Below are 72,089 nucleotides of genomic sequence, written 5' to 3'. Positions count from 1 at the left end.
CAGACCTGAGCCCTGATGATGTGTATGGCAGCGAATGGGGGCTGCTTACAATAGGCTACTGATGTAGGGTCTTTAACAGTCCCTATGGCAGCAGAAGACAAGTGGAGTTCCTCCATGCCCTCTCCCCACCTCAGACGCACTCCTTTTCTACTATGCCCACTATGCAAAGGGAGTGTGACTGGAGCAAGGGAATTCTCTACTGGTCATTTTTAGCCTGTTTCTAACCTCCCTGCTTCACCTGAACTAAATAAAGAAACCAACACTGATTCTTTACTTTACATGATTTATCAAATTCACATATTTGAATAAAGGCTAGTGAGCAGAGATGAACATTCACTGGAGAATTATTAGATGCATTCTCCGTCTAGCTAAAGGATCATGCTTTTCCATGCTCTTTAAGTAAGTCATTAAACATTTAAGACTAGCATTCTCCTGTAAAAAGATGTAAAAAAATATGACACAATCAGCAATTAGAAGATAAGCGAACGAAAATACCCAGATATCAGATTATGAAAATTCACTATGCCCAATTGTGTCCCAACAGTAATTCTTCACAGTTACATATAAAACACCTTCCATCCAGCAATGCTAAAGCACTTTACTATTATTATTACAGAACTAAACCTTCCCACTTCTGTGAGGTAAATGAGTATTTTAGGCAAAGCTAATAGCGCCTGCTACATTTAAGAGCCATATGAATCCAACCCCCTAATTTTTATGTTTCATAACTTTCTGAAAATCTCACCATTCTTGGACTCTGCCCAGTAACATTTTTTGCATTGATACTTTGGGCAGAAATAGTGGCTCTGGCTTTTAAAAGGACAACAATGGAGGAGTAGATCTTAACTATATATATATATATATTTAAATGCTTGCAATTGCTTTGAACTACTTAAGGAGCTGGTAGAAAAATGCCTACTATTTCTTGAAAGACATTTTTTCAAATTTCTCATTTTTTCTACATAAAACTGAAATAAAATTCTGATTTGGCTTTCTGCTTTTATCCAGAAATGGTAACATTTCAAGTAAAATGCAAGTTTGCTGCAATACTTTTGGTTTTGGTTGAAAAGCCATTTGTTATAAAAATGTTTCAACTAGCTCTGACTTAGCACTAAAACAAACTGAGTAACAATGTGACAATTGGCATGAAAGTAGCTCTCGCTGAGTAGGGCCTTCGAATGTTTTGATTAGAACTGTGCAAATATCATTTTTGGGGGGAGGGAGTAAAGTGAGGGGGATTCCCAAAAATAAATAAATAAATTCCCAATGCAGCAGACGATCTGGCACCCTGGGCCACACTGCTCCATTTTTGTCCCAACCATGGTGAGTGTAGCCCAGGGTGCCAGATCGTCTGCAGCATTGGGTGGGCAACCCGCAGAAGAACCGGAAGTGGCCAGGGGGCCATGTCACCTCTCCTTTGTAACAAGGACATTGTCAGGAGGTCAGGGATCGGCAACCTTTGGTAAGCACCCTGGCGGGCCGGGCCAGTTTGTTTACCTGCTGCGTCTGCACTGGCCGCGGCTCCCACTGGCTCCCACTGGCCGCGGTTCGCTGCTCCAGGCCAACGAGGGCGGCGAGAAGTGGCGGCCAGCACATCCCTCGGCCCGCGCCACTTCTCGCAGCCCCCATTGGCCTGGGACAGTGAATCGCAGACAGTGGGAGCCACGATCGGCCGAACCTGCGGATGCGGCAGATAAACAAACTGGCCCAGCCCAGCAGGGTGCTTACCCTGGTGGGCCGTGGGCCAAAGGTTGCCAATCCCTGAGATAGCCTATCCACCTCCACGCCCCACCTCTGTGGAAACTTTTTTCCCTTTTCTTCACAGATATTATGTAGAACACAGCAGGCAGCTATAACCATGGGGATTTTTTTTTTCACTGAGATCTAACCTAGTGAGCAAACTGCCAAAGTCACATTCAACAACTATTCTTCACTTGCTGAGCCTATTGTTGGCATTTCAATGTCATCAATGGAGATTTTGCAGTCTGTAAAGAAAGTCCCTGTTTGCAGCTTTCCGAACAGAGCAGACACACACGTTATGCATCTTCCCAGACCAGTGATGGGCTGCAGGTTGCCCACCACTGTTCCAAACCATCCCACTTTGATGTTGGCAAATGCCTCCAGTGATCCACCAGTGCTTTCAACACCATAGAAAAGTATCCTTTTCTCTTTTGTGTACTCTTTGGCAAGGTGGTCTGATGCCAAAATAGGGATATGCATGCCGTCAATCACCCCACCACAGTTAGAGAACCCCATTGTGGAAAAAACACACAGTATGTCCTGCACATTGCCCAGAGTCACTACCCTTCTTAGCAGAAGATAATTAATTGCCCTGCATACTTGGAGCACAGCAACCCCCATGGTGGATTTACCAACTCCAAATGGATTCCCCACTGACTGGTAGCAGTCTGGCATTGCAAGATTCCACACATTGATCACCACTCACTTCTCCTGTCTCATTTTAGTGGCACTGCACTTCAGGGCTTGGGAGAGCTCCAAACACAGTTCCTGAAAAATGGCCTTGTGCATACGAAAGTTCTGCAGCCACTGCTCATCATCCCATACCTGCATAACGATGTGATTCTACCAGTTAATGCTTGTTTCTTCGAACTAAAACAGGTGCTCCACCATAGACTCATAGAATATCAGGGTTGGAAGGGACTTCAGGAGGTCATCTAGTCCAACCCCCTGCTCAAAGCAGGACCAATCCCCAATTAAATCATCCCAGCCAGGGCTTTGTCAAGACTGACCTTAAAAACCTCTAAGGAAGGAGATTCCACCACCTCCCTAGGTAACCCAGTCCAGTGCTTCACCACCCTCCTAGTGAAAAAGATTTTCCTAATATTCAACCTAAACCTCTCCCACTGCAACTTGAGACCATTACTCCTTGTTCTGTCATCTGGTACCACTGAGAACAGTCTAGATCCATCCTCTTTGGAACCCCCTTTCAGGTAGTTGAAAGCAGCTATCAAATCCCCCCTCATTCTTCTCTTCTGCAGACTAAACAATCCCAGTTCCCTCAGCCTCTCCTCATAAGTCAAGTGCTCCAGCCCCCTAATCATTTTTGTTGCCCTCTGCTGGACTCTTTCCAATTTTTCCACATCCTTCTTGTAGTGTGGGGCCCAAAACTGGACACAGTACTCCAGATGAGGCCTTACCAATGTCGAATAGAGGGGAATGATCACGTCCCTCGATCTGCTGGCAATGCCCCTACTTATACAGCCCAAAATGTTGTTAGCCTTCTTGGCAACAAAGGCACACTATTGATTCATATCCAGCTTCTCGTCCACTGTAACCCCTAGGTCCTTTTCTGCAGAACTGCTGGCTAGCCATTCAGTCCCTAGTCTGTAACAGTGTATGGGATTCTTCCATCCTAAGTGCAGGACTCTGCACTTGTCTTTGTTGAACCTCATCAGGTTTCTTTTGGCCCAATCCTCTAATTTGTCTAGGTCCCTCTGTATCCTATCCCTACCCTCCAGCGTATCTACCACTCCTCCCAGTTTAGTGTCATCTGCAAACTTGCTGAGAATGCAGTCCACGCCATCCTCCAGGTCATTAATGAAGATATTGAACAAAACCAGCCCCAGGACCAACCCTTGGGGCACTCTGCTTGAAACCGGCTGCCAACTAGACATGGAGCCATTGATCGCTACCCGTTGAGCCCGACCATCTAGCCAGCTTTCTATCCACCTTATAGTCCATTCACCCAGCCCATACTTCTTTAACTTGCCGGCAAGAATACTGTGGGAGACTGTATCAGAAACTTTGCTAAAGTCAAGGAATAACACATCCACTGCTTTCCCCTCATCCACAGAGCCAGTTATCGCCTCATAGAAGGCAATTAGGTTAGTCAGGCATGACTTGCCCTTCATGAATCCATGCTGACTGTTCCTGATCACTTTCCTCTCTTCTAAGTGCTTCAGAATTGATTCCTTGGGGACCTGCTCCATGATTTTTCCAGGGACTGAGGTGAGGCTGACTGGCCTGTAGTTCCCCGGATCTTCCTTCTTCCCTTTTTAAAAGATGGGCACTACATTAGCCTTTTTCCAGTCATCCGGGACCTCCCCCGATCGCCATGAGTTTTCAGAGATAATGGCCAATGGCTCTGCAGTCACATCCATCAACTCCTTTAGCACCCTCGGATGCAGCGCATTCGGCCCCATGGACTTGTGCTCGTCCAGTTTTTCTAAACAGTCCCGAACCACTTCTTTCTTCAGAGGGCTGGTCACCTCCTCCCCATACTGTGCTGCCCAGTGCAGCAGTCTGGGAACTGACCTTGTTTGTGAAGACAGAGGCAAAAAAAGCATTGAGTACATTAGCTTTTTCCACATCCTCTGTCACTAGGTTGCCTCCCTCATTCAGTAAGGGGCCCACACTTTCTTTGACTTTCTTCTTGTTGCTAACATACCCGAAGAAACCCTTCTTGTTACTCTTAACATCTCTTGCTAGCTGCAACTACAAGTGTGATTTGGCCTTCCTGATTTCACTCCTGCATGCCTGAGCAATATTTTTATACTCCTCCCTGGTCATTTGTCCAATCTTCCACTTCTTGTAATCTTCTTTTTTGCGTTTAAGATCAGCAAGGATTTCACTGTTAAGCCAAGCTGGTCGCCTGCCATATTTACTATTCTTTCTACACATCAGGATGTTTTTTTCCTGCAACCTCAATAAGGATTCTTTAAAATACAGCCAGCTCTCCTGGACTCCTTTCCCCCTCATGTTATTCTCCCATGTTATTCACCATGTTCAGCTGCTGTGCGACTGCCAACAGCAACCAGGAATTGTTTCGTTCCATGGCTTCCAGCACTGATACTTGAAGGACAAGGCCATGTTCCACATGGCGGTTCCTATCATTGCTCTGGAAATACTGCAGGATAAGGCAGGTGGTGTTTGCAATGCTTACCACAATAGTGCACAGCTGAGTGGTGTCCATGCTTCTTTGGAGATGGAGTACACGCGGCTGTGCCAGCATTTTGAAAAAAGGTGCGAAATACTATGGGCTGCAGATGAAATCAGGGGAGGGAGAAAGCTGTATCATGGGATGTTAAAGCCATGTTCCCAGTCACCCCTGCGAGCATGTTTTGGTCCCATGAGGCATTGCAAGCCCTTCCCAACCCCCCCTGCGGTGAGTTACACTGTAGAATAGCTACCCTCTGCTTTCTGCATTGATGCAAGTGCTGCTAGTGAAGATGCTAGCGAAGAGTGTAGTGTGGACATGCACAGCTGACTTAATTTCTGTGGCGGCTGGATGTCGATTTAATTTAAGTCAATTTAAGTTTGTAGTGTAAACATGGCCTTACACTCAGGCAGGCTAGTGTGGGCTAGATTCAACCCCCCCTTGCCACAAACTATATGTTCATGTACATAAGCCCTGCATGTGTTGAGTGGCGGGGTGGGGGGAGGGGGAGTTTTGGCAGAAAAATTTCACCCAGCTGTGGCTTTGATGAATGTTGGCATAGATTGGCTTGAGTTACAAACTTTTAGTGTTTTTTTACAGATTTTTGGAGCCAAGGTAGGCAGTACCGTACATGTGTGCACTGCTTATATCGCAATATACTCTCCACCTTAGTTCTCTGAATTGGCCAAGCTCAATTCCACAGGATTCTGGGAAATTATTATTATATCCTTCTCAGACCAATGTTGGCACACAGGGCAGAAATTAGTCTCTTCCATCCACTCTGTCATTAGCTACTACTTCCATCTGTTTTATGGTATTGAGATCAACTGTTTGGCCTTCTCTACTAAGGATTCTACCTAAGATTTCTCCTGGGCATCCTCATTTCCTCACATCAGTTGGTTTCCATTGGACAGCTTCATGTGGGAATCTTTGTGTTGGTGTCCAGAGTGCATCCCCCAAATATATCCATGCTTCCTTCTAATTCTAGTGGAGACAAGCTGCTGGTTGACAGTTTCTCAGATCTCTTCTCTGTTAATAAAGTCTCTCCATCCAATGTCCAGAATCTTTCATATGCAATTATTTTCAAAGGAATCTAGTTTTCTATCTAACATTTTAATAGGTGTACAGCTTTCATAGTCATACATTAGCACTGAGATTATGTTTTACTTGAAAATTCTCAGTTTTCTTTTGGTACTTTATATCTTTGATTCCCATATTTTGCTGAGTTTAGTAAATGTCTTTTCTATCCTTGATTTCACTTCTCTCTTGAAGTCTCCATTGGCTAGTATGGTGCTCCTCAGATAAATGAATTGTTCTACTTTCTTGATATTTTTGCCTTCTAATATGATCTTACCACTGGATGTTTGGATTTCAAGTCTGTTTTTTTTGTTTGTTTGTTTGTTTGTTTTTGGGTGTAAATGATTTTGAGTTCTGCTAGGCTGCTGTTTTTTCCCCAAGGTGTCTGTTCTTGTTCGTAGCTTTTCAGGGACATTGTTCAATAATGTGATACCGGCAAAGCCATCTACTCATGCTATGCCAGTGTTTGTGCTGCTAATACACTTCTTCACGGTCCAATCTATGGTACTGGAAAACACAAGTCATGGTCCACACCACTGTACGTACTGAACCAATCTATTGTATGGTTGTTCACCCTTACTTTGCATCACTATACATAGCCTTGATGATGCTAATGACTGGAGCTGGAGTTCTTTAAAACTGAAGAATATCCCACAATGTATGCCTACGCAGGCTGTCAAATGCATTTGAAAATCAATGAAATTGATAAAAAGGGAAGCCTGCCATTCCATATATTCTCTTATAATGATCCTTATTATGACTATCTGATGTACACAGGATGTCTGAATTCAGCCTGCTCTTCCCTATACTTTGCATCCACGGCCTCTTTCATCCTGTCTAGTATCACACTACCAAAGACTTTCCCTATAACAGAGTAGTGAGATTCCTCTTCAGTTGTTACAGTCACTATGATCACCCTTTTTGAGATACAAAACTACTCAAGATAGTTAAGTCCAAAGCAGACTGCAAAGCGTTACAAAGGGATCTCACAAGACTGGATGACTGGGCAACAAAATGGCAGATGAAATTCAATGTTGATAAATGCAAAGTAATGCACATTGGAAAACATAATCCCAACAATACATATAAAATGATGGGGTCTAAATTGGCTGTTACCACTCAAGAGAGAGATCTTGGAGTCATTGTGAATAGCTCTCTGAAAACATCCACTCAATGTGCAGCAGCAGTCAAAAAAGCAAACAGAATGTTGGAAACCATTAAGAAAGGGATAGATAATAAGAAATAAAATATCATATTGCCTCTATATAAATCCATGATACGCTCACATCTTGAATACTGTGTGCAGATGTGGTCGCCCCATCTCCCCAAAAGATGTAGTGGAATTGGAAAAGGTTCAGAAAAGGGCAAAGAAAATTATTAGGGGTATGGAACAGCTTCCATATGAGAAGCGATGAAAGACTGGGACTTTTCAGCTTGGAAAATAGACAACTAAGGGGGGATATGATAGAGGTCTATAAAATCAAGACTCGTGTGGAGAAAGTAAATAAGGAAGTGTTAATCACTCCTTCTCATAACACAAGAACTAGGGGTCACCAAATAAACTTAATAGGGAGCAGGTTTAAAAGAAACAAATGGAAGTATTTATTCACACAACGCATAGTCAATCTGTGGAATTCCTTGCCAGATGATGTTCTGAAGTCCAAGACTAAAACAGGGTTCACAAGAGAACTTGATAAGTTCATGGAGGATAGGTCCATCGATGGCTATTAGCCAGGATGGGCAAGGATGGTGTCCCTAGCCTCTGTTTGCCAGAAGCTGGGAATGGGTGACAGGAGATGGATCACTTGATGATTCCCTGTTCTGTTAATTCCCTCTGAAATACCTGGCATTGGCCACTTGGTGGAAGACAGGATACTGGGCTAGATGGACCTTTTGTCTGACCCAGTAGGGCCGTTCTGATGTTCTTATGTGTTCTAACAGTTATTCCATGTTTTCACTGGTCAGGAGAGGTCTGTTTTGCACATTCAACAGATCTTGGACTTCATTGAACAGATATGCTATTTTTGTTAGGGTGGTATTGTCAAGTGATTATAGCATTTCTGCTATGGTTTGGTCATCTTCCACCAGTTTGTTGTTTTTTCAGCTTCTTGACTAGAGCCTGTACTGCCGACATATCCATTGGACCAGTGTTGATATCAGCTTGATCAGGTTTGTATGCTTCTGGTGCCAAGGTAGAGCTGTTGAGGACTTCTTTGAAATGCTCCACACATCTGCTTGTCTATTCTATCTCAGTTGGAAGCATTTTTTTCCATGTTTCATTTTTATTGATCCATTTCCTGTCTTCAAGTTTTCATGTAGGGTTTTGGTCTCTTGGTAAACAACTCAGTGGTTTCCTGTCATAGCAGCAGCTTCCACTTCAGCTGATAAGTCTTCAAAATAACTCTGTTTATCTTTCCTTGTGTTGCTTTTCACTACAGTCTACTTTCTGGTACTCCTTTGGATTTCTCTCCACCCCCCCCCCCATGTTTCCTAATTTTAGCATTCAGTTTTCCTTTCATTTATTTCTGTTCTTCAATTAGACACTACGTCTCTTGCTTATCCAATTCTTGCTTTGCCTATGCTGACATTCAACTGCAATTGCTACAGTTTTAATCACATTGTCTCTGAACACAGCCCATTTTTCTTCAGGTCCAGTCAGTGTCTTGCCTTCCTCCGCCTCTTGGCAGTGCCGGAAATCTGTTCCTCAGCTCTAGTTGGAATTTCTTGTAGTACTCTTTTGTTTTCAATTTTGTTAATTTTCTTTGCCGCTTTCTGTTTGAAGTTGATCTTTCTCAGTTTTAATTTCAGTGTGGTCACTGCTATCATCTTCTATTTGATATTCCCTTGTGTCTTGGTCAGATGACCTGTATCTTGAGCTGATGCAGATGTGATTGATATGTTTGGGATTTTTTTGTATTTTGCCACCTGCTGAATTCCAGATTTTTAAACGTAGGACTTTAAGAAGGAACAGGGTGCTTGCAAGAACTTGGTTGGATACCAAGCACAATTCAATGAGTCTCTTCCCATTTTGGTTAATGATTCCCAACCCATTATTTCCTATTGCTCTGTGCACTCCTTGGTTATCACATCCTACATTAGTGATAAAATCACCCATCACCGGAATTAAATCATGTTTTAGTATTCTATCAGTCATACTTTGGAGGCAATTATAGAACTTATATTTATCCTCATCACTATGATCCTCTGTCTGAGCATAGCACTATATGACTGAAATCTTTAGGAATCTGTTTTGGAATCTGGCATATATGATGTGTTGATTGATAGTTTATAAGTCATTTTTGCACAGAATCTGTTATAATGAGGGCTATTGTGTCTGAGTGTACATTGTAACTATGATTTAAATAGATGAAATGTTTCTTTTCTTGCTTGAAACACTTCTTATCTGCATCTGTCAGTCTGCTCTCACTGAGACCCAGGATTTGCAGTCCACAGTTGACCATCTTCCTCATGATCTACAAGATCTTTGATAGTTGAAACATTGTCTTCATGTTCCAATAACTGACTTGGAAATATTTTCTTGTTGCCAGCATCAAACATTTTCTTGGGTTCCAAGAGACTGACTCTCCCTAGGAACCATCATGCAGCACAAGATATTGACAGTGTTCTCTTCTTTTTTACTGGAATGGTAACTTGGTTCCATTTCTATAACCAATGAGGGTTTTTTGTTTGTTTTGTTTTGTGTTTTTTAATGATGCTAAGTAGTTACCCTTGTGGTCAACCCACCCCACTTTATGCAGACTTGGGACCAGCAGCCAAATCAAAGTGCAGGAGGTAAGGCTATTCTGGGATATACCAGGCCTGAAAAAGAATCTTCCTTACCTATCTCCACCAGAAAATGACTATATACAGAGTGTTGGAAGCGAGGAAGTCCAGTCTCTTCAATTGACTAATCTCAGCAATTCTGTGAATTTCTCAAGCCTTATTTAGTGACTGCTTACTCTACCTCCAATAGAAGGTAGGTAAGCATCCCTGATTCCATTTTATAGATGGAGACTCTGAGGAATACAGTGGTAAAGAAACCCACATTTTCAAAAATGCAAATTGATTTTGAGGTGCTTTAATATTTGGATAGCTGATATAAGGCACCTGGTTCTGATTTTCAGATGTTTTGAGCACCTACAACTCCTATATCCCTTGCACTTTTATATAGTCTCTAGTTTTGTGATCAGACATTATTTTTCAAATAAGATAATATATCATACATATTTTCCTTCTTAACCCAAATCTTGTCATCACTCATACTGCCATAAATTCAGGGGGACAAAAGAAAAAAAACAATTTTCCTTGTTCCCTTAAGACCCCAAGAATCATCACAATAGGAGAGATAATGACCTGTTCCAGCTAACAGTGATTATAACAGTAAATCCGCTTAGATTCATGGGGTGCAAATAATATATAGCTGTCAGTTTCAAAATGTTCATTTCCTGCAAATCTTTCTTATTTTGCAAGCATCAAACCAACTTCTCTCTTACTTTCTCATCTATTTAATTTATGGAAATCCAACAATATCAGAGCATCTGCTGCATTGTTTTGCATGTCAACTATGTTTCAATGATGTGACAGTACACCTTGGGGGTCACCAAAAAGAGTACACTATAAAGAAGTAAAAAGTAGGACACTGCCAAGTGTTCCATGTAGTAGTAAGATGCTGTGGCTTCTACCTATGAAGATTTATACTGTGTTGTTTAAAGTGGGTTTTTTTTTTCTGTTTAGCTCCTTAAGAAAGACCTCCCCTTCCAGGGACAAATGATTCAATGAAGCTAGCTTGTCTGAAAGCACCAGAGACAATAGCCAATTTGATTTTTGACATTTAAGGAGTGGGGGGAAAGAAAATAACCGAGGTCTAGAAATTGGATAATGTTAAAATAATGTGACTGGAGCCAACTGTCTTAGAAGAAAACATTTATGTCAGGGAAGACAAGATCTTTCCTTTAAGTAACAAGGAATAAATACATTTTATAGATGCTAACAACATCTTTGGTAGACAAAATACTTTCCTCCTAGCAATATTTTAGCTATAAGGTCAGTGCTTATCACATGTATCTTTCTCTTGAAACATTTAGGATTACACAAACAAAGCTTTTCCACTAAATTGAGTATGGGGGGAAAAAACTCCAATGGTATAAGCCTTGGCTTTCAGAGACTATTTTTTAAATAATGCTGCTAAACTTAGTGATGTTGTAAGGAAAAATCAGAGTTAACTCCTTGTTTAAGTGCAAGTAGGGTACATTACAGTGCATTATAATATTTTCTTTTTAGTTTTCACAGATCAGCTTTATAATGTTGAGTTCATTTCTTGAATGTGCAAAGATCACTACTCATTTGTTGAAAGCATTTTCACTGCACTGTAGTCTGAATTTCATCCTGAATTTCATCTATATGGGAGTAGTTCCATTGCTGTCAGTGAGACTAGTTTCCTGAGTAAGGGTTGCTGGATTGGTCCCTTCATTTTAAAACAATAAATGTCTCTTCTCATCTTTAAAAATATTAATTATTAGAAGATACTGATAAACCTTACTCTTCTCCTTATTCAAATGCCATTCATATGCTAGTCATGTGAGAATATTATTATTCTGATGAGAAAATGAAAAAAGAAAAAGGAAGAGCTGGCTTAAACTGCAAGAGAAAACGGAGGTTAAATATTATGAAAAAAAAATCTTGTAATGATAAGAATAGTTGACTAATGGGAAAAGCTGACAAGTGTAGCTGTGGAATCAGCCTCAGTAGACACATTCAAAGCTAAAGTTTATCCCAGTCTACGAGCAATGGTTTAGAAATATAATAAAATCAATTTTCCTTTAATGCAGGGGACTGACTAGATGGCCCAGCAGAGGCCTCTCCCATCCCAAATACTTGTTTGAAAAAAAACAACTATGCTCACAACAGCAATATAATTTGTAACTCCTTACTAAAGAAAATAGAAAGCTGTGTACCCAGCAACTTTGTTCATAGAGATTCACTGGGACCATTGGCTACCTAAGGAGTAAGGTGGCAGTAATAAAGAGCATAGCCAATGTATATGGTATATTTATCAATATTATGTAAAAAAAAAAAGTCATTATGCTTCTCCTCGGTTTCTCAAAATCTGCAGAACACTCTCTAGTATGAAACAGCTTGAGCTGATCAATCTTTTGAGCCATCTACAGATAATTTTGTGATGATTTATTCTCTATAGCTTGTCCTACATTTTACTTTGAATACAATTCCTCGAGGGCACACTTCAATTATGTTGTCATATAATTCATTGTTTTAGATACACTTTTAAATTATATTACAGGAAGATTTGTGTTATTGAACTTCAGTTGCGTCTGTGGCGCATATTCTTGCATAATATTACAAAATCAGCTACAGCCTACTCCAAAATCCATAAAGCCTATGGTATCCTTGTATTGGCTTCAATGGACACTGGGTGAAGACCTGGCAGCCATGTGTATTGGGGCAATGTACTGAGCTGTATGCTTTACACAGGGGTAAAAATGCATGAGCTTTGTCTACATTACTTCATCCACTGTTGCTGCGACCAGTGGTCAATTATGTATCTGACTTTTTCTAGCATAGTTGGTATCAAAAGTTAAGGTTATCATAAAGATACAGGCTTACCATTTGCAGTACATAGATCTATTGCACACTTTATGGTAGAAAATAATATTTTTAAGTTGTCTTTTGTCTGAAAGTGTCTCGAAGATTAAGGACCCCATTCAGTTAAGCATAAACTGTCATATTTTGCGGAATCATTCCTTAGAACTTTTTCTCTTTTCTTTGGTAGTTGTTTCTGTACATATCGTGACTGAGGCCCTTGAGATAAATGATATCCCTATTGTCCAAATTACTACAAAATTGGTGCTAGATCCACAAAAGGACTTAGGTGTTGCCATAGATAACTTTAGGTGTGGGGGTGTATTAAGGACTGTGTTGGAATCACAAGCTATTGGGGCTTTAAGTGTGGGAGGCTTTCCATGTCCTACTTGCAAGCGAGAGGGGTGTGCAGCTAAGCTTGAGAGTCTGAAAAGTGCCAACTTTAAGCAAGATGGGGTGAGTTGTGCATCTTCTTTGACTCGTAGGGAGCAGCCTGTTTTGTTTCCCTCTGATTTGGTGTTCTTGTATATTCTCTGCACTGCGGCAATTAGTGATGAGTAGAGCTAAGCACAATTTTTCAGCCAAAACTTTTTTTCTACGAAGAATGCAGACTTGATCCAAGAGAAACATTTCACAAATTTTTGACAAATTCATTGAGTTGGTTCAAAAAACTTTATAAAAAATCAATTTAAAAATGTTTTGGCATTTTCAAAATGAAATATTTCAATTTATTTGTTTGTTTGTTTGTTTTGGAGTTTATTTCAATGTTATGAAGGTAAAACGTGTGAAAAAGCTCCAAAAATCAAGTCAGGTCAAACAAATAATTTTGTTCAATCAAAAAAAGCTTGGTTTTTAAATTTAACTTAAAATTTAAAATGAAAATTAAAACAAAAAAAATTATGGTCAACCCAAATGACCTTTTTTTTCTCAATTCTTCAGAATATCCAGAAAATTGAAAGATCAGTTATATTTACAACTCTACTGATGGGTGCTTCACATAGAGACTTGAATATGACTTTAAAAGAGACAGAGCCAAGAGTTGACAATGATACAAGGTTTATATCAGACAGAAAAACTGATTTCCTTCATAAAATATTCGACAGAAAGCTAGTGGAAGCCACTGTAACCGTGGGAAAACCTAAAAAGTACTGTGTCTTGTTATACCATTAACCTTTTTACTAGTGGAAGAAAGTTTGGTTCAGCTGAGAGTGGCGTACGTGTCCCACACTACTCCTGTCTTTGGAGGGGAAAGGCATGATAAGCTTTCAACTTATCATTTTTAAATTCAGCAACCATGTAGATCAAGCTTAACTAAAGAAAATATTCCAGGGGCCATCAACATTACTTTAATAAAGTTATTGATATTTCTAAACAAAGCTAAGGGCATGCTGTACCTACCTCTTCATCATTCATCACTAATATGACTTTTAAAAAAAGCTAACAAGAACAGAAAAATGTGTAGCCCTTGAACTGGTTCTAACATTTTACAATGGGAAAAGTGTATTTTTTTCACACACAGTGAAATAGCTGAAGGGATTTTCCTCCAACTTTTAATGTTAAAATTAGGGCTGTCAAGCGATTAAAAAAATTAATCGTGATTAATTGTGCAATTAATCGCACTGTTAAACAATAATAGAATACCATTTATTTAAATATTTTTGGATGTTTTCTACATTTTCAAATACATTGATTTCAATTACAACACAGAATACAAAGTGTACACTGCTCACTTTATATTTATTTTTATTACAAATATTTGCACTGTAAAAGCAAAAGAAAAAGTATTTTTCAATTCACCTAATACAAGAACTGTAGTGCAATCTCTTTATCACAAAAGTTGAACTTACAAATGTAGAATTATGTCACAAAAAGTAGCTGCACTCAAAACCAAAACAATGTAAAACTTTAGAGCCTACAAGTCCATGCAGTCCTATTTCTTGTTCAGCCAATTGATCAGACAAACAAGTTTGTTTACACTTGCAGAAGATAATGCTGCCTGCTTCTTGTTCACAATGTCACCTGCAAGAGAGACCAGGCGTTCGCATGGCACTGTTGCATCTGGCATTGCAAGTTATTTGCATGCCAGATGCGCTAAAAATTCATATGCCCCTTCATGCTTCAATTACCATTCCAGAGGACTTGCATTCATGCTGATGACAGGTTCTGCTCGATATCAATCCAAAGAAGTGCGGACTGACACATGTTCAATTTTCATAATCTAAGTCAGATGCCACCAGCAGAAGGTTGATTTTCTTTTTCGGTGGTTCAGGTTCTGTAGTTTCTGCATTGGACTATTCCTCTTTTAAGACTTCTGAAAGCATGCTTCACACCTCGTCCTTCTCAGATTTTGGAAGGCATTTCAGATTCTTAAACCTTGGGTTGAGTGCTATAGCTATCTTTAAAAATCTCAAATTGGTACCTTTGTGGTTTGTCAAATATGCAGTGAAAGTGTTCTTAAAATGAACAGCGTTTGCTGAGTCATCATCTGAGACTACTATAACATGAAATATATGTCAGAATGCAGGTAAAACAGAGCTGGAGACATACAATTGTTCCTGAAGGAGTTCAGTCACAAATTTAATTAATGCATTCTTTTTTTTAATGAGCGTCATCAGCATGGGAGCATGTCCTCTGTAATGGTGGCCGAAGCATGAAGCGGCATACGAATGTTTAGTATATCTGGCACGTAAATACCTTGCAATGCCTGCTACAAAAGTCCCATGCGAATGCTTGATCTCACTTTCTGGTGACATTGTAAATAAGAAGTGGGCGGTATTATCTCCCGTAACTGTAAACAAACTTGTTTGTCTTAGCAATTGACTGAACAAGAAGTAGGACTGAGTGGACTTGTAGGTTCTAAAGTTTTGCATTGTTTTGTTTTTGAGTGCAGATATGTAACAAAAAAAACCCCCTGCATTTGTAAGTTGCATTTTCACGATAAAGAGATTGCACTGCAGTACTTGTATGAAGTGAACTGAAAAATACTATTTCTTTTGTTTATCATTTTTACAGTGCTAATATTTGTAATCAAATATAATATAAAGTGAGCACTGTACACTTTATATTCTGTGTTGTAATTGAAGTCAATTTATTTGACAATGTAGAAAAACATCCAAACATATGTAATAAATTTAAATTGGGATTATAATGTTTAACAGTTTGATTAAAACTGCGATTAATCGTGATTATTTTTAATCACAATTAATTTTTTTGCGTTAATCGCAGGAGTTAACTGTGATTAATCAACAGCCCTAGTTCAATAGATTTTGGGCTCAGGCCTAGAATGGAAAAGTGAGAAGCAAACACATTATTTCTGGAATAAAATGATACAGAAAATATGCGTACTATATTTTCTGATTGTACATTGAATTTTGCAGTTAGGATAAAACTCTAGTTCATAATGTACTCTAGGAATCATTGACACTGGTTTAAATCTGTAATAACTCCATTGAAGTCACTGGAGAGACTCCAGATTCACACCAGCACAATCAAGTTCAGAATCTGACTCCAAGAGTACATTGCGAATGGGGTAGGATTTTCTAAAGTGCTCAGCATTGGCCTAATTCTCCCTCCATTCATGTTAATGGCAGTTTTTCCATTGTCTTCAATGAGAGTAGAGCTCAGGCAATGAAAAGCACTTTTGAAAATCCCACCCTAAAGATTTATCCAAAGTGCCAAATGCTTTAACAAAAAACTACTGCTTTAATTAAAGCACATAAACATATTGCATGTGACTATTATAGTCAATGGGAGAAAGCTGCTGAACTCACAGGTACTATGACCTTAAGAGAGAACTGCTCTCTTCTTTCTGGAGAAGGAAATAAGGTATTCAAGTGAATGATGTGATTCCTGAGTGTATGTCTTTTGCAATGACTTAAGCACTGTTTCTTTAAATAAATAGCTGGGAAATGGAGAAGAAATGTAGAAGGCTGATGAGAAAGATTTTATGTTTCTGCAGAGAAACAATCTGAAAGAAAGGGGCAGCGCTGTTATTCTTCACTTAGGAGCAATGCTTATTTTGTACTGTGGAAACATAAAAAAGTTAGGTTCCACTTCTAGATATAAAAGCATAGGATATGTTAGTTAGAAAAAGACTGTTATGCTGTAATTGTGTCAGTTAGCTCTTCAGAAAGCACTCTAGGGGTGCTCGCATTCTCAAGAAGTAGATGAAAAGAATACAAGGGTATTGTTCCAGTTTCTGTACATTTTACCACATTTCAAGGGAAAAGGGTATAGAAGGAAGAAAAAAATAGAGATGAATTTCAGTTCACTCCCATATCAGAAAAGGGACATTGAAATAAAGCAAAAAGGAAAAAAGAACAAATAAATTTAATATGGTGGCTATGCGCCACCATTTCCTTAATTACAAATATTCAGAAAATGGAAATACAAGTTACTCTAGTATTATATAGGTCTGAATTGTAATTAGGTTATCTGCAATTGTAAGTACCATTTATAAGAATAAACAGCAATAGATGTAATATTTAAATGCGATTTCTTTACTGTGCACATCAATAACAACACAATCTCTTGTTTTCTTATTAAATTGGGATAGCTAAATTATCATTGTAAAAGAGTACTGGATACATCCACAATATTATTTGCCTATAATTTAATTACATTGTCTCTTATTAGTGTTCAATAATAGTTCTGTAATCCCTTCACAGGCAAATATTTTTGTAGGGGCAGGGGAGGGGGAGATTTGATTGTGAAGGACTGCAGGATCAAGAGCTACTTCTGCTATTTTTATTACTATTATTACAATCAAGCCTAGAACCTTATCTAGGTCGGGACCCTAATAAGTTAGGTGTTGTAAAGACTTCTAAATAAGGAGTACTACCTTTTTGAACAAAGATTGCAAGACTGAATCCTATGCGTTTTTATGTTTCATTCTAAAGTGGTTATTAAAGAGTTAATAGAGCAGCATGTCAGAACAAATTCTTGTGAAAATCAGATAGTAATCACAGACGACTCCAAAGCCAGTCTAATATTTTTTAGAGATTTCTTAATCTCATCAAATGCCTCTTGAACAAAACCATAAAGCAAAAAGGTCTGCCTATGATTGCTTAACTGGATTGAACACTTTAGCACATCTCATTTTTCAAAATAAATGAAAGTGAAAAAAAATAGATACTTGCCATATTTGACAACAATACGAGTCTCTCAACACTGATGATCTAAGGAAAGAATTACCAAAAAGGTTGCTTATCTGAAATAGGTACCTGTTTTGCAACACTTTCAACAATTTTCACTGCTCCCAAAATCAATGTTGAGCACATGACACTTACTGGGGATTAAGAATGCAATGGTTATAACCATTGTCTTACATAACACACCAGAACATTCTGTGTAATGTTTGAAAATCTTGCCATTAGCAAGCGTTATTTAGATGAAGTTGACTTCAATGGAAGTTTTGCCTGAATAGTAACAGCAGGATCAACTCAAATAGACAACATGAACACCCTGGCAGAAGCCCATACAAGGCCCTCTACACTGTAAAAGCTTCATGCTGTCCCAGAATGAATGGAAAGACATGTAAACAGAAAGTCTGTACAGAGAGCATTTGCTTTCCTTGTATTCTGGCTAGGGGGGATCCAGGCCATCTCTGAAAAGGAATGTGAAGAGGAGCACCAGGATTTGTTTACAGAGGGCAGACTGTCCATGCTTATGTGGATCCAATAGCTGACACCATTGCTAGCCATGGGCTGGAGAAATGGCTCTCTATAGCCATCGAGAATTCTGACCTGTCTCTGGTTTGGTGTAAAGGATTACATTCGCCATCACTCCCTGTTTAGTTCCCAGTTACACAGCAGTGCAGGTGATATCATGGGACTTATTAAAAGCTACAAAAATGATTACTGCTTATATTTAATGTCTGAATATCTCAAATACAATTTCCAGGAGACTGACAAAATTAATTTCACATTTGGCAGGAATTAGTCAATGAGCCCTCTCCTGTCCAGCTAAAGTCATAGGGAGCTGCAACGGGTCTCTTATATTTAGTTAACACTAGAACTGGACTATAAAGTTTAGATACGGATACAGATCTGAATTTCCCTTAAATTTGTATTTGGGAGGGATAAATCTAGAGGGAATCTGATCCAGTTTTCCAATTCTGGCCCATCTCTATTGAACACATTATTATAATATTAATAATAAATGTATTGTTTTATCCATCTATATTTGTAAAACTCTTGCTACACCTGATATATTTTTATAAGGGAATACAATTGTCTGAGAACCAAAATGAAGGAAAGATTAGTAAGTAATCCAAGTTACATCATATCAGTCTTAGAATTCTATAAAATTATGTCTTATACTTCCACTGTGATTAATTATTCCCAGGGAGGGTATTTGTGATTTTAGAGTCACCTACAGGAACAAAAAAAAGTAGAAAAAATAACTTTTTGAAACCTACTATTTATCAAAATCATTCTGACAGATTCAGGCTAACTGCAGACTCACTACCCCTGGAAAGCATGGATATAGCACATACACCTTTTGAAATTCAAATACATAGTCAACAATTATGTTTTAAAGAGACAGGACATAATCATACTCACTTGCAAGTTACAGTATATTACATCAAGGCATGCCTGTACTCTGCCAGGCTAGAGGGATCTGATATAACTTATAAACATAACATTCCTTTTGGCATAAAAAAACAACACTTTAAAAATATATATATTGTTGTGTTATCTTGAAAGTTCATGTTCTGGAAAATTGTGAAACAAGATATATTGTCAGAGTGAAAACATTTAGTGCCCTTTATGATATCTATGTTGCTAAAAATGTGCTTTTTTTAAAGGTTAAGTGATATGTTTAAGATTAAACATGTCAGTTTAATATATTTAAAGGGAAGCTGTTAGATTCTTTTTTATGTTTATAATCAATCAGTTATGCCAATCATTTATATTGCTGCTTTTTAATAAGAATTACTTAAAAACTGATTAAACGTCTAAAGCTCGCGTCCATTCATGTTAGTCCATACAATTGGAATCCTGCTGGAATGAGGCCTAGTAATCTGCCTTATATTATTTTCAACCAAATATCTTAATTTACAGTGTTAACATTAAGAATTAACATCTTATAACATTCCAGTCCTTCGGGGTTGGACATTGATTATTTCTTCTTTTATGCTAGGAATCCATATATAATTACAGAAACAGCTCATCCAGGAGTATTGCTGTGAGCTGGTAACCTGGCATCACTAGTAAAAGCACCTTCTGAACCTGAGTCTTCCATGAGGCAGTAAAAAATGTTCTGTGTCACTCTTTGACAAATACATCTTAGTAGCATGCCAGCTTCTCTAGTACAGTTGACAGAAATTACTTTCTCTGTTAAAGTACGAGAAATGTATTTCAAGTTGGGAGAAAGATGAGATACTATAGGTTTTTCTGCTTCATTACATTTAATTCAAAATGCTCATAATGCAATAAAACTCAGTTTCTTTTAATCAAATATGATTTTCTGCACAAATATTTGATGTACATTTAAAGTGATAATAATATATATGTAGACCAGAGGTCGGCAACCTCCGGCATGCGGCTTGCCAGGGTAAGCACCCTGGCGGGCTGGGCCAGTTTGTTTACCTGCTGCGTCGGCAGGTTCAGCCTATCACGGCTCCCACTGGCCGAGGTTTGCCGTCCCAGGCCAATGGGGGCAGCGGGAAGCGGTGCGGGAAAGGGATGTGCTGGCCGTGGCTTCCTGCCACCCCCATTGGCCTGGAGCGGCGATCCGTGGCCAGTGGGAGCCATGGTCGGCCGAACCTGCCAACATGGCAGGTAAACAAACTGGCCTGGCCTGCCAGGGTGCTTACCCTGGCGAGCTGCGTGCCAGAGGTTGCCGACCCCTGTTGTAGACAGTGATAAACAGGATTATGGAGATTTCTTCAGATAGAGAGAAGACACTAACAGGATGTGCTTAAGGCATCTGTATCTATATATTTACATACATACCAAACAAGAGAAACAGTCACATTGTCCAGGCTGTTACAGACTCAGCCAGTGCAATGCAAACTCTAATAGCAAATAAAAGAAAGTGAATACACGGCAAACAGACTAGGAGTGCAGAAAGCACAATGGATAATACATTTCCTGTTTGAGCCTATTTTACAATTCAACTAATTTCCTTCTCCTAATGAAACCTAATTATTCAAATGCGAAGGTGGCTCAGAGTATTATTTAGGGCCTAAGTTAAAAACAGCAGTGTTAGATTAGCTTCCTATTTCAATGTTACTTCTGAACAATCACTTGTTTTGTTTTTGTATTTTCATATAAACAACTGCACTTTGTAAGACAGCATTCTAAAATAAGCTCTTAATGAAAAATGATTGGATAATTCAATTTATTTGTTATTAAAAGTGTTTATTCAGTCTAGTTTCACTAAACAAATTAGGGCCTGATTCTTTTCCCATTGAAATCAGCAGAAAACTCCTTTTTATTTCTATAGAAGCAGAATAGGGCCCAAAATGTCTTTGATTTTGTTTTCCTTTTAGATAGTTTCAGCAATGGTGATAGGTTAAAAAGCGTAGGGTGGGATTTTCAAAAGTGTTTATGAGATTTAGGAGCATATTGACTTTCAGGGGACTTGTACTCCTAGATCACTTAGGGTTACATTTACACTGGGGACTAATGTGTTGCAATGCTTAACTATTAGGAACCCTACAACCAAGTGGAATTCACAATCCTGAATTAGGTGCCCAGCTCCTTATATAATGCCTGGAGAGGGTTAGGACATAGGCAGCGGAGCGCCAAGGCCAGGAAGCTGGAAACAGGGCGCAGGACTTGCTACGCCTGCGAAGTAACTGGACATGTGAGAGTGACTTGTCCCTACTGGGATGGGGGCAGGCAGCCTCACCCAGGACGGGGGAAGGGGCAAGCCCCGATGAGAGGCCACCTGGCAAAGGAAGGCAGGCGGCAAAGGATGTGTTGGGCCTGTCGACGGCGGGGGCACCAATGGAGGGAGTGCCCTGCCCAGAAGAGCATGGCCCAGGGCAGCCCAAGCAGGGCTGGCCCTGAGAAGGACCAAACAGGGAAGTCCCGGGCAGCCCAGAGGTGGGAAGGCTGCTGGGAACCAGGCCATGTAAAGAGGCACTGCCCCCTCAGAGGGACTGAGGGCCAACTGGCGGAGGTGCCTGTAGGCCCGGTGAGACCAAATGTGGCCGAGGCGGTGACTTGGACTGAGGGGACCCCACAAGAGGTTGGGACTCAGCCCGTCACCACGCCAGTTATGAACAGAGAGACCCAGACGGACTGGGCCCCGCAGGAGGCCGGGCCCCAGGTGGTCATAGAGAGGGTCACAGTAGGCACCCAGACCCTCAGGGAAGAGGGCCCGGGGGAGTCTGGCCTGCGTGCGCAGCTGGAGGCTGCGGAGCGGGCCCTCCGGGAGTCCGAAGCAAGTGCCATGGACCTTGCTAAGGAATATGCGGCCGTTGTGGAAGAGGAGGTCCGCTTGCGGAAGCAGCTAGAGGACTCCGAGAAGAAGTGGGCGGCTCTGGAGGCGCACGGGCGACTGGTCCAGGCCAGGAGACACCCCTACCCCCAGGGGTGGTGATCTTGAGGGGGGAGGGTGTAGCAGGGTGGACACCTGCTCCTGCCTGGAAGGGCTGAGCTGATTGGGGAAAGTGGCTGCAGCTGGGGCCACGCCCCAAACAGACTCAGCAGGCCCTATATAAGAGGCTGGGAGCCAGGAGCTCAGTAGAGTCTCTCTCTGAGTGCAGAGAGAGAAGGGCCTGGCTGCAGGGAGCTAGACACAGGGTACCTGTAGTGGAGCAGGGCTGGGGAAAGGCTGAGGAGCTGGGGAGCTCCAGCCTGGAAAGCCCCAGGCTGCGGCCTAGTGTTAGGCCAAGGGGTACTGGGGGTTGCAGAGGGCAGCTCAGGGCTAGTCCAAGGCAGCAGGTCCAAACCCCCCTTGCCAGTGATGAGTGGCCTATACTGCAATCTGCCCCAGGGAACGGGGGCTAGTTGGTGACTGGCAGTGGCCCTAGTGCTGAGGCAAGGTGGGGATAGTGGGTGGGGGTTCTCCAGGGAGGGGAGACCCAGATCTGTGGGGTACTGCCAGGGGTCAGCATCCCAGTAATAAGGGTACTGGGTCCTGGGAGGGACACGGGCGTCAGAAGAGGACAGGCGGATCACCAGCCTGCAGAGGGCGCTCCGGAGGCTGGATTGAGCTGATTCCCCCGAGTAACCAGCAGGAGGCGCCGCAGGGATGAGTCCGGACCTTTACAGTATGTCTACACTGCAATTAAAAACCCACCGCTGGCCCGTGCCAGCTGATTCAGGGTTGCAGGGCTTGGACTCAGAAGCTGTTTAATTACAGTGTAGATATCCCTTGGAGTCTATGAGAGAAGACACAAGGCAGCTACAGTTATGAAATATTGTCAAACTCAAAAGTCAATCAAATCTCAAGGCTACTATACTGGGAAGTTGTGAACTCACCCTCATGAGTGATTAATTTTCATGATTCACATTTTGTGGGAGTATTATTCCCACTGACAACAAGTTAAGGCCTCAGGAAAAAAAAGACCAAAACATTAAAGAGAATGTATAACAAGCTAATTTCACTTTTCTTAATCCAGGAGGTCATATTGCTGTAACCTGTCAAACACAGAGACAAGTACCTGTACATTCCGATACAGCTGTACATGCAGATCACTTTGAGGAACACTATGAATTATATTAAGGAATCTGTGATATGTAAAGTATATGCTTAAATGAAGAAGTGATTTTTAAAAAGAATTTATTAAATAATACCCAACTTCATAATCTGTGCGGCAAAGGTAACAACCTGAATAATCCTGAAAATGAAAGACTGGTTCATCTCTGGGCTCATCAGGCAGCTCATCTGAGCATCTCATGGACCTTGCTGGAATATTTTAATGTACTTTCCTCTTTAATGAAGTCTACTGTTCAGAGGAATAAATTTAGAAGCATAAGTTACTGTATTTCTGTTCTTTGTACTTCAATGACTGCTGCAAGCCCAGTTCACATAATTTACTGTTAGCAGAGTAAATATAGAAATCTATGGGGTATTGCTAAATCCAGAGCCTATGTTCAGAGCATTAACACCTGTAAATCACTCTTTTCAAAATGAAATTAAAAGTCCACCTTGAACAGAGTTCTTTTTTTTTTCTTCACAAATTAATTTCCTAGTAACACTGCACTCTTAAAAAGATGTGGGTAGGTACCTTTCTATCTTCAATGAAGGTTACCTGAGTTTGGAACACAAAGGACATCACAGGGCCCATGGACAATATAAAATACAATAAAAACTTACCTTGCATATCAAAGGTCCTTTGCTTTTGGCAGTAGTGAGCTCCTGTGGGATTTCCATCCCCCGCCCCCCCATCAGTTACAGAACAAGGTCTACCAGCAGAAGGAATATTTTACCCTGCCAGGAGAACAGCAAAGACAGCCTACTCCTGCTGTGCCTTGTACTTTAGGTTTTCTTTTTTGATGTTGTTGTATTAACAAGACAAGAAAAAAAAATTATCAAGTGCAATTTAAAAGCAAAAAAAGTGGGGGGGGGGGGGGATGCTGTTCAGACATAAATAATGTAAGGAAGCTTGGTTATGCAAAAAAGTGTCTTTCGTTTTTCCTTCTAAAATCAGTTTGGAGGAAATCTTTCCCAAGTGGCCTCATATAACAGGAAAAATGCATCAGTTTCACTTCTTATACTTATTCATGAATGCTGATATAGGTTTCTTAAAAATCTTTCATCCTATAGCTATTGAATGTGTGAACATATGTGTGTGTGGGGGGGGGGGGGGGGGGTGGGTGGGTGGGTGGGCAGTCATAGAAAAAAGAAAGACGATGGCCAAGATTTTTAAAAACGGATGTCTAAATTGTCCTAAGTCCATATTTAGGCAATTAAATATGTGACCTGATTTGTAGAGCTGATCAGGAAATTATATGTATTCCTACACAAATTTGTGACAAAAGCATTTCCGTTTCTTGTTTGTTTTTGTCAATAAATATTCTTCACACTATCTCAGGTTTCACTGAAAAATTAAAATCCCAAACAAACCCCCAAAACAGCAAACCCCCAAAATGTTTCACAAGAACATTTTTCAAGAAAAAATTCCATTTTGTCTGAAAAGCCATTTTCCATTGAAAAACCTTTCCGTTAGAAACATGTCAACCAAGTTTACAGGTTTCCAAAAGTGTGGGGCACCCACAAATTCCATTTAAGTCAATGGGAGCTGCTGTGGTTACCCAATAATTTTGAAAATCAGGCCAGTTATGTGGGTGCTTAAATGTGGATTTAGGAACCTAACTTAGCCTCATTTAAAAATTTGTGGTGTGGGTATTTTAAAATATGATTCTGCTTCTACCACAAAGGATGAGGAAGTTGCCCTGAAATTATTTTGGTTTCAGTCTAAAATATTGAATTAAAAGATTTAAATTTAACTGTTCAGATTTATGTTTTATCAAGTTCAGGCCTACAAGTCTGTATTATTGCTCAGTTTCCCTGAGTCTACCAGAATGAGTATCCACTATCATAAGGCAGCTTTTCAGTAGCTTGCTTGAAAAGTAGTCTGTGTATGCATATTCTGGGCAACCAGTCATAACAAAACTTTGTTAAGGGGTTTCGGGAGGTTAGCTTTCGAGAGGTCAAAACATAGTGAACAAGTTGTACTTCATCATCCAAATTAGTTGAATGAAAAAGTATATTCACTGTTCCCTTCAGGAGTGTTCTGTTTATAACGCAGCTTTTCAAATGTCAAAATATTACCAGTGCTTTATACTATAGCTTGAACAGATTGCAGATATTCTGTGGAAGAAACAGGAAGGAACATTTATCTTGATGGGATACAACCATTTAAGGAAGCCTAATCAAGTAAGGTTCCCAAACATAGGGCCCAAATTACACTGAGAAATTAAGCATAGGCTTAAATTTAAGCACATGCATAAATCCCAATGACATCAACGGGACTACTTAAAGTTAAACCCATTCTTAAGTGCTTTGCTGAATTAAGGTCACAAGGAATATATTAATTAGGTATAATGTACTTCACATTTGAGGAACCTACTTTAAATTTTATGTATAGTTTATGTATAATTATTATGGGATAAAGCAAATATATCTAATAGACTTATGATGTATTATTTTTTTTCCACATAATAGTGGTGACATATTGCCTATGAGTCATGTAGCAAGAAAGGGCCACGAGCAATTTATGAAAGGTCATTATCAATGAAAAGAAATAAAGAAAGGACCAAATACACTGCTGGTATAATTCTACTACAATCAAAGGAGTTACTTCAGAGATTAATTGGGGCAAATGGGTCTATCTTCAATCAGCTCAATTAACCTTTTGCTTCTGCAACATACATTTTTGATTATTTGCTGTAGGTTATTTTTAGAGCTGGTTGAAATTCAGACTTTCCATTCTCTGGGAAATTCAGACATTTAAAACAAACAAACAAACAAACCCTGCTGGGATTCAGAACAAAAAGCAGGCATTACAAAATTCCCCACAAAATGGATATTAAAAAAAAAAAAAAGCATAATGGTTCATTTAGGGAAAGAATTGAAAAGTGAAATCTTTAGTTTTGAAAATGTTTCTAGGGCTTCCAATCTCCCTGGTTACATAGCAGCCCTCCAGGCTTCCATTTTGATTTTCCTGATGGAAAAATCTTGATCTTGCAGAAACTGTATTTTCCGTCACAAAATCCTTCCTATGGAAATTTATTATTTGTATTATGCTTGTTCTATAATGGTGTCTTTACCTACCCCTTGAACAGATGTATTACTGTCCTTCAATAAGGACAAATACAAAGTACTCCAGTTAGAAAAGAACAATCAGTTGCACATATACAAAAGGAAAAAGACTGCCTAGGAAGGAGTACTATAGAAAGGGATCTAAGGGTCATAGTGGATCACGAGCTAAGTATGACTCAACAGTGTACCACTGTTTCAAAAAAAGCAAACATCGTTCTGGAATGCATTAGCAGTAGTGCTGTAAACAAGACACAAGAAGTAATTATTCCACTCTATTCAGTACTGACTAGGCCTCAACTGGAGTATTCTGTCCAGTTCTGGGTACCACATTTTGGAAAAGATGTGGACAAATTGAGAAAGTCCAGAGAGAGCAACAAAAATGATTAAAGGTCTAGAAAATATGACCTATGAGGGAAGATTGAAAAAACTGGGTTTGGTTAGTCTGGAGAAGAGAAGACTGAGGCTTTGTCTTCACTACCCGCCGATCCGGCGGGTAGCAATCGGTTTTTCGGGGATCGACTTACCGCGTCTAGTCAGGACGCGGTAAAATCGATCCCTGATCGCTCTGCCGTCGACTCCGGAAATCCACCTCGGCAGGAGGCGGCAGCGGAGTCGGCGGCAGCGCGGCAGCGGTCGACTTTCCCGCGTCCTCACCGCTAGGTAAGCCGACCTAAAATACGCAACTTCAGCTACGGTATTCACGTAGCTGAAGTTGCGTATCTTAGGTCGGAACCCCGCTGCAGTGTAGACCTAGCCTCAGAGGGGACATGATAACAGTTTTCAAGTACATAAAAGGTTGTTACAAGGAGGAGGGAGAAAAATTGTTCTCCTTAATCTTTGAGGATAGGACAAGAAGCAATGGGCTTAAATTGAACCAAGGAAGGTTTAGGTTGGACATTAGGAAAAACTTCCTAATTGTCAGGGTGGTTAAGCACTGGAATAAATTACCTAGAAAGGTTGTGGAATCTCCATCATTGGAGATTTTTAAGAGTAGGCTTGACAAACACCTGCCAGGGATGGTCTGGATAATACTTAGTCCTACCATGAGTGCAGGGGACTGGACAAGATGACCTCTTAAGGTCCCTTCCAGTCCTACAATTATATGATTCTATGGTCTATGATTCCTTGCTCCTCTAAACACACTTTTCTGCATTGGCTTACTTGTCCTTGTGATCCGTTCAAACTGGGTTATGCAGAATTTAGAGGTGAACGAACTATTTACCAAAATTTAAACATGAGTTACCCAGATAAAAAAAAATGAACAGGAGATAAATAACATTTGTAAATTAATTTAATTTTGCTTTAAACATAATTGTTTTCTGAAGATTTCTTTTTATTGCACAATAACTTACACGGGTGCAGAATCAGATCTTTAAAAAAATGTTCTTACCTAAGTTGTACGTTTTAGATTATTTAAATTGTATTCTGAAATACAATTTGTTTGTTTACTTTTTTGCATTTTCCTCCATTTGAACTATGATAATTGCCAAATCAGTTTCACTGTGTTTATAGCCAGTTTCTAGTCAATTTCACTCTGACTATAGAGCAAAAAAAATTAGCAATATTCAATATTGCAATAAAAATGAGATATTTTGGTTACAAACAGTTCAGGGGAATATTTAATTCCCAATAACAAATGTATTTACTTGGAATTTTTTTAAGAAGGAAATATTTCTATTGATCTTAAGTTTTCTAAATACTATTTCCCCATTAAAATAGGAATTTAGAAACAACAGAACACGGGGATAAAGAATAATTAATTTGCTGTTTGCCATTAGGCAGGCTCAATTCTCCTACATTATAGTGAAATTCAGAGCTTAAATGGATTTAAGGGGTAAATTGGCCTTGTGTGGGTCCTCTGCCCAGCATTGAATTTCACACCCTTGTAAATGTTCACTGTAGTATTACTAGAAAAATACACTCAGCACGCCAGAGAGTCATACATGGATGGAAGCCAGCATTTACAGGAAGGAATAAAAAGGAAAGATAGCTCTTCAAGTACTTGAAAAAGGAGAAATCTAAAATTTAACTTAAAATGACTTATGTGCCCTCTCACACTATCCTGAAGCATTTGATATTTATCCCAAACCTTTATTAACTAATATTTATTATTGTTGTTATTTAAACATTTAAATAGTTATATGCACATTTGTTGTTTTCAACTATTTATAAAGTAATGGTTGTAACATTCTTTATTATACCTACTGTATAATGTATCTTTTATATTTGCTATAGTTCAGCTAATTCATTATTGCTATTTTTATTGTAATTCAGACATTCAGACCTATTTAAAAAGTGAAGTTATTGAAATAGCTCCTTAACAAAGCAAGTGGCATTGCAAGCTATGATGTTTCTTAATTTCAAGAGTGTTATTATTCCTGGCATGAACCCATGAATTATTAAAAAAAATCTGATTAATACTAATAGTCTTGATTTCTTCACGTGATTGTAATATCAATTGGTGAATCTGTTCTATTACCTCATCACAGTTAGAAGTGCCATGGATTGATTTTTACATAGGGCTTTTAAGTAACCCGTGCTGCAAAATTGACACAGTACATCCATCCAAAAAAATTAACTTGAAAAATGCTTTCCCCCTGATCTAGTCATACAGATTTCAGAGGCCATCAACATTAGCATTGTTTTCATTGTCACTGATGTCATTGCTTCAAATTGCAAAATGAAGCCCATCTTGTATAGGTTATGCCATCAAATGTCCAGTTTGTCTATTTTTTTCTATTGGATTTTCATGAAAACTAATGGAATGTTACCTCTATTATTTTTACTTATCTATTCCTATAATAACGCAGGCATTTAAATTATGTATATCCTTGAAACTAAATAACACACTAAATGCAGATGAAGTCTTGGGAAAATTCAAATGAAGAAGAGTACTAACTTCAAATAAAGGCCATTTTCTGGACAATAGGAGTTCATAGACTCTAAGCATAGTCCTCACTCACCATCATCAAAAGAAATGCCCACATGGATAGTGTGACTGTTGGCTGGTTGTCTGTAAAAGAGCTATAAAATGGATGTCCAGGAATGATCTTGCATCTCTGGACTGTTTGGGTTCCAACAGGGTGGAAATACTGAGCCAGTGGACAGAGATCCACAGAGTTATTCTGCGTAAACCTGAAAGACTTCTGGAGACTGGCAGATTACTACATCTCTGCTAACATTTGTACCTACAACTTTGATTCAAATGTTAATGTATTTTACCTGCTTTGACTTCTCAATAGCTCTTATTTCTTTTTCATAGCTAATCAATCTTTATTTAGTTTACTATAGAATTTGCTACCAGCATTTTTTCTGGGGTAAAATCTGGAGTGCCAATTGATTTGGGTAAGTGACTAATCCTTTGGGATTGGGAGTAACCTGATGTGGTGTGATTTTTGGTTTATATGATCTTTTATCACAAAGTTCAGTTTGTCTAGGTGGCAAGGCACACTGGCAGGCTCCGTGGTAAGACTGACATAGTGATCCAGGAGTTCACATTTGTTACTTGGTGAAATCTAACTAGAGATTATACCACCAGTTTGGGGTGTCTGCCCTATTTTCTGACAGATTAAAGACAGATTCCAGGTTGAGTTTCTAGGTTCAGCCCAGAAGAGAGGAATGGTACAGTTTGTAGATCACAGGGCTCATGGTAGTTGTAGGTGATGAGGCAAGATATGCTGGAAGACAGAGTGCTGCATACAAGGAGCTCCCTCTGCTCAGAAAATGGAGAGACCTAGAGGGGCAGGAGCTCTGCATTTCTGTTGTAAAAGGGCCCTGCCAGATCCTCTCAGAGAGCAAACCTGAGAAGAAATAGGAGCCAAAGGTAGTCTCTCCAGATAGTGTCTTGGAAGTAGCCTGCATGGTGGTGGCATCTGTGGCTGCTGAAGGAGCTGAGTGGGAAGCTGTATGGGTGGAGAAGAAATCCTGAAAGGGGAAGTTTGGTATTTCAGACTGTTTCTTAGGGAGGTCTGGAAAGTGTGGAGAATACTAGGAGCTAGTGAGGGAAGTGGATTTAGGCAAGTCAGAATATAGGAGCTTGTAGCGTGACTCAGGCCCTCTTTTCCTTTTTTGGCATCCAAAAGCATAGCTTCTGGTGGAGGGTAGCTAGAAGCATCAAGGGGAAAGGCTAAAGTGTTGCACAGACCCTGCATGCATGTAACCCAGAGAGAAAGACAGACTATGTGAAGATATGGTTTGATTTGGACTCTTGTTAGCCTCCAGAGGAGTGCAGTTCTTATTTAGTAGGACTGCTGAACACAAAACAAGGGCAAAGGTCCTTTAAATCTATGGGAGGAATGAGAGCTGAGGAAGCTGCACAGCGTGTCAGATAACAATAAGGTAGGATTCCTGTTTTCACTTGCGTCTGATGAAGTGGGCATTCACCCATGAAAACTTATGCTCCAATACATCTGTTAGTCTATAAGGTGCCACAGGACTCTTTGTTGTTTTCACTTGGTCACACTCAGTAATGAGAATACTCCATGCAAATCCTCTGCATATTAATGCAAGCAAAGCCCCCTGTGTGTTTTATGTGTGTATGTAAAGCTGGTGTCATTTATCTGATTTGTATTACAGATGTTGGTCTTTCATAGTGAAATGGCTCTCACCAATTCAATGAAATGATACACTAATACATGGAAGCTCTGCTAGTTTAAGATTAGAGCATGGCAATGTTCTTGAACAGTGATTTTCTGATCATTTTACAGTTAAGTACTGAAAAGTAGTGAGGATAATCTAACTACATGTTGCAATATCTGCTGTGAATCTGTAATTACACTAAAAGAAATCAACTCAGAAGGGACTTTGGGTGAAATTCACTCCCACGCAAGGTGTCAGCACAACTTAAATGTTCTCTTCAGCTCTATTTTGAATGTTTCATTGGTGTGAAGGCCTTCTGTTGGTCCTCTGCATAGGCCTGAATTTCACCCATGTTGCATAAAATACAATTAGCTATCATAATTAAAATAGTAGTAAGAATTAGGGCTGTTGTTTAATCACAGTTAACTCATGTGATTAACTAAAAAAAATCATGATTAAAAACATTAGTCATGCTAGTCTCCACTCTGCATTCCAGTCAAACTCTTGCCTCCTCCTGCTGCCTGCCAGCCAGTAGCAGGGCCACTGAGAGCACACAGTTGTGGTTTGCCGTGCCACAGAGCCTCCTGGCAGCAAGGAGGAGCAATTGCAGAAAAAAAGAGTCCACCTCAGTCCTGGGCTGTAGCACACTCAGTGAAATATGTGGGGGGTGGGGTTGCCATGCTCAATAGAGATTGAAAGTGTGGAGAATTTGGCTGGTAACTTCTAACAAGCCTGCACTGTGTGACCTGGTGATTCCCAGCCCTGGTTCTGCCCACGTATTTGCTGGACACATCGAGGCAAGATGGACAGGTCCCCCACAATATAGACACAAGCCTAGAGCTCAATGTCAATGTTTCTGAGTCAGAGAGTTATGGACTGCTGGTTGGCCTGCATGGGCTCTGATGCCGAGCAAGACCTGTGTGCTTCGGGTATAAGAAGCCCTAGGAATTGCAACTTCTGGAAAATCAAGATATGCTCACAACACCACTCTGAGAGGTGATAATCAATTCTGATGCACAATTGAATAAGACTGTCCAAACTGCATGGAGGCTGCCCCCGGGCAAGCTCAGTTAACCCCAGGCGTAAATGGTGGTCCTGGGTTCCCTCATTCCATCTAATGTCAGAAACCAAATGACAAAATTCAGCAGTGTACTTGGCTATGGGACGCCTCACACCCCCCCCCCCCCATAAGGCCTGAAGGGTTGCCTCAGTGGTCCACACCCTATTGGGGTTGTCAAAAATGATGGACATAGCTTGAATGAATTCCTCTAATTTCCACAAGAAGGGGCTGGACTGTTACAGGAGTAAGGAAGCCCAGTCAAAGGCTTCCTCAGTCAACAGACTTAAGATGAGCACCATCTGGGCCTGGTCTGTGGGAAATGATAGGGGGCGTAGGAGGTGCAGGAGCCAACATTGGTCCAGGAACCACCAAAACTTGTCTCTGTCTAATTTGTTGGGCAGCAGGATATTTGGCTTTTGGATGGGTGGAGTCGGAGGACCAAGCAGAGCAATCTCTGCCTACAGGACCACATTCTGTTATTGCAGAGCAGTTACTTACACCTGCACGTTCTGGACAGCATCTGCCAGGTGCACTGGAGCCTTGGTAGGGTCCATGCTAATGCTCAGAGACCTTGGTCCCAACTTTATGAACTTCTGTCAGCCGACTGTGATGAGGTTGGTCTAGCCTAATGGCCACAGCAGGCCTAGTTGCGGCCTGATTAAACCCATGTCAAATGTCTCCTGTCCTTCTTTCGATATAGCCAGACAACTGTTTTAATTAAAAAAAAAATACAGTAAAAAAAAAATCATTTTTTTGTGAATTTATTTATTTTTTCCAACCAGTTCTATTAGGGTTACCATCCGTCCGTATTTCCCCGGACATGTCCGGCTTTTGCGTCTCTAAATAGCCATCCCCGCCTGCTTGTACTGCCAGAGCCAGCAGCAACTGCTGTCTGCTGCCCCTGGGTCCTAGCGTCCCCCATCCACTAATGGCAAGGCAGGCTGCCCTTACCCTGCCCTTCCACCCTAGCCCTGAGCTTCTCCAACGCCCCAAACCCCTCAGCCCCAGCCCTCATCCCCCCGCACCCTAATCCTCTGCCCCAGCCCTGAGTCCCCTCCTGCATCATGAACCCCCATCCTCAGACCCACAGCCCTCATCCCTGCATCCCCTCGTATCCCCAAACTCCCTCCCAAGCCCCCTCCCCCTTCCCACACACCCCCTCCTGCCCTCAAACTCCCTCCCAAAGCCTGCACCCCCTCCCTTTGCACCGCCTCCCACCCCCAAACTCCATCCCAGAGCCTGCACCCCTCACCCACTCCTACACACCCACCCCCTGCCCCAGCTCAGAGCCTGCACCCAGCACCCAAACTCTATCCCAGAACCTGCACCCTGCACCCCTCCTGCACCCTAATCCCCAGCCCAGGACCTGCACCCCAGACCTCCTCCCCCCACCCAACCCCCCTCCCAGAGCCTTTGGCAGGTGCGGGGGGTGGGTTCTGGGCACCACCAAAATTTCTACAACCCTGCCACCCATGCAAATGGATAAGGGTCGGGGCAGTCAGGGGACAGGTAGGGTCCTAGGGTGGGGGGTTCTCAGCAGGGGGCAGTCAGGGGACAAGAAGCAGGGGGGGTTGGGGTTCTGAGGGGGGCAGTCAGGGGGTGGGAAGTGGGAGGGAGTGGATGGGGCGGAGCTAGGGCAGGGCTTCCCCCCCAGTGTCCTCTTTTTTGATTGTTGAAATATGGTAACCCTAGTTCTATCCTTGGCTCCTTATGGGGCTTGTGATCAGGGTTGCTTCACTGGGCAGGCCTGTCACCATCCTGTTTTAGGTTGGGATTTGAACAGTAGCGTATGGCTTGAGTTGGGGTGGAGAGGAGGTTATTTCACCTACATCACAAATCATCATGTCAGGTGTGGACAGGTAGATTTGTGAGTCATTGGCATAAAAATGGTAGCTGAAATCATGGGAATATATTTGGTCTCTCAGGCAAAGGATGTAGAATAAAACAAGGAGGGAGCAACTGAGTGCTGTGCCTGCGTCATAGCAAATGGCAGAGCAGACCCATGGGACAGATGACGAGTGAAAGATGTTGAAGGAGAAACCAGCAAGGTCAGAGAAGACTGGAGAGAGGAGGGATATGTGAAAGCCAAAGGAGGAGAGAAGATATCAAGGGCATGATTGCCCATGTCAAAAGTGGCCAAAAGATCAAAGATGATAAAGAAGAAGGCTCTGGCCAGGAGACATCATCTTTTCAGTGGAGAGGGCAATATTCTGTAGCATGAGGAGAGAAATCAAAGCAACTGTTATATACCACATTGTCTATGAGTTGAAGTGTAGAAGGGAGATGAGGTAGTACCTGAATAGATATATTGGGTCAAAGGCTTATTTAGACACAAAGATACAATATTTTTATTGTGTGATAAAGGAATTTGTTGAGAGTGAGAAATTAAGGCGAATGGTGAGGGAGGTAGTGGAGCAAGGGACACTATGGGCTTTGAAGAGGTACGCTCACCACGGGGGGGCGGAGGGGGCAAGTGAGGCAATTTGCCCCAAGCCCCAGGTCCCGCAGGGGCCCCGCAAGCCCTGGCCGAGAATCCCTTTCCTCACCCGGCGGCGGTCCGGGTCTTCGACGGCACTTCGGCGGCGGGGGGGGGGGAGAGGCCTTCAGTTGCTCCGGGTCTTTGACGGCAGGTCCTTCAGTGCTGCCGAAGACGCGGAACGACTGAAGGGACCACCGCCGCCGAAATGCCGCCGCCGCCGCAGACTTGGAGTGCCACCCAGTGAGTACAAGCTCCCCCACTTTGCCCCAGGCCCCCTGAATCCTCTGGGCAGCCCTGGTTAGGGGAGGGAAACAATAAGAAAATGTGGTGACAAGGGAGAAAGATGAGTGAATGATAGGGAGAGGTAAGAGGAATTTACATTGAATCTTGTCTTATTCAAATTTTTTAGTTGCAAAGGGATTCTTTCCCCTGCTCTCACACTGGTGTAAAATCAGTGTAACTCAATTGACTCACACTGGTTTAAAGTAACTCGTTGAAGTGAGTTCAGGCTCAATATTATAAAGAGAAGTAAACTTAACATATTAAAAAGACATTAAATTCCTATTAGTTTAGTTTTAGTACATATTAGACAGACTCTGGCCACTGGTCCTCAATTCACAGGCTGTGGAGGAGTAAAGAAGGTACATCTGTCTAGGGTGGATAATTTCTCGTTCTGCAACAAAATTGAAGCTTGATAACCACTAATTTACTCCTACATATATGTAAAATTTCCTTCTGTGCACTAAATGAGTCATAATACATGATAATTCAAATGATTAAGACACATACTTCTTGTTGGTTTTCTGTGGTGGCCAGAGATCTGACTCAGACCCTATTACATTTTCCTTATAAATGTCTGTTATTTTCACAAATAACTATAAAAGGCTTCACATACAGTATGCCAGCAACAACAAAAATGAAACTATTCTATACCTATTAAAATATAATTAACTATCTGCATCCTGCTAACATGCCGGTTAAGGGCTAGATTGAGCCTTTCAGCTCATGCATGAATATGGGGCAGCACGTAGCTGCACTGTCCTAGGAGGAGCACCAGGAAGGAATTGTGCCTCTGACACCTTTCCCTTTTCAGATAGAATTCCTCTGGAGCTTCCTTTTTAGTACCAAGTAGGGAGGATGTTGTGGCAGTCCTTCGCAAGACCGCGGTTATCCCCCATGTGTAGCAAGCTCTGTTTCTACACCATCTTCTCATTCTTGCACTGACACTATCAAAATCCTGCTTCATGGCTGGCCTCAAGTGTGGATCGGGAACCTTTTCAGAGAAAACTACCACATAGGCCCTAGATTAATACTTTTTTCCCCCCTAGTAAGCTAAACTTTGCTTCCAGGACTGCTGTTCTGCACCTTCCTACATTATTGGTACCTATATGTTCCACAGCCTCCTCACAAGCACTCACTAGAAATCCTAGATGTCTGTGAAATCCATCACTTTCACATCTGGTAGATATGTTATTGGATGTTCTTATGGTTATCATGTGGTGGGGTGTCTACCTCACACGCTGCCTGAGAAGGTAAAAAGGGCCAATTAGCCCTGCAGCAGTCTGCTCCTGGAGAAGAATCAGGGCTGATAAGTTCTAATTGATGATGAAGCCCAGTAGGACACGGGGGAAGCTGAACTAATATATAACTAGGATGTAGAGAGGAAGAGTGGGTGGCAGGAATGAACTCTGCTGTCACTTAGGACAGAGGAGGGGAATTGGCAACAGACAAGGAAGAGTTTAAGGGGAGTAAGCCCTAGGATCCCACGGGGGAATACAGACCCTGGCAAAAAATTTAGTGTGGATGAAGTAGCTGCAGGGAGTGGAGGAAGCTTCAGTGTAACTCTGAAAGTGGTGAGGCAGAAGGTAGGTAGGAAATGTTGGAAGGAGCCCAGGGAAACAGAAACAAGGTTAGAGATTGTGTAGACAGTGGTAGCAGGGCATAGGACCCTGGGCCGGCCCAGGTTCCCCTACCGACCACTGGCGAAGTGGCATAGTCAGGGCAGTGGATTGGAAAACTGCCTGAGATAGTTTGTTCAGTGTGACTTTGAAAACTATAGTGACCTGGCTGGAAGGCTAAATCATGACGATGGAGTACTGAGACATGAAGACACAGTAACCTGACTCTAGAAAGAGAGAGACAGAGACCACACGATGAGGAACCGAAGAAGGGGCTGTTGGATTGGTCGAGTGTTAATCTGCCAGAGGAGCTAGAAGGGAGCACCCCCGAAGTGAGTATTGAACCCGAGTCTCTCTCTCTGCTCCTCCAGTTCAGCAACCATGGTCTCCAGATACTGCATTTGGGCTCTGAGGCCCAAAACCTGGTTGCTCACATTGATTGCTTGGCTACAGAAAAGCTGTTTTACATTCTGTACTTCCTGTGGTAATCTGGATAGCCCCTTTTCTAACTGACTTGCTACTATCTACCTCCATAGTTTAAACCTGGGATCTTTACTCAGTGGCAGGGTATCAGTTTGAATTAATCATTATCTTTAAGTTAGAAGATCAGGTTTTGGAGGGATGCGTATGTGTGTTTAATAGATTTACTTCACTTAAATCACGAGTAACTAATTAGGAAACCTACCTTCCCTCAGTGTTTAACATCTTGTCCTCAGTCTCTCATTGACCCTTTCCCTCTCTCTGGGGCTCAACTCTGTTTTATCAGATTTTTCCACATTTTGCAAGACAGCCTGAATTCTCTATCCTTTGTATTCTGTTCTTGGGCATTTGCCTGCCTAGTCAACACCGAAAATTATCTAATACTCCAAATTATCCACTCTTCTAAAGCTGGCAACTTTTGCCAAAATGCCTTTAAAAATATAAGAATTATTTGCATTTTGTCACTTTTGGAATTTAAGAACTCTTATATCTGCTGCATCAAAGCAGCTGTTGGCATGTTCCAATATGTTTGTGATTCTATAGCTATAGAAATTCAATTCATTTCATATTTGCTTTTTGTTCTTAGCATAAACAAAACAAACACTAGAATGATCTGAAGAGTTTCTTTATTGGAAGTTCCCCTGAAAAAAAGTGTATAATTTTGATTTGGAGTTCAATATCTATTTCTGCCAGTTTAGAACTCAGATGTTCTAGAAAATACATGGTTGATCTTCTGAAAATCTCTGTATTTCCCCCACTATGCATTTGGGTGCCATGGCTTTAATTTACTTGGTATTTGGGAACTTGAGGATTATAGTATCAGACACATAAATACAGACATTGGGATTTATGATACAGTATTATGTAATCAAATGACGCATTGAATAACTCTTAATACATTCTTATTAATGTTAATCTTTTACCAGTATGTTACAATTTATATTTAATACTAGATTTTAAACAAAATAGATAATTGCACACCAAAAGAAAGGGAGAATTAATAAAGGGCCAAAGTGAAATGAATACTTGCTTCCTCAAAAAGAATAAAAAAAAATCTTCAACAGAGAAGCAAGGAACACTTCATTTCAGTAAATCACCCCACAGAGTCAAAGTTAACATGTACCTGTTGTACAACACTTAACAGTTAAACATGGTTCAGGATTTTGGAATATAAAAACCTTGGCCTGCTTTACCACATGGCAAATACACCATTAACAATTGTTAACCTTTTATTAAAGGTCCAGAGAAGAAGGGGGGAAAGACATTTAAATAATCTGAACAGTAATGTATTAGGTAAGGCTTTTAAATTTCCCTTATTGCCTTTAGCTTATAATTAAAAAAAACCCTTGTCTGACAGTCTCAGATGGCCAGTAGATGGTATTAAAGATGATAATAACTGCTCGTTTGGGGGAAAAAGAGAAAGGTAGTTGAGATGGGCTGGAGCTGCAGTTGCTGGATCCTATTTTCCTGAAGACAAAACAAGACAAACATATAAAAGAGGAGATAAAAGAACAACAAAGACAGAAAATGCAGCTTCTATGTCTGTTACTGACTTTGAGGGCATGTCTAGACATATGCCTTGTGTATACTATACAGTTCCATTGATAAAAGTCAGCTTTTGTCAACAAAACAGTGGAGGTGTACACACTGCAATGCTCCTCCGGCCAATTTAACTCTCCAGCTATGCCGACATAATAAAACGACCTGGATGAAAGGCACAGATCTTTTTGAGATTAAGTTAGAGCAACACAGTGCCAGTGTAGACACTGCATTGCTTATGTCATCCTAATTAGCCTCCAGGATGTGTCACACAATGCCCATCGTGACTGCACTGGTCACCACTTTGAACTCTGCTGCCCTGCAGCCAAGTATATAGGCATTCACTCCTCCCCTTTTAAAGCCCTGGGAATTTTTGAAATTCCTGTTTCTATTGGTTGGCATTAGGGTTGCCAACTCTGACTGAAGCTATTCCGGGAGATTTTTTTCCCCCCCAACATGACGTAATGTCATTTTTTAAAAATATCCTATTAACATCTTCCAGATTGATTTCAACAGTCACCTGGAGATCGATGCTGATTCCTGGAGACTCCAGGCCAATCCTGGAGGGTTGGCAACCCTACTTGGCGTGGACAGGTTACATAGCATCTTCCCAGCTGGCCATGGCAGCTCCCCACAGCAAACGTGGTCCCACCTGAAGTATACCAGAGTTGTTGGATCTGCTGGGTTTGGTTCTTTAGCTGCTGTAGGTGTGGCCTTGAGAGTCTCCTCCTGCTCACCGACTGAGCAGCTCCATCTGATAAGAAGATGAACCAGGAGGAGTAAGGAAAACATGTTTATGGAGGTGCTGCAATCATCTGATACTGCTGATACATGCAGAGATCTTGGAGAGAGGCTATCAAAGAAAAACTGAGAATGGATAGCTTGGAAAGGAAACAGGGACAGGAGCAGATGATACAGCTGCTCTAGGACCAAATGGGCATGCTGAGGTCCCTGATTGTGCTGCAAGCGGAACACATCCGTGCTCGCCTCCCCATGCAGCTGTCAAGGCTGCTTCCCCACTTTGAACTTTAGGGTACAAATGTGGGGGCCTGCATGAAGACTTCTAAGCTTAACTACCAGCTTAGATCTGGTCCGCTGCCACCATTCCCAAAGCTAATTCCCTTCCCTGGGAAGCCTTGAGAAACCTTTCACCAATTCCCTGGTGAATACAGATCCAAACCCTTTGGATCTTAAAACAAGGAGAAATTAACCATCCCCCCTCCTTCCTTTCACCAACTCCTGGTGAATACAGATCCAACCCCCTTGGATCTAAAACAAGGAAAAATCAATCAGGTTCTTAAAAAGAAGGCTTTTAATTAAAGAAAAAGGTAAAAATCATCTCTGTAAAATCAGTATGGAAAATAACTTTACAGGGTAATCAAACTTAAAGAGCTCAGAGGACTCCCCTCTAGCCTCAGGTTCAAAGTACAGCAAACAAAGATAAACACTCTAGTAAAAGGTACATTTACAAGTTGAGAAAACAAAGGAAAACTAACACGCCTTGCCTGGCTGTTTACTTACAAGTTTGAAATATGAGAGACTTGTTTAGAAAGATGTGGAGAACCTGGATTGATGTCTGGTCCCTCTCAGTCCCAAGAGTGAACAACCACCAAAACAAAGAGCACAAACAAAAGCCTTCCCCCCCCCCCAAGATTTGAAAGTAGCTTGTCCCCTTATTGGTCCTTTGGGTCAGGTGTCAGCCAGGTTACCCAAGCTTGGCTTGGGGGGAGGGATAGCTCAGTGGTTTGAGCATTGGCCTGCTAAACCCAGGGTTGTGAGTTCAATCCTTGAGGGGGCCACTTGGGGATCTGGGGCAAAATCAGTACTTGGTCCTGCTAGTGAAGGCAGGGGGCTGGACTCGATGACCTTTCAAGGTCCCTTCCAGTTCTAGGAGATGGGATATCTCCATTAATTTCTTTATTTCTAAGCTTCTTAACCCTTTACAGGTAAAAGGATTTTGGAGTCTCAGGCCAGGAGGGATTTTATAGTACTGTACACAGGAGAGCTGTTACCCTTCCCTTTATAGTTATGACAGCAGCCCATTCAGAACTGCCTTCCAGGCCCTCCACAAACTCCCCACACACATTCCTTGCATGTTCCTGGGCCACCTCAGTACCCTATGCACTCCACCCCTCGGGACATGTTTCACTATAACATCTGGACATACACCCTGCTGTGAGAGCCTCATTGTAAAAAGTGCTCTTCACTGTCATGTCCTTTGTCGGTAATAGAAATGTTTGTATATCTGTTAAATAAAAATGTACTTATGGAAAGAAAATTAATCTTTATTGGTCTCCTACGCACAATGGTTGCTGTTGAAATTCACACACAGTGGCAATCGGACCCTTTGCAGAGTAAGATACATGTACTCACAGCAGTCATTACAAGGGTCATCCTACAGTGCAAGAAAGCAACATCTGGCTCAATGCATTATAGAAAGACATATTAATGGGGCTCATTGTCAAAATACACCTTCAAAGCCTTCCTGATTTGAACAGCAACCAGTTGAGCCCCTCTAACAGCCCTGATATCTAGCTGCTCAAAAGCAGCCACCAGCTGTTCCATCTCAAGGCTCCACCCCTGAGGAAACTTTTCCTCCTTACTTTCACAAATGTTATGCAGCGCACAGCAGGCTGCTAGGACCATGGGAATATTTTCATCATTGAGGTCTAGCCTGCCAAAAAGTCAGCACCAGTGACCCTTTAATCTGCCAAAGGCACATTCAATAGTCATCCTGCACATGCTGAGCCTGTTTTTGAGGCACTCCTTGCTGCTGTCAAGGTTTCTGATATAAGGCTTCATGAGCCATGGGAGCAAGGGGTAGGCGGGGTCTCACAGGATCACAATTGGCATTTCCATATCCCCAATTACAATAGTCTGTTCTGGAAAGAAAGTCCCTGCTTGAAACTTTCTATACAGGCCAGGTTTCCTGAAGATGCATGTGTCATGTGCCTTCCCTGACCATTATGCAGTTTTCTTCATCCCATCATTCCATGGGCTTCCTACTATATTTTGTGCTGCTTTTCAACAGCCCTTGTAAACTGTGTACCCACCATCTCTGTCTGGAAGCATGGATCCCTTCCCAGAGCACTGAGGGGCAGATGGTGGCGAGTTGCACAGTTGGGTATCTACTCATGATGCACTGCTCTGTCTGTCAATGCAAGAGCACCAACTGCGCACACAGTCCATTGTAACAAGGAGTGTTATGTGGACGTGCACAAGTGGTTTTATTATAGCAGTAGATGATCATCGATGTAACTTAAATCAACTTAACCTTGTAGTGTAGACATAGCCTTACAGTGCAGCAGCTGCACCGATGCAGCTTGCGCTGCTGAAGACACATCTTACACCAATGTAAGACTTTCTCCCATCGGCATAGGTACTCCACCTCCTGAGAGGTGGTAGCTATGTCAACAGGAAAAGTTCTTCTGTCAACATAGTGCTTTCTGCACTGGGAGTTGAGCTCGCATAATTGTGTCTATTTTCCACACCCCTGAGAGACATAGTTATAACAACATAATTTTGTAGTGTAGACCAGGGCTTGCTTACAACCTCATTGCTGGAAAAAAACATAGACACAGCACATGGTCTTATCAACCACTCCACATCTTAGCAAACTTGTACCAACCTCAGACTGGTTTGGGCATAGCTTTTAGCTGCCTATCTGGTCACAGGCTCACAGCAGTGTTGCAAAATATAGTCTTGAACATCTAAGCCAGACTCTTATTAGACAAAAGAAGAGAGAGGAAAGAGAAGATATAAGGTGGGGAAGGAAAAGGACATGTGTGGTAAGGAGTGACAGTAGAAACCAGTCTTGATTCCCAGGATTCAGGATTTAGCCAGATTCAGTGAAGGTAGCAATGTTGGTTCCTCTTTCTGGACTAGTCTGGTTAGGACAGTCTCAGGATCAGGATAACAGAGGCCCAACAGTGTAACTGTGAATCCCAGGGTGCCAGGGATGGTGGGGGTAGCAGCCATGCTGGTGAAGCTCATTTTTTCCTGTCCACCATTCTGCCAGCTAGGTAGCTGATTATCCCCCTAAAGACTTCCCTTTTAAGGACCCCCAAAGGGAGAGATGGGCAGAATAACCCATTCCTTTAATTAAGTTGTCCCCACATTAGGCCTATTTTTCAACACATAGTTGTGTAGGTTGATTTCTGGTCTCACACTCCTTTTGTTTACCAGGTATCTTAACACAGTCCATGAGTAATATCAGTAGTCCTCTTTAGTTTGACTAATTCAGTCTGTCTCCCTTTTGTGCCTTATCCAATCAGCATTTGTTGTTATAGGTGATTGGAACACATTATAAACTTGTATCCACTTTCCCACACTGGAGCTCACAATTGACTCCAATTGTTAGCATTGTCTACGTTAAACATTAAGCTGCAGATCCCCAGCTGGTATAAATTGCCATAGCTCTATCCCCTGAAGTCACTGGAGCTATGACAATTTGCATGAACTAAGGAGCCGCCCCTAAAAGACTGGTGTCCTCACTGCTGCCTTGTTCTCTTGTTTACTTAGTTTTTCTCTGCCTGTTTTCTCTCATCAAATGTTTAAATTATAAGCTTCATGGGGCAGGGGCCATTTTTGGTTGTGCTTTTTTTGTATATATTTGTACTGTACCATGATCCCTGGCTGGGGTATCTGGGCATTACTGCAGTACAACTACTAATAATATTGGTGCAAACCATGAGAGAATCCTCTCAATCTTCTAAATCAGGGTCCCCAACACGGTGCCCGCGGGTGCCATGGCGCCCGCCGGGGCATCTGAGTGCACCCACGTAGTGGCCGGGGGACGAGCATCCGCCGAAATGCCGCTGAGAAGCAGCGTCATCCACAGGCGTTGCCACTGAAATGCCACCGATTTTCAGCGGCATTTCGGCGGCGACGCCTGTGGATGACGCTGCTTCTCGGCGGCATTTCGGCGGCGACGCCTATTGACGATGCCGCTTGTCAGCGGCATTTCGGGGATGCTTGTCCGCCGCCACGGTCCTCCGTGGCTCGTTGTCTGGTGCCCGCCAGACAAAAAAGGTTGGGGACCACTGTTCTAAATGATATAGTAAAATACAAACAGGGCTATAGATAATAGTAATTAGCTGGAATAGACCTTATTATTCATTTTCTTGAGCAGACTATTGATAAACGGTGAGGCCTCTCCTGATGAAAAAGTTAGAAAATGAAGATGTTTGTCCACAAATAGGTAAAACAAACAAAAAAAAAACAAAAAAAACCCCACCTGGTTTCCGCAATGGGAGTGCCTTTTATATCCCTCTAAGTCCCAAACATCTGTTTTCGATAGCAATACAGTCTTTCATGGAATAGACAATGAGCAAAGGTGGGTGGTATCTTGGGATCAGCAGTGTGGCCCAATGGACTAAACTCAGAACTTCTGACTTCTAATCTAGCTTTGCCACCGAATTGCTGTATAGTAGGTTACAGCCTCTCTGCTTCACTGTGTTCATTAAAAAAACAGCAAAATAGGAATACTAATATTCATTTACAGTACCTCTTAGGTATGTTGTGAGAATTCACTGGCATTGTTCAGTGAAAATATCAAGTGGTACAAAAGTGCAGAGAATTATGGATGGGATTTTCAAAAGTGCTCAGCATTGGCCTATGTAGCCTTTTATTTTATTTAAAGTGAATTTAGTGATGTTGTATTACACCACCATGGGTTCGGAGCCAGTTGCTAAAGTTTCAAGCTCAATAGAGTGAAAATCACCTCTGGTACTTGTCTCAAATTTGGAAACTTTAGGAACACACACAATCCAAAGATAATGACCACAGACACAACCACAAGGACAGTCTTATCTGTACAAGCTTGATTGAAGTAATAATTAAAGTTACAATTACCCATGCATAGAGAAATCCTACCGAAACCTCTGCAACATTTATAACTGTAGTCATGCTAACATCCTAAAAGATATTCTAAGGTCCGATGACCTCTCAATAGACAATCATTGTGAGAAGGATGGTTCCTGCTGGGGTTTCCTGTTGGGTTGTTCCACTTTTACCCAAGCAGGGAACCCTCTTTTATATTGTAATTCTGTCTACACCTATGCATGCATGAAGGTGTCAGCCCTCTTTTCCTTATCTGAACTTCACACCTTATGAATTTGCCACATTTTCCATAGGTTGTTCATAGTTCCTCTTATTCTCTTTAGAATCTATGCACCACATGTACCTGCGGTCAGGACAGATGTTCAAAGATGTTATAATCAGGTGTCTCATTCTCTTGGACAATACTTTTCAATCTATTGCAATCCATTTTTCCATAACATCAGCTATTGATACATCCTATGCAGTAACCTTGTGACCTCTCTGGCATAGGGTTATTCCTAGGCCACGAACTCATGTCAAACATTCTGGCACCTATGGCCTACTATGACTACACTAAAATCTTACCCGTCTCAATCTGTAGGCTTTGTGTTTCAGCCACGTTTTACTTATATACCCAATACACATTCATCACTCCTAAATACCTGTCATTCTTATACTTCCATAATCCTACAATTTAAATCTATTTAGCATATATTGATTATATATGGAATAGCATACGAATTGACCATAACATCACATAATGCAATGATAAATGGATGATAAAATGAACTAATAGGCTACACATAGCTCTGCTCACATTGATTCTAAGTGACTGCAAATCCCAATCTCTGAGAATTTTTCCTAATTAATAAGTTATACAAAACAAAATACATATAAAAACTGAGCTATTATAAACCCTACTGAATTAAAGCTCTGTCCATGCACAGCTGCAACGTTGTTCATTAAAACTCCAACTGCTTTCAAACTAATTCTGGTATATACTTTTTCTCTATTAGCATAGATGTTCAAATGTACCCTATACCTTTTTATATCTAGTCTTAAATCACTTTCAAGACTATGGCAATGCATTATTGCCATACAAATTTATTATTCACAATGTGCTTTTTTCCCCAGTTTTCACTTTAGTGTTTACTGATGTGGAAAACTTCACTCTGTGTGTAAACTGTACTATAAATCCACCTGTCATCTTATTCACCGTCATTAAACTATTGAATTAACTTTAATATGTTGTCAGTGTTAACACTATTATCAATGTTTTCATTTCATTATAATGAACTGAAGACTAAATTTGTTTTATGATCTTTCTAAATCACCTTGCAAAGCAATTTTTCAGATCAAATTAGAAATATACTGCACCATTAGATTAAGCTGTTTTGTTTCAGGCAGTGAACTACAAAAGCACTTAAAACTATGTCAAAAGTGATATACAGCTGCCATTGGAAAACCACTGAGATTTTATAGGTGTCTTTTGACCCCAGTAGTAACTTGTGAGCTGTCTTAATAAGCTCCCAGATGAAGTTTCTCTGCATTTTATATGATCATACATCATCCATGATTGAAGTTGTACATAACGATTTGCTGCAGGTGCCATACTGGTACCTTACACTTTCGAACCTTACAGCTTGGGAAGCCAAAAGGTGCTTCCTCCAGTTGTGAAGTCTGAATTATTATGGGGGAGGCTTTCTCCTGCTTATCTCTTGTTGCATTTACTATAGGGCATGCCAGGGTGTCAAATAGCCAAATAGTCTGAATTACAGAATTTATACACACTGCTGCCAATTTTTTCAAGCTAGCAGTCCCTCAAATTCCCAAAAGATGAAGTTGTTTCTTTTTTTCTTTTTTTTTCTGTTCCTTTTCTCTTGCTCTTTAGGAAACCTAGGCAATTTCATGCAAACATCTACATTAAGCAGGCACTGCTAAGGACTCACAAGTCAGGAAATACCAACGTGTAAGTGGCACTCAGCATAGTAATGCTCCTCTTTGTGTTTGCACTACAATAGGGACTTTAATTCCAAGATATTCTATTTCACACAGAATTAAAAAAAACAAATCTTGTGTAGGTCATTTAAAATGTGTTTTAACACATTCAGTATCTTTCAATCAGTTATCATAACATCAATCTTTCCTTGCTCCCCTCCAGCAAGCTTACAGATACATCTGTAGCACTGCATGTACCAGTCTGTGTAACCAAGACACACCGTCTATGGGGGAAAAAGTATATGGAATGTACAGCATATTGTAAAGCAAGAAGAGCCAGGAAATTACTGCAAAAGGGTTTTTACATGCATTAGTTCAAATAATTTGAATTTTCATTGACTATATTTCTGAGCCTTTTTAGTTACTTTCTTCAGGACTCAATATACACAATGTTTTTGTTCACAAGGATGTTAGCGGAAAGAAAAAAATTGTGAATCTCTTTACTCACATGAATAAAATTGTGTGTGTGTGTGTATGTGTATGTACATGGAGAAAGGAGAGAGTATAGTTAAAGCTGCATGTGCAACCTTGAGCACTGGCTTTTCCAACATATAGATAGGTTGAGAGAATGCTAAGGTTGCACAGCAAAGGAAAGTGCTAGGAAAAGCCAGTGCTCAAGGTTGCACATGCAGCTTTAACTATACTCTCTCTCTCTCTCTCTCTCTCTCTCTCTCTATATATATATATATATATTGTAGGGAGTTATAGTTTGAATGTGAAAGTTATTCACATCTTCCTAGGGCGCTTACACTTTCAGCAACACAATCTTCACAACGCAGTGGACTGTATAAATCTTATGATCCAGAAACAATTGGGAGAGGATATTTGAGAGCATGTGTAAAAAATGAAACTATAAGAAAACATCTCAACAATGTCAGTCTAAAGTGGAGTTATATGAAAAAACAATTCTATCTACAGAGATAAGACTATGTGACAGATGGCCTCACATCACACCCCTCTTAAACAAGATCCTCTGTGAGAAGATGGGAAATAATGGAAGTAGCACAGATAAATAATATTTTATCATAAAATATTACATTATATTAAATAGATTAAAATACATTGTGAAACAATTTAGAAAACAGAATAAGATTTTATCACCATACCAATGCATAGAATACACTTATGTTTTTTAAATGCATGTCCTGTACCATTTTGCCTTGTGCTGCCACAAGCCCTTTTCACCCTGGGTCATTCCACTGCTTTAACCCAGTAAATTACTGTCCACCTGGAATTATGTTATGGTACAATACCTCCATAAAACGTGCTGTATTAAAGAGCTTTCAGCTAGTTTGCACAGCTTCAAAAGTAGTCGTTGCTGACCAGGAGCAGAAGGGGCATGACCCATGTGATCTAACATACCACTATCAGAGATAGCCTATCAGAACTATGGAATATACTCTGTCCTACTGAAGCTGTTCCACTTGATTATGCATATGTATAATCAAATATGCATTGGGGCACAGTGAGTGTGAGAATGACTCTGTAGTCAGACACTCACTTGAGAGGTGGGAAACCTATGTTCATATCCCTTCTCATCATCAGGTAGAAGTGGGGAATGAGCCAGAGACTCCCACATCCCAGGTGAGTGCCCTAACTACTCATGGTTATGAGTAAAATGTCATGAGGGCGGTAGCTGCTTCTTCTTTTCCCTCCCATGCACCACTGCTGTTCTTGTAAGAAACAGTTTAGGAGAGAGTTCCTGGCTGTGGATCTCAGGCAGACATGGGTGCCTTCCTCACCATCCCATCCATCTGTGGAGGGGCAATACTTATGACTCACCCCTCATCAGCATCTGCTATTGGCTAGGTTAGGCAGCTGCCCACCTAGTGTGCTGGCTTTTGTGGATCTCATTCTGAGATGCCTATTTCTCCCCATACATTGGACAGGGAGCCTAGGTGCCTGCCCCAGGATTTGTGGATTCCACTGGGTAGTTAGGTGCCTAAAAGTTAGGTTTTGCCCATCTTTGAAGAGCATATGAGATAGTAACAGGTAGCAGGAATTTCTCTGGTTTCACCAAGGAGACCTGTTACCAGACAAGAAGTGAGTGTAAAGGAAGAGGAACTGTGTGATCTCTAGGAGAGAAAGGGCAGAGTCTCTTCTGAATTTCAAAAATGTATGAAGTTTTGGGTTGAGATGGCTCAAGGGACAGATGAAGATTGAAAGTTTGAGGTGTTTCTCACATCTCCCCTCAGTTCCCCTCCCCCACCCCAACAAAAAGAAAACCCCAAACAAAAAAACTACCTATCTGCCCACCCCAAATTTTAAATTCAGATAGTTTTGCATCAGAAGACTCAAATATTATGCGGTAGTCAAAAATTGATTTAAGAATCAAATTTTGCAGCTTGGACTCAAATAAATCCCATCTTCAGGATGATTAAATCTCACTTCTTTCTAACTCTGGACCTGATTTAAATAGGGTGTTTTGTATTTAACTGCAACTGATTAGAACATCTAAATGAAAAAGAAATTGTCACAAAACAATAAAAAATTCACAAGTGTTTTTATTTCTTTCTAATCAGGTGTAGTCTGAATTTAAACAAAACAAAACAAACAACTGGAAGATTGAATTAGTCTATTAAAAATCTTCAATTTCATACCAGTATACCTATACCCTAGAACTTGAAGGGACACTGAAATGTCATTGAGTCCAGCCCCCTGCCTTCACTAGCAGGATCAAGTAGTGATTTTGCCCCAGATCCCTAAGTGGCCCCCTCAAGGATTGAACTCACGACGCTGGGTTTAGCAGGCCAATACTCAAACCACTGAGTCATCCCTCCTCCTATCTGAGCTATCCCGCTCTCCAGTTCTTATTGCTATTTATGATGGCGCACCCTACCAAACACAAAAAATACTAGCTCCTCCACTGCATTTTAACCAAAAATATTTTTCCAACAACCTTTATGTTGTTCATGTATTTGTAACTATGTCAGCAAGAACCCAGCAGTCATGACTTCTAACCTATTTTAAGAAAGACAAATTGCAACTTTTAATAATAAAACATTCCCTTGATGTTTTCAAGTTAATATACTAGATTCAATGGCACTTAAAGTTAGTTGTATCAAAGTGTGATTTTTTTTCCCAAGCACTTATATGCATCGCAACTCCAGTCTGTACTTGCGAAACACCCTATGTAAATATCATAATATAGTGAATCCTCAGAATTGAAAATCATTGGTGTGGATTTCTTTAGTTAGCAAATGTATTCACTGAAGGCACGATCGAAAGCCGATTGAAATGGATGCCTGTCCATTGATGGACAACTGTCCATTAATTTTAATGGCTTGAGACTGGAGGAACAGGAAATCAAGTAAGAAAGAAAACAGTATTTCCAAAACAGCAAGATATTTCTCCTTCTCTAATTGAGAGTTTATTTAGTTTGGCCTTCCCTTAGCTGCGAATGAGAAATCCATTTCACTATGCTTCTCCTCCTACCCCTCCAAAAGGATTGTTCTCAGAGTTTCACCCTCACTGTCAGCAGTCATTGGTTTGGTCTTGCAGGGGATCTCTACTGCTCCCTGTCTGGTTTCCATTGATTAGTCACTGATCAGGGCTGTTCTTGGACCCTGACCTCAAATTGGGCCCAGGGGTCTGCTTTGGTCTCTTTGAGCCTTATTCCTAGAGGCAGCCTGGTGCAGGGGTGTTGCCCCTTCGCTGTCCCAGGTCTTTCTGCCCTCCTCCCTTCTCTAAGCTCTCTTATTTTTATAGCAGGCCTTATTTCCCTCATAGGTTACAGCTGAGGGTGCCTGCCTCCATGATAGACAGTTGTGGTAGCTGGTAGGGGTGTGGTCAGGCTGTTTGACTGTAGGCAGAAGAGGATCCCCACATCCTTCTGCTTCTGCTCAGAATGGAGTTTGTAGACCACATTACATTCACTTAAGGATCAGTCATGATCCTGACTTGCACAGAAGTATAAAGCATGGATGACATTTACTGCAGTGTATGGAGAAAATTGCCAAGCTTGTCAGAATATTGTGGAAAGGGTGCAAAGTGGTTTCACAGCAACCACTTTGGTTGGAGCCCATGACACTACTGAAAGGGGTAGTACAGATCATGCTAATGAGGTCTGAGCCCCTATGTCCTTTCCCCACTCTCACATTTGTGGATTTTTTTGCATTCCTCCAGTTGCAGCCATCCCCGTCGAGCTGAGATAAAGGAAAAATGAGAGAAACAGGAACGGGGAGCTGTGCTATTCCTGCTGCCACTAATTGTGGACATGGTGGTCAGCAGAACTGGTTGTGTTGTACTACTTATTTAAAGACTTCAAGGCCTGTTTCCACCTCTGAGCAGTCATAGTGATACTCTATCTACGGCCTCTCCAAAAGCCCTACTAGCTCAAAATTCAGGACATGCCAGAATTAAGGTTATACAGACATTCAGCTCTCATGTGTACATACATAAATACAGTCTTTAGCTATGGGATCAGATACTATTTTGTCCCACAGGACCCTTGTTCCCCATTCAGGTCTGCCCCTTCTGTCCATGTCCTATTTGGCTGTTCCTCTACTGTCCTTTTTCTCAGCTCCTCATCCAAGTCTCCCGCTCTACCCATAGCTTCTTCCAGTCTCAGTCGCATTGCCTAGCCAATTCCTGCCTCTGTCCCCAGGTTCCCTCTCCCAATCTTGCACTTTGGCTTCCCAGTTTCAATCTCTTCCCCCCACCCAGTATTCTTGGCCAGATGGTCCTCCTTTCATTTCCAAGTCCAAGTTGTCCCAACAGCTGGGCTCCTAGAATCAAAGTCCATCTATAATAATACACCCATAAATAATATAAAAGGGATTGCTCGGCAAAACATTCCTCCTAATTTGTATTGTTTTCCATGAATTTTCACTACTCTGTAGATCTATAATTATATATATATCAACCCATTCCTCATCTACTGAATGAACTGCTTCAAGCTTGGCCTTTTTTCTGTGACTGTCCATAGTTCTAGGTGACGAAACAGCAGCAGTGGCCAGGCTAGCTGTTTTCCATCTGTGTCCAATCAGGAGGCTTTATTCTTTCCTCACAGATGCAGATTTCCCTACCATGATCTCTAGTTTGTTCTATTGAAATGCACTGCACTGAGGACAACATCTGAAATCCATTTGGATGCTGAACCTACGGCAGAGCACAGATAACAGCTCTTCACCACTTGCTATTTCTGTAGCTACCACTTACTCATGGGGAGAAGAGCCAAATCTTAAATGTAGCACATGGCCTATGTAACTGGGCTATGTGTTGGGACATTCCACGAAGGCTCTACCCCCCCTTGGCCTCCTCCTAAGCCAAGAAATATCAATGGAAACCCACTCTGTGTAGGATTGCAGTAGCATATAGCTATACATACCAACCTCTGTGAGGGAAAGACTAGTGGATCCATCTTGTCCTTAAAAACGCCTAAGCTCGGGTGCATAACACCCCCATAAGGGTGTGTGGATACTGTTTATAGAGCCCTAGCATCCCTATACAATGGACCTCCCATTTTTCTGTTGTGAGGAGGTCCCACTGGCTGGAATGGAAGGGAATAATGTGCCCAAAGTAATTTTCACTATTTGTGCCTTACTTTCCTATTTAATCTTCAAGTGTGATGGATACAAGGATTTGTATCCCCAGAGGATCTGCAAAGGCATGCACATGATAGTAGTGACTGCCATGTTGGATTTGATCCTTTACTGCTTAGTTAACACAATATTCTGTTTGTATAAAGTGTCCATAAAATGCGGTAGATGTGACAAAGTGGTTCCTGGGCATATTTCCTTTTTTATTTCCCCTTTTTTATTTCTACTTGATATATAGAGAGATTTTAAACAGTACCAAAAAAAAAAGTAAATTCTGGAAGTCAATCTTTGGAGCTTTTTCCATGATTGAAAGCATAATATAGCAGGTACTTGTCAAGATATTTCTTGTGAATCAGCTTTATGACAAGCTGAGCCTTCCCCCCCCCCTCCTGTTTATGAATTATTTGTGAAACAATACTGATTTCTGCAAACATACTACTTATTCGTTCCCAGGAAGAAACTGCAGGCTAGGAGTATCCCCAGACTGTTTACTATGGTTATTCCTTGTTTGTTATTCACAAGGCATCACTGGTCACCTACGTGGCATTGTTTCTTCTTTGTGACTGCCTGACCAAAGCTTTTAAAACGGCCACATAACAAACAAATGATGACTAACAAATGAACCACAAATGCTGGTCTTCACAAGCAAATATGAATATTTGTATGTGTAACAGCCATTCCACCCCCCAAATTGGGTGAACATCATACATTGATGAAAGTATTCATAGATGTGAAAATTAAAGGATACTCACATGGCTGAAATCATGTCAAACAAATGCTTGTGAAGGTTACCACTGTAGTATTCTCATTCTTAGTGTTGGTAATGTGATGGACGCACTACTTTTTGCATTTGGTGTGACTGCGCAGCAGGTAAAAGACAACAGTTCTCCTCTTTATGATCTAGAATATAGTAGAAACACGCAGTTTACAGTGACAAATAAGGCAGCTGTAACATAAATAGCTGCTAGCTATATTTTGGAAGGTGATGTTTTGTTAGATAGCAGACAGCAATGAAGGAACCACTACAAACAAGCTGTTATGATTTTACAAATCTGCCAGCTATGTTTTTTATGAGTCCAGGTAGCTCTTTATGACTATAATAAAAGGAGACTAGCAGTTGTGTGTCTCTGAGGGTCTTTGGTGCAGACACTGTAATGCTGCAAATCTAATGAGGTCTGCAGGAGTTCCTTTTGTACAGCTGAGCTGCTATGTTTGCTTACTAATCTCTGCTCAATAATTCATCTCATTATCAACTTTAAACAAACTGAAATTTGCATAGAATAAATAAATCTATGTATGTTTGATTCTTGATTCATTTTAACTATTAATGTAATACCAATATTTTAAGTTACTACTGTTGTCTTTAACTTCAGCAGTATGGAGTGAATTGCTTGTTAATTGCTTGTTACTGCGTAGATAATAGTTCTCAGAAAACTTTATTATTGACCCCATATATTTTTATGAATTAAGTTTCTTTTTCTCCTCCCATCACTATTAAAGAAATAACTATACCAGAAAATTTATGTACTTCATATTTAGACCTGGTGGGAAACAGGGGAGGTAAAGTGCATGTAGCCGGGGGACTACCGAAGTGTCCCCTGGTGGCCAGGGGTTGCTTTGCAGGCACCCTGACCCTGTTACCCCTCTTTTGCGAGCCCCTTATGCACTCCACACAACTTCTGTTGTGGCTCACAGCATCCCTACCTGGGGCTGGTTTAATATTAAATCAAGTTCATGCAAAATAATCCAAATAATCCTCAATGAGTCCCCAACATAAAGTCCATAATCATTATTCAACAATTCATACTTATCTCCGGATCTTCTGTTACACCCAGAGCTCTTCCTCTGTCAGCCTGCTCCATCTAAAGCCACAAGTCCTAGCCCTTTCTGTCCTGGCTTCCTTCTCCTGTCTCAGTCTCCCTTGTTCTTTTCCTTTCATTTTATGGGGCTGCAGCCTCAGTATGTGAGGCTATGACCTCAACCTGATGCATTTTTTGCATAATTAAAATCTATTTCCTCTCACTCCAGCCTATATCCTTAGAAAAATGCAGTAATGCTTTTTTAATGCTACCCCACTTTCCCAGTTTCTTTCAGACTATATTCTTTCACCTTGAGGTATCTCAGTTCTTCATAAAGAATCTTTCTTTCTTCACAAGTCTCCCTGCATTGTCATAGAAGATGCTCAACTGTTTCTTTAACTTTGCATATTTTGATCAACCTGTCTTTGTGTACATTTGGTAGATACAAATTACCACTCAGGGCACAGTGAACTGATAGCACTTTAAATATATGTCACTTCTTCTATCATAGCTGTGAAGTATAGCATTCCCCTCAAGATTAAGACATATTTCATAGGACCTTGGTCCCTTTTTCTCTTAGGCCCATATTTCTTGCCATTCCTTCTTAAATTCTCTCTTTACCAAACTGTTGAAGTCCTGTGTACTCAGATGGATCTTTATATCAATGTACTAATTTTAAGACATATTTTGCTGTTTTAATCTGCCATTTCATTTTCAGGTATCCCAACATGCATTGGGATCCATGCTTTTTCTACATGTAGATCTATTTATAAGAACAATATTTCATTAATTCATTCCTTCTTTCTGAGATTCCCTTTCTAATCACCATTATATGCAATAAAGAGTCAGATAGGATAGCAGCTATAGTTGGGTGTGCATCCCTTATCCAAGTCAGTGCCTACACTATGCCACCAATTTGGTCATCATAATGACCATGAAATTGGATAGTATCATGTATCTCTTAATTCCAAAGTCAGGGATATAAAAAGGCCATTCCCATTCTACTCATATTGCCATCTTTAGATACAGCAGTATAGACTGGCAATGCTGACTCCATTTGCTATGGATAATCTCACAAAATGTACTGGTCATATTTGATGGTCTTGCTCTTCCTTTTGTTTTACCATATAATTCTTAATCCACAACTGGAGAGGCAACTATATCCAACTACAGTTTGATTTCTCATTACTAAAGGCTTTAATCTCTTCCATTCTTCCTTTTCACTTGAGTCTTTTACCCACCTTTTGATCCTATTAGCATGTGGGAGCTTGTAGCGTCCAGTTACATTTTATCTACTTAATTCCCAACAGACCTCGTTTATTTGTTTAGTACTTTTATCTTCACTATTTCCATTAATCTTAGCCCAAAAGGTTAAATCTAACAATTTCATCCTTATATTTATAGGCATTTCTCTGGTAGCTAACTGTATCACACACAATGGTGTCATAATACCTACACCACATGCAATTCGCAGAGTTTGGGCTTGGATTAGCTTTCAATTTTTAATTGTGATTTAGTATCTGACTTGAAGGCTTAGAATCCATAATCTAGAACTGGACTTATTAGTGACATACACAGCATCAACAATGTGTTTTTATATGCACTCCAGTTGTTCTCAGCAATAATATTAAGCGTATACATACTATCTTTACATTTAGTTTTGGTATTCTCTATGTGACCCTTCCATGTTACTTTCTTATCAAACTAAGAATTGAATATATTTCTAAGAATATAAAATGTTGAACTACTTGAATTCTATCTTCATAGAGATATTATAAACTCTGTTCCTCATGCCTTTAGTACAGGGATCAGCAACTTTTGGCACGCAGCTCTCCAGGGTAAGCCCCCTGGCGGGACAGGCCATTTTGTTTACCCGCTGTATCTGCAGGTTCGGGCGATCGCGGCTCCCACTGGCCGCGGTTCGCCACTCCAGGCCAATGGGGGCGGAGGGAAGCGGCGGCCAGCACATCCCTCAGCCCGCACCACTTCCCGCAGTCCCCATTGGCCTGGGACGGTGAACCGCGGCCATTGGGAGCCGTGATCACCCGAACCTGCAGATGCGGCGAGTAAACAAAATGGCCCGGCCTGCCAGGGGGCTTACCCTGGTGAGCCGCGTGCCAAAGGTTGCCAATCCCTGCTTTATAGATTCATAGATGACAGGACTGGAAGGGACCTTGAGAGGTCATCGAGTCCAGTCCCCTGGCCTAATGGCAGGACCAAATACTGTCTAGACCATCCCGGATAGACATTTATCTAACCTACTCTTAAATATCTCCAGAGATGGAGATTCCACAACCTCCCTAGGCAGTTTATTCCAGTGTTTAACCACCCTGACAGTTAGGAACTTTTTCCTAATGTCCAACCTAAACCTCCCTTGCTGCAGTTTAAGCCCATTGCTTCTTGTTCTATCCTTAGAGGCTAAGGTGAATAAGTTTTCTCCCTCCTCTTTATGACACCCTTTTTGATACCTGAAAAGTGCTATCATGTCCCCTCTCAGTCTTCTCTTTTCCAAACTAAACAAACCCAATTCTTTCAGCCTTCCTTCATAGGTCATGTTCTCAAGACGTTTAATCATTCTTGTTGCTCTTCTCTGGACCCTTTCCAATTTCTCCACATCTTTCTTGAAATGCGGTGCCCAGAACTGGACACAATACTCCAGTGGAGGCCTAACCAGCACAGAGTAGAGCGGAAGAATGACTTCTCGTGTCTTGCTCATAACACACCTATTAATGCATCCCAGAATCATGTTTGCTTTTTTTGCAACAGCATCACACTGTTGACTCATATTTAGCTTGTGGTCCACTATAACCCCTAGATCCCTTTCTGCCGTACTCCTTCCTAGGCAGTCTCTTCCCATTCTGTATATGTGAAACTGATTTTTCCTTCCTAAGTGGAGCACTTTGCATTTGTCTTTGTTAAACTTCATCCTGTTTACCTCAGACCATTTCTCCAATTTGTCCAGATCATTTTGAGTTATGACCTTGTCCTCCAAAGCAGTTGCAATCCCTCCCAGTTTGGTATCATCTGCAAACTTAATAAGCGTACTTTCTATGCCAATATCTAAGTCAGGGGTAGGCAACCTATGGCACGCGTGCCGAAGGCGGCATGCAAGCTGATTTTCAGTGGCACTCACACTACCCGGGTCCTGGCCACCAGTCCGGGGGGCTCTGCATTTTAATTTAATTTTAAATGAAGCTTCTTAAACATTTTAAAAACTTTATTTACTTTACATAAAACAATAGTTTAGTCATATATTATAGATTTATAGAAAGAGACCTTCTAAAATCGTTAAAATATATTACTGGCCCGCGAAACCTTAAATTAGAGTGAATAAATGAAGACTCGGCACACCACTTCTGAAAGGTTGCCGACCCCTGATCTAAGTCGTTGATGAAGATATTGAACAGAGCCGGTCCCAAAACAGACCCCTGCGGAACCCCACTTGTTATACCTTTCCAGCAGGATTGGGAACCATTAATAACTACTCTCTGAGTACGGTTATCCAGCCAGTTATGCACCCACCTTATAGTAGCCCCATCTAAGTTGTATTTGTTAGTTTATCGATAAGAATATCATGCGAGACCGTATCAAATGCCTTGCTAAAGTCTAGGTATACCACATCCACCGCTTCTCCCTTATCCACAAGACTTGTTATCCTATCAAGGAAAGCTATCAGATTGGTTTGATTTGATTTGTTCTTTACAAATCCATGCTGGCTATTCCCTATCACCTTACCACCTTTCAAGTGTTTGCAGATGATTTCGTTAATTACTTGCTCCATTATCTTCCCTGGCACAGAAGTTAAACTAACTGGTCTGTAGTTTCCTAGGTTGTTTTTATTTCCCTTTTTATAGATGGGCACTATATTTGCCCTTTTCCAGTCTTCTGGAATCTCTCCCGTCTCCCATAATTTGCCAAAGATAATAGCTAGAGGCTCAGATAGCTCCTCTATTAGCTCCTTGAGTATTCTAGGATGCATTTCATCAGGCCCTGGTGACTTCCAGGCATCTAACTTTTCTAAGTGATTTTTAACTTGTTCTTTTTTTATTTTATCTTCTATACCTACCCCCTTCCCATTAGCATTCAGTATTTCTGTTTCTCTTATTACAATATTATTTTGCAATTTCCTTTCTTGAAAGCACTTTGTACACAGTTTATAATTTCTTTTCCCCAAGTATGCTACTAACCTTTCATTGATCATTCTTTCCATAATTTTGCCCACACATGACGTGAGGGAAATAGGTCTATATGCATCAGCTTTTGTGTGTTACTTGCCAGATCATTATAACCATCACTTGCTTCCATAACTATAACTGATTATAATGGCAAACACCTGACACAGTTCATTGACATGTACCACCTGTGCTAAATAGCAAACACCTACCTTGTATAATTTGGTGGATGGAACCTTTCTATATGTGGATATGGGAATTGCAACAACAATATAGAAAGTAAATCCAGCTGGGAAATCTATAAAGAAGATGGAACGGTAAGTGATCACTTCCCTGTGCTAACTATGTATCAAGGGCAAGGTAATGATAAAAACACTGAAGGAATCCCTATCTGGAGTCTTAGAAAAACATATTGGGGACTCTTTAGAAGTAAATGTGCTGAATATCTAAGTACCAGTTGTATAAGTGATAATTGACAGGAATGTCATGGTAATATAATGAAGGGAGTTGTAGCAACAGCTAACCAGCTTTATGTAAGATATCAAGTTTCTACAAACTCAGAAATCCAGTTCCCTGATACAATGAAGATTGTAAAACATCAATTAAAGAAGGAAAGAAGGCATATAAAAAGGAGCTAAAACTACAATGAATAGCAAAGACTTAACGAACTATAAAAGATGTAAAGCTGTGGCAGAAAGACTTATTAAAAAGTCAAAGAAAGACTTGGAGAAAGTACGGTGGGAAAAATGAACAAAGGTTCCAAGGTTTCAGAGATATATAAACAAGTTAAAAGAAAGAAGGGGTTACAGAGAAAAATCAAATTTATACCTGGTCTTATAGCAAATGATAAAATTGAAAGTTCTCACTTAGGAAAAGCAGACATTTTAGCAAGAGTTCCAAACAGTTATCAGTGATACAATCAGTGTACAGAGTTCTGTGAACAAAAAACAAAGTTTGCCAAAGCAAACTGAAGTACTAAATGGATGGGTAACCTATAAAGAACATGTGCTGAGTGAAAATTTCAGCATTCAGGAACTCAAAAAAGCTATAGACAAAAGTAAAATGCAGCTCCAGATAAAGATTAAACACCTGCCAGAAGGGAGTTTAAGGACATTGTTTAAATTATGGAATAGTATATTTAGGAAAGGAATACTACCAGTGACGTAACTAAGACCTTTATATTTATAAATATACAGATCCCTCCTCCTCTTGTAATTTCTGTCATATCTCATTACATCTTATCCTGGAAGTCTAAACATAATTTTTCTTACCAAATATGTTTCTTGTACACATATCATGACAGGTTTGTTTTGCATTTCAAAAACAATTTTATTTAATTCTTGACAATATGTTATTAAACTATTTGCATTCCAGCAAAGAATCATTAGAACAATGTTGTTTAAACGACATTATTACCTTCATTTAAAAATGCATGAATACAGTCTATAAAGAGATTGTGTATATGCAAATACTCTTCTGACGCTTTTGTTCTTTCAGTCTCCTTCCCTGTCTATAAAGTCCAATTAATGACCTCTATAAGAAATACTATAAATTTCTCTTTGCCTACAAGAAGTACATCATCTTCTATTCCCCTTATATTATCTTTTCTGACCAGAACTGTGATTTGTTGTACCAATAACTCTTTCCCCTCATGTTTTCCTCCTTCTCCTCCTACCACTGTGAATATCTTTTAGATCCTCTGCATAGGATATTTTATGGATAGTTTTAATTTTCTATATCTCTCTAGCTTGTTCTGCTGCCACACCTTTTGTGTGCTGCACTGTGCTACTTCTGGGGGAATTCTGCACCACTGCGCATGCGCAGACTTCATGTCCCCTGCAAATTTCTTTGCTTCCGCATAGAAAAATGACTTTCTGACAGGGAAGCAAAGGGAAGCTGTAAGAGCAGTCACGCCCTACTCCCTAGCAGTGCGGGTACATTGTTTCAGACACCCAGAGCAGCCGGTGGAGAGGTAAATCACTGTGGGGCTGGGAATACCCCAGCCAGTGGCTCCTACCCTGAGCCAGGATCAGCTGCTAGTCCCGGCTGGGCTGGAGACAGGAGAGGACGGGACTTGCTCTTCCCCTGCAAGGAGTGGCTGGGGCTGTGTCAAACCCACCTCCAGGAAACCCTCCCCCCCAGCTGCAGGAAGCTCAGCATCCTCCACTGCTTCCTGCCCCCATCACTCCTCAGCTCTGGGGTGAGGTGTCACTATATGGGGAGGTGCTCCCCCATCCACTCAACCCCCATGCATCTGGACCTCCCATACCCAGACATCCCTGCCAAGCGTCACCGAGACACCCTACACCCAGACCCTCTGCCTCTGGACCCCCACACCTGCACCCCCACTGAGCTCCCTGCACTCAAACCCCCACCCTGATGCCCCACCCTCCGCACCACCTAGAGCCCCCACATCCAGACCCCCATGCCACTGACCCCCAACTAGCTGCACCCAGACCCCCCACCCCACCAAGCCCCACTCCCCCAGCACCCAGACTATCTCCCCCTGCTGACACTCCACACCCAGATCCCTCCGCTGAGCCCCAACCACTTTCCCCTGGAAACTCCTGCAGAGTCTCATTGCCCCTGCACCTGGACCTCCCCCTCCAATGAGCCTTTGTGCATACAGATCCCACCACAAATAGACCCTCCTGCACCCAGATTGTCCCATGCATAATCCTCTCACCCCACACCTGGATCCCCCCACACTGAGCCCCTCCACACTTGGATCCTGCCTGGTTGAGCCTGCCTGCCCACACCTGGTGCTCCTGGTACAGAGAGGCAGGGCCCCAGGGTGTTTCTGGGGTAGGCCCAGGCCTGTGCTGTGTCAGGGTTGGGTGCAGCCTCCTGCTGAGTCCATGTCCCAGGGGTAGGTGGGCTGCAGGGTGATCTCCCACCTTCATGAAGCCAGTGGCCTGTGCTCCCCACTGCCATGCTGGAGCCGCTGCATTTATTTATTGGCAAATAAAACTTGCAGAATTTTAAAATATTGTGCACAGAATTTTTAAATTTGTGGCACAGAATACCCACAGGAGTAACTGCTTATCCCCACAATTGTTGCATTTTAGTACCATTCCTTCCATACACTTCTCATACAAGTGTTCTCCTTCACATTTACCACACCTTCTTTTCCTCTTACAGACAGCTGCCACATGCCCAAACCTTTGACATTTATAGTATCTCAAAGAGGCCAGGATATATGGTTTAAACCAGAAGAGCTGATACCCTATTTTGACCCTATTGGGTAGTGTTGCACCTTTAAATTTTACTCACATGGCTGTGGATGGTTTGTGTTCTGCCCCTGCTGCTAATCATTTGCTTAACAAACAGCACTTGGTCCTTGTCTGTACACCTTTTAATTAGATCCTCATTCATGCCAAGTGGAATCCTATACATTACCACTCTTGCTTCTGTCATATAGTTAGGTAGTTGGCAAATTGCTTTTATTGTTCCTAAAATTGTAGTTTTAAGAAGTTTCTCAGTCCATTCTTTATGTATACACTCTGTTTATAAATCTCCACCCTGCATTCTTTTAGCTCTTAATGCATCTCTGATACTTCACTTTCCATTCTGTTGTTTTCAAGGAATTAACATCTCCTACCTTTACATTTTCAGCTAGTGAATTTACAATTATAATATGTCAATCCTTATCTCTTACTCTCTTTTGCATTCCTGTCTGCTCTCTCTTCTTCAGATAAAGACATTTTTATTCATTTTTTATTTTTTCCTAATCTGAACCCATTCCTCATCCCTGGCTGCATCTCATTTATTTTCCAACATAACTTCCAGACTCTTCCTCTCGACCTGTATTTCCAGCTCAGCTCTGCTCAGCCAATCAGCCTGCCTGCCTTCCCCCTGTGCAGACCTTGCCAGCAGCGAGCTCAGCCAGCCAGGCCACAGCCAGCTTCTCCAGCCCACAGCCCTTGTCTGAGGGAGAAAAGAGTCTACATACTGTCCTCCTCCAGAGAGCTCCTCCCAATTGGCTGGAATAGAAGGGAGCCCTGCCCTCCCTCTATAATACAGAGCTCCTGATCCTGGGCCCTTAAAAGAACAGGGTCCTTGGGACAGGGGCGGTTCTATGTATTTTGCCGCTCCAAGCACGACAGTCAGGCTGCCTTCGGCGGCATGCCTGTGGGAGGTCCACTGGTAATGCGGATTTGGCGGCATGCCTGCGGGAGGTCCCCCGGTCCCGCACCTTCGGCGTACCTGTCGCCAAATTGCCGCCGAAGCCACCTGACTGCCGCCCTCACAGTGACTAGCAGGCGCCCCCCCCCCCCCCCCCCCGTGGCTTGCCGCCCCAGGCACACGCTTGGTGCGCTGGTGCCTGGAGCTGCCCCTGCCTTGGAATGTGGGGGTTTGATCCAACTACTGTTTACCCAGGATGGCTTCCTCCCTTCTGGTATGGCTATTTTCTGAGCCTTTGTATATTCCAACACCATGGAATTGGGTTTTTTTGGCCCCCTTTATTCTTAAATGTCCGGTACACCCTGTTACAGTGCTTCAGAGTTTTAAATTCAGCCACTAGTAAACAAGGTCTTCTGTGTTTACTGACAAATGGGTGTCACTTGGGCTAACTTCATTACAAGCCTGAAATTCCCTATTAGGCACATGAGCACAGGGAAGACATACTGCCTAACTGAGGGGGGCAACTAAAATTCCATTTGCTTCTAATTACAGGAGCTACCTAAGCTGCAAAGTAACAGCTAGAACAAGGTCAGAGTTGTGGATTCCTGGGTTACCAACCCTCTAAGATTGTCCTGCAGTCTCTAAGAATTAAAGATTAATCTTTGATTAAAGCCATTATGTTGTGTGATGAAATCTCCGGGAATATTCCCAACCAAAGCTGGCAACCCTACCTGACCTCCTTTTAGACCTGGTGTCTGAGATGAGTCTAATTATTGATTATGGCCCCACCTCTGCAAACACTTATGCCTGTGAATTACTTTACACACATGCAAATTCCACTGAGTTCAAATAAAAGTTACTGCACATGTGTGTTTGCAGGCAGAAGACCTATATTAGAAAGATTAGTCTGGTAATCTATATTATAGATTAATCTGGTAAAGTGCTGATTATCTCCTTTGAGGTGCTCTCAACTCCCACAAAAGTCAAGGAGGTACTTAATCACAAGAGGCACTCGGCACCTTGCAGGTTTCTCCGCCTCTCCTCCCTCCCCTTCCCCAAAAACACATTCCCCATAACACATCCAAAGGCTAGAACAGGGATCGGCAACCTTTGACATGCGGCCTGCTAGGGTAAGCACCCTGGCGGGCCGGGCCAGTTTGTTTACCTGCAGCGTCCGCAGGTTCTGCCAATCGCGGCTCCCACTGGCCGCGGTTTGCCGCTCCAGGCCAATGAGGGTGGTGGGAAGCGGCGGCCAGCACATTCCTCAGCCCGCACCACTTCCCGCAGCCCCTATTGGCCTGGAGCGACGAACCGCAGCCAGTGGGAGCTGCGATCGGCCGAACCTGCAGACGTGGCAGGTAAACAAACTGGCCCGGCCCGCCAGCGTGCTTACACTGGTGGGCCGCATGCCAAAGGTTGCCGATCCCTGGGCTAGAATGTTCATAAGTCTGTACACAATGTTGTGCAGTAAGGTCACATATTTTTTGAATGTATGCATGTGCAAGGAAAACATGCCATTGGTGACCTGCAGGCAGGACCTTACTTTGAGACAGCAAATACACAACATACCAGTAGCAGTCAGAACAGGCATACTGGGGTGTGTACAGAGCTCAAGTACTTTGAGTATTCTCTTTACAAAGATTTCATCTAACGCAGAGTAACCAATTAGTCTCCTGGGTTCTGTAGCCATGCATGGTCTTTTTGGCCAATTGAATTATATTACTTTGAAAGTATGGGAATATTGAGAGGATTCTGCTGATTCCTCACCTTCACTGTGGTTCATCCTTGAATGACATGAGAAACCAGGGCCACTACCATACATATAGCATGGCTAAAGGACACAGGCAAAATAAATCATTTGTTTTGTTGTGAGGCCGGTATGTTCTGAAGCAGTGGAATATGGCTTCAGAATCCCATGGGCATACACTGTGACCTTTGGCAATGTTTATTACACTGAGTGTCTCAGTCCTTAAAATGATACCACTAATACTTTTCCAACATTCTCATTAGTGTGTTTGTTTGCATAATTAATACAATCTTTCTATGTATCTTTCTTAAGGGAAAAATAACCATTAACTTCTATTACCATTCATGCAGCAAGAGTTATATTATTTCTGGATCTCTGCTATTTCTTGGGAAATATCAGATACATTACACACAGTATGTGTAATACTTGCACTTTACTGATGAGCATGTTTAGGCACGCAAACATAAATATATATGTCTGGTAGATATAGGAGGGTATCTTCTGTATAAGGAAACAATTGGTATAAAGTGCTGAGTGTCAATATATGTGGATTAACACCTCACAGAAGGTAAATTGAACAACCAAATCATCATGGGTTTGTGAGCATGGTCATAGAGCTAATATATAATCACAGGACTTTGTTTATGTGTGTACATATATAGATAAACACAAAATAATTAGCAGCGTGAGAAACAACCTTTATGGCATTTTCTGCTGCCATACAGGACTTAAAAGGTTTTAGACTATGCAAATATGCTAAATGAGGGATTCTTTTGATTATTTTTTGCATGTTTTTGTTATATGCTGTTGTGAGTGGCAGCTTTCTGAGCGTGCTTGTAACCCAATTATGATTTTGTTGCTCAATTTACCTTTATCATGAATAGAGCAGTCTGATTGCAGCCTTAATTGTATCCCCAATCACAAATTCTGTCATAGACTGTTTAGCGACTACACTCTTTTATACCTCTTACAGCTTTATACTGCTCCCTGGCACTGTAGTATCTTCCACATGCATTCAGTGTAAATAATAAAGTCTCTCCTTCTCCAGCATCCTATCTACTAGATAATGCTGCCTTCCCTTTCCTCTTCTAAAAATGACTGAACTCCAATTTTCAACAAGAAAGTTAACCTTTCGGCAAAGATCAGGTCTGAAAAATATAAGCCTTAAAGCTGAAAATGTTACAAGGAAATGAGTGTTTGAAATTAGAGGTTTAGATTGGAAACCAATATTCAGGCTTAATTAGATAAGAATTGTATCTGCCTACTCTGTTACAGTACAGATATTTTGTATCCAATTTATAGGTGATGAATGTGGAACAAAATCACTAAAATATGACTTTATATAAAATGCAACTATAGTGTCTAATGTGAGGGAAATGGTTCATTTGTCCACTATAAATACAATTTATGACAAATCTATTATCATATAAAATGTATAGTTTAATCCTTGGGTGTTTTGATTCTCATTATTTACAGAGATTTCATTTTTCAAACAATTAATAAGGATTTTCATAGAGCTTCAAGAGTGTGAGGCTAGGAGGAACCTTAGATTAATTAGCATGACCACCTGCATAAAATTGCACCCAAATACCTTTAGGTTGAGTCCAATTACTTCATTTAAATAAAAGCTGGGAACCAAACTGTTGTATGTCAGAGGCAGTCATCAGACCTCACTGAGGTTCCACCAATGCCCAACATTCCTGTGATTGCACTGAACTGATTAGGTGAGATAAGCAGGTTATCCATTCTCCATGCTGTGGAGGAAGTTAAAAAAACACCAGGGTTTTTGCCAATCTGAACTAGGAGAAAATTCCTTCCCAACCCCAAATCTGGCGATCAGTTATACCCTAGCCAGACATCTAAAAGAGGATTTTCTGTACCATCTCATAGTGCTGGGCCACCCTAACTAGTATTCTGTCTTTAGGCATGGCAGAACTCTGATGCTTAAGAGAAAGACAACCCCACCATAAAATTACAATTGTGCATTAGTGAGAAAAATCCTTCCTGACCCCTGCAGGCAACCAAATGAAGTTCTGATGCATGAGCTTAGATTAGTCATGATCATATATATATGAATTTCTGATGCATGAGCTTAGATTAGTCATGATCATATCTATAATTGGTAATGAAAATGAGCTGACTTTTTTGTTTTTTATTCTATTTTTAAAATATATTTCTACTGTTTCATTTCCTGTAAAATGGCTGTTGATAAGTATGAGCCTACGCTGAGAAAAAACTGCAAAAAATGTTTAAATTAGAGATGGTAGAGTAGAATCAAACTCTAATTATGCATGAACTGAAGTGGTGTTTATTATATGTACAAAAGAAAATAGGATAGAACTCTTTTGTCTTGTTACAACAGTAAAACTGACATTTATATATTTGACTATATTTCTGAACCATTTTATGGTTCTGGTAGATTAGGTTTCATAAACATATTATCTTAGAAATGACAAACAGATTTTATTTTCCCCTAGGACAATTAATCAACAGAATGATAGATTATGTTCATTTTTCAGAGATTATTATGTACTTAAAATTATTGTCTGACTTTCTGTATTATTATGCTGAGGCCAAAGGAAGGGGTGGATAGCTATGCCTGCTTAGTTGCAATTGAGGAAGGTTCCCATTGTCAAAAAGCATTCTCAATTGGTCAGATACAACCAGCAGCTGGCCCCTTCATGACACCTGATGGCATGACACATGGCACAGAAATGTAAAAGTTTGTGTCCAAAACAACATCATTTTTCCCACCAATCATCTAGTTAGTGTTTTTTCATTAGGCTGTTAAGGTATATTTTAATAATATATGTGGAATGTGTGAAACATTATGAATTAAGGTTGTTCTGAACACTCTTCATTTTTTTCATGTTTCTGTGTTAAAAATTGCAACCTTAATACTGAGTTAATGTAGGTTTTTGCATTTCACACATAACTATTAAATACAGCTCTTAGTGAGAAAGTGAAAAAACAACAACACTTTTTTAATTTAAATCTCTCTAGAACCCTTTTATATTTTCTTCTTACTTTTTGCCAATAGAATCATGTATCATTGAACAGAGGCTTAATACCTAATATTTTCATTGATTTACTTCATGATTGATGCCATACTTCCATTGTTTTCAAAAAGCATTTTCCTACTTTTTTACAATTATTTCTACTTATATTTCTACTTTTTATATTTATGCTTGAAAAGTTTCCACCAAAAGCCAAACTCAGATTTTCCAATTGATTTATCAATGCCCTATAATATTAACAGACTAAATCTATTTTGATAGGCCAGATAATCTCTAAATTCATATTAGCAAATATACTGTGTTAGCCTCTCTTATGACAAAGATTTTTGCTGACATAAATAACCTTTTACTAGAGCCTTTCATATCGTATTTGCTCTAATATGAAATCCTTCTGGAGTGTGATTCATAGCATGTGATGCCTATTAGTTTGTTAGCAGAGAAGCATAACAGGAATGTATCAAGTCTGCATTCTTCAAAAATAGAAAATATCTTTACAATTTACACACCGGAATCTGCATCCCTGATGCCCAAGATGTTTAATTTAGAGAAAGACAATATCTTTTTTTCATTGACAGCATCCACATAGCCTACGCTACTCCTGCAGGTGATATGCTTTAAGATGTAAAATAGCTTGTATTAATGCCAAAAAATAGACTAAGTAAATTCATTTGTTTTCTGTGTCCCAGTTTCTTAAAAATTGAGTTTTACAGTTTAATTTATTTTCTCTTATGAATGAAACTCACACTTTATAAAGACATTTATTTAATGTATAGTCTGTCAGTAGTCCAGCCCTGACTCGAAACACATATCACCTAAAGCAGTATCGTAATGTTGGAGCTTAAAAAGAAAAGCAGACGTGTGCATGTTCGCACAACTTCCCCAAAATTCAAGCTCTTTCCTTTTATCCTTCTTACTTTGAAGCACTGCCAGGTAATCTGCTTTTCTCTGATAGTTTTATATATTTAGTGCAATTAGTTTATGGGTACTATTTTAAGATATTTTTGTTTAAGAAAAATAAATTTAAGGCCAAATAAATTAAAAAGATATAGAAGCAAATTATGGCTAGATCACTGCATAGACACCAATGAGGTACCGTATATACTCGATCATAAGCCAGTTCGTTTATAAGCTGACCCTCCCCCCCAAGATGGATAAGTAAAAATGGAAAATGTTTATGACCCATTCATAAGCCGACCCTATAATCCTTTGGAGGATAGGTGCACAAATGGCAATGATTCATCTTAGCAAAATCTAGTTCTAAAAATTGGAACATCATCCTAAACGAAGGAGAGAGCAGGAATTTTGCCCCCACAGAACAGTGAGAAGTTTAACCTTCAGGCCCTCAGGGAAATCCTGGCACTCTGGGGCCAACCACTGAAGAATGGAACATTTCCACTGAAGCTCAATTTTTCAGAACTACGCTCTAATCCTTCACCTTTCCTAGGGCAGAACTACTGCCTATCTCTTCTCCTCTCATGGAAGCTCTGTTGCTATGGGTTCTATAGCTACAGCAGGAATGTGACCCTGCACTTGGGCATCCTCTAAACGTATGGAGGTGGATCAGCTGTAGCATTCCCATGGTACTGAGGAGTAATTATTTTACTGAGTGCAAGTTGGAGTTGTCAGATCCTGAGTCTGGCGAATGATTAAAGGCAGACATAAGGAATTGTGATGAAGCCTCCCCACCGCATATAACTTTACAGTGTCTGATGGATATCCCATAGGCCTCAGTCATGCGACTAAAATATTGCATTTGTTGAGAGACAGTGCACAGCTCTCCTGAAACTCCCCAGTTAGAGATACCCTTGGCGCTCCCTGGCATACAGGGCAAGCACATCTTCTGCAATACACCTTAAGACAGTATGGCATGTGCTCCCTAGCATAATGAGCCAGCTCTAGCGGATGGTGCAGAAGAAAGTGGGATGATAATCCTGGCCCACTAGGGGTGACTTGTGTCCCAGGACTCATTGAGTGAGCAGTCCTATTATAGTGTTGCCAAGGATTTTTATTGAATGTTAAGGTATTTGGTGTTTTTGCTTAAAACCCTAACTCCTGGAGTCATGTAATTTCATGACACTCTGAGCTTTCATTTAAACAACAACAACAATTCTAGCCCCCATGGTTGCAGAGGAAGCTTGAAAACATGTCCCCAGTAGATCCTAAAGGCTCCAAAAGCAGAAGTCAAATTACTCTAGCCACCATTTAAAACCAAACCAAACCAAACATGATTTGCAAGCCAATTTCATTTTTGGGGAGCCTGATTTATGAATTTTGAATGAGATTGGCAGTGCTGTATCGCTTTCCCAAGGGCAATTGTGCCTGGCTGCTGGGCAAGGGGGTGTTACTTCTTGCTACCTGACCACCTTGCACATACACAGAGCAATAGGGCACAATCTGGCCCTTAGTGAGTAGTCACAAGACATTAAAGGCACTTATTAGCCATCACCCTGGTGTCTAATAATACATCAAAAGTATGCAAAGTAATTGAACATTTGCCTCTGCTACAGCTTACTTATTGCCAAGTTTGTACTATCTCGTAAACACCTTTTAATAACATCCTTAGGACACATTTCTTTTTGTCACATTGCCCTAAGTGATTATATACTTTGCCTTTGATCATGTGTTGATTTAATTTTCAGTGCCTGAAGTTCTTCACTGATGATTCAGCCCTTGCTTTGGACTCTTCCTTTTTTATGAGTTTATTGTTTTTGTTATCTGTAATGATTGGGAATTAAATACAAAGTTATTAAGACAAAAAGGGAGTAATTTACATTTGAAAGAAGAATTGTAACAGGAAAGAAATCAGATAAAATGAGAGAGAACTGAAAAGGAACAAAATTAGGCCAAATGAAAATCAGAACTATAGTCAATCAAAAAGGGTACAAATCTATAACATTGGGATTGACTGTAAGGAAAAATAACATGTCGAAAATCAGCATAGAAATATTATGAACTGAGATGGGGAATTATGTGTATATATATAAAATATTTATAAAAATAAGCTTTGCCTCAATTGTCAAAAAAAATGGAGGGCTACATAATTTCTTTAGTCTGTATTTAGACACCTAAATAAGTAGCCTAATGTGGAATTGCTGGGCTCTCAACAACAATTTGAGAATCAAGTCAATTATTGGGTGCCTAAAATGAGCTCAGCGGCCTAATTTTAAGCAGCTATATTTGAAAAACGTAGTCCTAGATTTTATATAATCCCAGTTTTCTTGCAAGGTAGATGAATAACAGACGTGGTTATATGAAAAGTCTCATTGTATTTTTTATATAGTATATATTAAGTATGTTTTAAGTAAACAATATAATTTGCATGTGATATATTTTACAATAAGCATATTTGTAAAGTAAAAGTTCTATAATGTATTGTGAAACCTCTGAAACTCTTTCTTTGGATATATTTGTTCATAGTTTTTCAACATCCAATGTTCTTAAAATAGTATATCTCCATGGTTGAGATAGTTTTCCTTGCATGCCTGGTCTCTGGTCTCCAGCTTTCTACTCAGTATGTGTCAGATTGTTTTTGGTGTCAATATGGATCTTACTCTATGAATGGGGCAAAAGCCAGGTTCAAGAAAGGTGTTTGGTGGGAGTGAAAGGTAATAACATTATTGCACGACAGACATAGGAGAAAACCTTTTGATGCGTATCCATTCACCAAATCTGCCATCAGTTTGGCACCATCAAATGGCCAGTCGGTTGCATTTTACAAAACTCTGTTGAAGCCAGCAGGAACTGAAGATGATCAGCACCTTCCATAAGCGGTCTTGCAATTGCACAAGATCAGGCCTTTTCTGTGCTTTGTGTTATTAAAGTTATTGAACATTCACAGGGTCTATTATTTGAACTGAAATAACTGAAATTTTTTGCTTCCACCATGTGTTTTTCCCCCCCTCAAGAACACTAGAAGGCCGCATTATTGACTAACTTCCTTTGTCCTAGGTTTTTAAAAATCAGGTTTTTTTCCATTATTGAGATGAGAAGAGTGGAGGAAGAGTTAAACCTGTCACTAAGAAAAGCTGGGATTTCTTTATTAAAACAACAAATATCAAAATGAGTTTATTTTGACGCTTCATATGTTTGGAGTCAGACATTTTTTTTTCTTCAGCGGTACACATCAAATATCTGTGACAGGGTGTACGCGGCCTTTGCAATCCCCTGCTGGAGGATCCATGGTCCTACTACACCAGTGGTTTTCAAACTTTTTTTCTGGGGACCCAGTTGAAGAAAATTGTTGATGCTTGTGACCCAACGGAGCTGGGGATGAGGGGTTTGGGGGTGGGAGGGGCTCAGGGCTGGGGCAGAGGGTTGGGCTGCAGGGTGGGGCCAGGAATGAGGGGTTCAGGGTGTGGGAGGGGGCTATGGGCTGGGGCAGGGGGTTGGAGTGTGGGAGATGGTCAGGGCTTTGGGATGGGCGTGCAGGCTCTGGGGTGGGGCCGGGGATGAGGGGTTTGGGGTGCAGGAAGGGATTCCAGGTTTGGAGGGCTCAGGGCTGGGGCAGGAGATTGGGGTGCAGGCATGGACTTACCTCCAGTGGCTTCCGGAAAGCAGTGCAGCCGGGACGCACCACGGACCACGCTGCACCCTGGAAGTGGCCAGCATCAGGTCTGGCTCCTAGGCAGAGGTGCACAAGCAGCTCCGCGTGACTCTCACCCGCAGGCCAATGGGAGTGTCCAGCCAGTGCTTGGGGCAGGGGCAGCACATGCAGCCCTGTGGCCCCCCTGCCTAGAAGCCAGACTGCTGCTGGCCACTTCTGGGTCACAGCACGGTGTCGGAAAAGGTAGGCACTAGCCTGCCTTAGCTGGGCAGCACCTCCGACAGGACTTTTAATGTCTCAGTTGGCGGTGCTGACCAGAGCAAGGCGACCCAGCACCTGACATGCCACAACCCAGTACTGGGTCGCGACCCATGGATTGAAAAACACTGTACTACACCATGCCCCAAGAAAGGAGCAGCGAGGTAGGTCCTCCAGGCCTGCCTAGAGAGGTTGCATGGAAGCAGCCAATCAGAGCCCACCAGGCTCAGATAAAAGGAGCTGCATGACTTTAGCACAGAGATGGGCAAACTATGGCCCGCGGGCCACATCCGGCCTGCGGGACCCTCCTGCCAGGCCCCTGAGCTCCTGGCCCGGGAGGCTAGCCCTCGGCCCCTCCCCTGCTGTTCCCCCTCCTCCGCAGCCTCAGCTCACTCCACCGCCAGAGCAAGCTCCTAGGGCAGCTCAGCTGCAGAGCCCGGACTGACCCGGTGCTCTGTGCTGCATGGTGGCGACAGCGTGGCTGGCTCCAGCCAGGCAGTGTGGCTGTAGCGCCACCAGCTACCGGTGCTCCAGGCAGCGTGGTAAGGGGACAGGGAGCAGGGGGTTGGATAGAGGGCAGGGGAGTGGTCAGGGGGTACGGTGTGGATATGGGTCGGGTGGTCAGAGGGCGGAGAACAGGGGGGTTAAATGGGGGCAGGGGTACCAGGGGGGCAGTCAGGAATGATAGGAGAGGTTGAATGGGGCAGGAGTCACGGGGGGGGGGGGGATGGGGCGGCGGG

This window comes from Emys orbicularis, chromosome 1, assembly GCF_028017835.1.
Source record: "Emys orbicularis isolate rEmyOrb1 chromosome 1, rEmyOrb1.hap1, whole genome shotgun sequence".
In the NCBI taxonomy this organism is placed as follows: domain Eukaryota; kingdom Metazoa; phylum Chordata; order Testudines; family Emydidae; genus Emys; species Emys orbicularis.
This window is presented reverse-complemented; position numbering follows the sequence as displayed.